A 60,948-nucleotide genomic window follows, 5' to 3' on the forward strand; every position below is an offset into this window, starting at 1 on the left:
GTCTTAGAGAATTTCCTCGCGAGGTTGCAACCACATAAAATGACAAGACATACAGCTCTATTAGCAATGCATTTATCCTGCTTCCAACAATTCAAGCTTCGTTTGGGTGTTCACTGTTCAGTTTTCAAAAGCCAAGTTGATAGCTATATTGCTATGTTTGGTACCGTCTGAGATCAGTGGCAATAAATCAGGCCTGATTCTTAGTGTTTTTTTATCCTCCGAGTATAGAAAAAATATATTATAATAAATATTGAAATATTATTTATCAACTTAGTTTTCAAACTTAAAAATGTAAACATATAACTAATTAAATATAAAGTTGCATAAAATATGACTAAAAGTATAATACATTGATATGAGACTATGAATTATCATTAGAGACTATTGTGTAACAAAAAAAAATGGATATGACACGTCACAAAGAAACCTGTAATAAAGAGGTGAAAATTCACACTAGTACAAAAGACCCTTTTTACGTCGGTTATTTAGGGGTTTTTACGTCAGGGAAACGTCCGACGTAGAAGCGGGAGACGTAAAATTTACGTCGGGGGTCAAAAACCGACGTAAATTTACGTCGGACATACCCAGGTCCGACGTAAAAAATCGTAAAAATTTTTTTAAAAAAAAAAGAAAAATGAATGCAGCAGAACGGCCCGTTCTGCTTGGAGAACGGCCCGTTCTCCTTGCAGAACGGGGCATTCTGTTTGGAGAACGGCCCATACTGCTTGGAGAACGGGCCGTTCTCCTTGCAGAACGGCCCGTTCTGCTTCCCAGAAATCGCTTTTCTTCTGCGTTTTCCTCCCAGAAATCGCTTTTCTTCCCAGAATCGCTTCTCTTCTCTGTTCTCCTCAGGCTTGGCTTCAGCCACTGGTTGTTCCTACTCAAAATATATAAAGAAACACACATAATAAGTTCAAAATACACATTTAGTCGTATGAACGCAAACTGCTTGTTTTTGTCGTATGAACGGAGACTGAATGATAGAAAAAAATCACACCTTACACAACGAACAGGAAGAGGAAGAGGAAGAGGAGTAGGAGGCGGAGGGATTTACACAACGAAGAGGGAGAGGGTTTACAGAGAAAAAAATGAAAAGTGAATGCGCGCGGTGTGCCTCGCGCTCTCTTATTCAAATTTGCGTCTTTTTTACGTCGGACCTGCTAGGGTGCGACGTAAATTGGACTTTTTACGTCGCACCTTCCCAGGTGCGACGTAGATTGGACTTTTTACGTCGGACCTTACCAGGTGCGACGTAAAAATTTACGTCGGACCTGCTAGGGTGCGACGTAAATTGGACTTTTTACGTCGCACCTTCCCAGGTGCGACGTAGATTGGACTTTTTACGTCGGACCTTACCAGGTGCGACGTAAAAAAGTTCGCAAAAATTACAAAAATGCCACCGCATTTTTTTTACGTCGGATTTTCGTGTTTCCGACGTAAAAGGGGTGACGTAATATACTTATTTTCTACTAGTGTCATAATTTAATTTTGAGATTTCAATGGGATAAGATAGATCATAATTTTAAAAATTAAAAAAATTAAAAAAAATTAGACTTTATGTTAACACTTATAAAAGTTTACACTAAAAAAGAAAAAAAAAGTCAATAATATATTACATTTTTCTCTTTATATTTAATATTACTGATTTATATTATTAAAATTATTGGTAAATTTGTTTTTATTAGTAAAAAATTGATTATTGATTAATTTTTCATAATTGATATATTTTCTCCAATATAATTCTAATAATTTAATTTTGTTTTTGTATATTATATATACTAAATAATTTGTTTTTTTGTGTCCCTCCAACAATGAGACCCTGGATGGTTTCCCATCCATCTGTATTCAATGTCGCCACCCAAATATAGGTATTTTTTTGCTGTGTATTTTTCCCTCCTTAGTCCTTACCCACCAACAAATTATATTTACTTGATAACATGAAAAGATGTGGAAAATAAACCAAGTAAAATAAACCAATTATTATTGGTGGAGAAGGCACTAAGTATAATGATCAATGCACTAAGTATAATGCTCAATGCACTAAGAATAATGCTCATTATTTTATTAGCACTAAGGTTGCACGTTGAATGACCACTAAATGTTGTTTTGTTTTTTGTTTAATATTTTATTGTGAACCTTGGCCTATAAAAGGCCTAATGTATTCGTAGGAAATGTGTGCAGTAGAATCAAACAATTCTTCCTTCTTCTTCCAATTTGAGTGAGCAATATTTATTTTTACTTGTGAGCATCATGAGTTTCTGATATCAAATTGGTATCAGAGCTTGTTAGATCCAGCATTGGTTTTGTGAATCTGTGAGAGAGTAAGTGAAAAGATTTTAAAAAAAAATTTGAGTGTGTGAGGAACAAGAGAGTTCTCACTTTATCAAAATTTTCAGAGTCTATTTGAGAGAGAGATATGGCCACCAATTACAATATTGTTTGGTCCGGTCCCAAGTTAGATGGGAAACTTGATTACAATTATTGGGCATTGTTAATGTCCACCCATTTGAAAGCTCACAATATTTGGAGCTTTATTGAACCAGGCTTACAACAAGGAGTAGATGATGCAACTCAAAGGAAGGACCAGTTGGCGCTATCACAAATTCATCAAGGAGTAGATTATTCAATTTTTGGCAAAATAGCAAATGCCAAAACAGCCAAAGAAGCGTGGGATGTTTTGAAACTATCATACAAAGGAGAAGAGAAAGCTCAGAAATCTAAACTGCAATCCATGCGTCGAGAATATGAAAGGTATGAAATGTCTAGTTCAGAAACAGTGGAACAATATTTTTTACGGGTAACAAATCTTGTCAATAAGATGAGGGTGTATGGAGAAGACATCCCTGAAAACAAGGTGGTGGAGAAAATTCTACGCACCATGCCGATGAAATTTGATCATGTGGTGACTACAATAATTGAGTCTCACGACACAGAAATCATGACAGTTGCAGAATTGCAAGGTAGCATTGAAAGCCATGTGAGCAGAATCTTGGAGAAAACTGAAAAAGGAAATGAAGAAGCTTTGAAAAGCCAGATGAATTTTACCAACATAGCAGAACTCAGCCGAAGTGAAGACAGTAGAGGTCGTGAAGGTGGAAATATAAATTTTAGAGGTAAAGGTCGTGGTAGTTTCAGAGGAAGAGGTCGTTGTAATTTTAATCAACAATGGAGAGACAACAATTTCAGGCCACCTAATCAAGGAAGAGGTGGACACAATGTCAGATCTACCAACCGTGGAAGAGGAAGAGGAAACTTCACCAACCAGGAGAGGACAAATTTCAATTGCTACCACTGTGGAAAGTTTGGGCACAGAGCTGCAGATTGTAGATTCAAACAACAAGCAAATATAGCAGAAAATCAATATGAGAATACTGGTGAGAATCCACAAACCTTACTTCTAGCAGCAAATAATTTTTCAGGCGATGGAGATATTTGGTACCTAGATACTGGCTGCAGCAACCACATGTGTGGGAAAAAGGAGTTATTTTTCTCACTAGATGAAACAGTAAAATCTACTGTGAAATTCGGAAATAACTCTAACATTCCGATTTTGGGAAAAGGTCGAGTTGCAATTAGATTGAAGGATGGTTCTCAAAATTTCATCTCTGATGTTTTCTATGCTCCTGGTCTTCATCATAACCTGTTGAGCATGGGACAATTATCAGAGAAAGGCTACAACATACAAATTCATGATGGCTACTGTATGTTGATTGACAAAAATAGGAGGTTGATTGCCAAGGTAAAAATGTCTCCTAATCGACTATTCCCTTTGAATGTTCAATATGATAAAATTCCTTGCTTGAGTTCCATTATACAAAATGATGATTGGCTGTGGCACATGCGCTTTGGACATTATCACTTTTCTGGATTAAATTTTTTATCTAGAAAAGAGTATGTATCTGGTTTGCCTGTTATAAACATTCCTGAAGGTATATGTGAGACTTGTGAAATTGGAAAGAAACACAGAGAATCCTTTCCTACTGGAAAGTCCTGGAGAGCAAGAAAGCCATTGGAGATTGTGCATTCAGATTTATGCATGGTTGAGATACCAACACATGGCGGTAGCAGGTATTTCATCACTTTTATTGATGATTTTAGCAGAAAAGCTTGGGTGTATTTTTTGAAACAGAAATCAGAAGCTTGTGATGCCTTTAAGTCATTTAAGGCATTTGTGGAAAAACAAAGTGGCTGCAAGATTAAAGCATTGAGGACAGATAGAGGCCAAGAATATCTTGCCTGTGCAGATTTCTTTGACCACCATGGAATTCAGCATCAAATGACAACCAGATACACTCCTCAACAAAATGGAGTAGCAGAAAGGAAGAACAGAACAATCATGGATATGGTGAGATGCATGCTAAAGGCAAAACAAATGCCTAGAGAATTCTGGGCAGAAGCAGTTTCTACTGCTGTGTATATTTTGAACAGGTGTCCAACAAATAGTGTTTGTGATAAAACACCCGAAGAAGCTTGGAGTGGAAGGAAGCCCTCAATCCGGCATCTCAGAATTTTTGGATGTATAGCATATGCTCATGTACCAGATCAACTCAGAAAGAAGCTTGATGACAAAGTAGAAAAGTGCATCTTCATTGGTTTCAGCACCAACTCAAAAGCGTATAAGCTTTACAATCCAGTGACAAAGAAGGTTATTATCAGCAGAGATGTGACCTTTGATGAAGAAGGAATGTGGGATTGGTCTTTCAAAGCCCAAAAGGAGCCTGTAGTAAATTCAGAAAACTATGAAGAGGAGAATGGACAAGTAGATCCAACACCTGATGAACCAGAAACATCAAGCAGACCACAAAGGCAAAGGAGACTATCAACCAGATTGGAGGATTATGTTGTGGGTAATGATAATGACCCATCTGATGAAGAAATTATCAATTTTGCCTTATTTGCAGATTGTGAGCCTGTAACTTTTGAAGAAGCTTCAAATAATCAACTTTGGAGAAAAGCAATGGATGAAGAAATTCATGCCATTGAGAAGAATCAAACATGGGAGCTGACAGACTTACCAGCAGACAAAAGGCCAATTGGAGTAAAATGGGTGTTCAAAACTAAGTACAAGTCCAGTGGAGAAATTGATCGTCTTAAAGCAAGATTGGTAGCAAAAGGGTACAAACAAAAGCCAGGTATTGATTATTTTGAGGTATTTGCTCCTGTAGCGAGATTAGATACAATTCGTATGCTTATCTCTCTATCAGCTCAAAATAATTGGAAAATTCATCAAATGGATGTTAAATCTGCTTTTCTGAATGGTACTTTGGAAGAAGAAGTATATGTTGAGCAGCCTGCAGGATATGAAGTTAAAGGAAAAGAAGATAAAGTCTACAGATTGAAGAAGGCATTGTATGGTTTGAAGCAGGCACCTAGGGCATGGTATAAGAAGATTGATTCTTACTTTGTGGATAATGGTTTTCAGAGATGCCCGTTTGAACACACTTTGTATATCAAATCTGTTGATCCTGACAATATTCTTATTGTGTGCCTCTATGTTGATGATCTAATTTTTACTGGCAATAATCCAAAAATGTTTGCAGAATTCAGGGAGGCTATGGTTAAATGTTTTGAAATGACGAATCTGGGCCTAATGTCCTATTTTTTGGGCATTGAGGTTGATCAGCAAGATGATGGAATTTTCATTTCTCAAAAGAAATTCGCAGGTGATATTTTAAAGAAATTCAAGATGGAGAATTCAAAGCCAATCTCAACACCTGTTGAAGAAAAGTTGAAGCTGACAAGTGACATTGAAAGCAAGAAAGTCAATCCAACTCTCTATAAAAGTTTGATTGGAAGCCTCAGATATTTAACTGCAACCAGGCCAGATATTGTCTATGGAGTTGGACTACTCAGTAGATTCATGGAAAATCCTCGAGATTCTCATTGGCAGGCAGCTAAAAGAATTCTCAGATACATCAAAGGTACTCTGACAGAAGGAATATTCTATGATAAAGACATTGATGTGAATCTTGTTGGATATACAGATAGTGATTGGGCAGGAGATATAGAAACAAGGAAAAGCACGTCAGGATATGCATTCAATCTTGGAAATGGTACAATATCATGGTCATCAAAGAAGCAACAAGTGGTGGCGCTCTCAACTGCCGAAGCAGAATATATAGCAGCAGCAAGTTGTGCAACCCAAGCTGTGTGGCTGAGAAGAATGCTTGAAGTGATGCATCAAAAGCAAGATACTCCCACAGTAATATTTTGTGATAACAAGTCAGCAATTGCAATATGCAAAAATCCAGTATTTCATGGACGGTCTAAGCACATAGATATTCGATTTCATAAAATCCGTGAACTGGTAGCTGAGAAAGAAGTAACAATTGAATATTGTCCATCTGAAGAACAAGTTGCAGACATTTTCACGAAGCCGTTAAAAGTTGAATTATTCTATAAGTTGAAGAAAATGCTTGGAATGACAAGAATTTGATAAACTTGGTTTAAGGGAGGCAATGTGGAAAATAAACCAAGTAAAATAAACCAATTATTATTGGTGGAGAAGGCACTAAGTATAATGATCAATGCACTAAGTATAATGCTCAATGCACTAAGAATAATGCTCATTATTTTATTAGCACTAAGGTTGCACGTTGAATGACCACTAAATGTTGTTTTGTTTTTTGTTTAATATTTTATTGTGAACCTTGGCCTATAAAAGGCCTAATGTATTCGTAGGAAATGTGTGCAGTAGAATCAAACAATTCTTCCTTCTTCTTCCAATTTGAGTGAGCAATATTTATTTTTACTTGTGAGCATCATGAGTTTCTGATATCAAAAGAACTCATCAATAAGCCCGAAATATCATTAATTAGTTACTCTATTTCGTCCAACTTTATTACATTATTGAGATTCCAATTTGTCATCGTTTTTTTTTCTTAGGCCCACAGACATGGCTGTTAATACTTGAAATTTCAAAATCTGGTTTTGATATGTCCAGTCTCTACTCGTGAGGAGCAATTTCCCTTTCCAAGAGAGGCAGGAAACAAAGTAAATAAATGGAAGAAATATAATATCCTCCATGTTTAAAGGATAAGTCCCATAGTGAAGTATATTGTACAGTGTGAAAAGGGGCCTTAGGAAACGGTGGTGGCCCACGAATAGGTGAGTCCAAAATCCAGTGTCGCAAGAAATCCAAAGGAAGTTCAAGCGTAAAGATTACTATGCCCCGGCACGTTACCTCTCACTTGTTGATGGGAGTGATGATGGCTAAAGGGGTTCATGTTGGATTTGGATACCATCCATGTAATGCAGTTTCCAAATGCTTTCGGTTCCCCAAAGTACGTCCAACTCACCCTACAACAAGCCTTTAACCACTTCACAATCTTCATGCCTCTCAACGGCCACCCCCAAACAAAGCTTTAGCAGTTTCATTTCAAAACCATTCATTAACCCACCACCCTCATTATTGCCTATTAAATATTTTCGGGAACAAAAAATATATGAAATTAAAAGTAAAAAAAGACATTGGTAAAAGAAATTGCATATCAAAGTCTTGTAATCAGTTACAAAGCCTAACACCTACCGCACTCAATACAAGGGGAAAAATGTACACTAAAACTCGGGTCCCATTGAACCGGGTCTTAAGTCTGCGCTACCTTTCTCACCTAGTTTTCTCTTTTTCTTTTTTATTTAATTAATTAAAAATTAAAAACTGGGAACAGAAGCAGGGGTTATGGTCTCAAGACTCTCAACCCCAGCCACCGTCTCCTTCTTCCGCCGCATCTCCAGCACTTTACGGTGGTGGTTAGAATGTAATTCACTTGAGAATGTTGGGCTACAAGCGGGCCTGTATTCGGGTAAGAGGCGGCCCGACTTGAAACGGACCCCGCAGGCGTTGCAGAGCGTCTTTGGGCCGAGCGGCCCAGTTCGCCATTGAGGGGTTTTATGCACGCCGCAATGGCTGCAGCGTCGTGGCGCCAGAGTGTCGGAGGAGGTTTTCTTCTTGGGCTTTTTGGGCTTGGGCTGAGAACAAACGTGGTCTAAACTTTGGAGGCAGTTGGTGTATATAAGCAAGGTGGTGGTGGAAGGGGAGGAAGAGGAGGAGGAGGAGGAGGTGGTGGTGGAGCTTGAGGAACACTCCGTGAAGGAAGGGGAACCCAGTGGCCAAACCCGAACACCGTTACGGCTTCGCTTGCTTCTGGCCTTCGTCTGAACCGGGGTTTTGAAACGGAAATGCGGGCTTTCCGGTTCGGGCTTGGCCTCTTGCGCCTTGAACCCCATCTGGTTCTCCGTTACGGTGGGGAAGGCCGCAGAGAATTCGGAGAAGGAATCCTCCACGAAATGAGAGAGCCACTCCAAGTCCGCCACGTCATCCGCCTGTAAAAATTGCAACTTTGGTAAACCACGAGCACAGAACAACCTGCGAATTGCGAAGAAAGAAAGAAAAAAAGCAAAAGAGCATCACCGGAACGCTTAGCTCGGTAGCGGGAACAGAGACGTAGTCGGGTTCGAAAGTAGATGGTTGACGGGCGTGGTTTTGTTGTTGAAGGGATAGAAAAGCAGGGTCTTGTTGTTCTGGTTCTTCTTGGACGTGCGAGAAGTCAAGTAAGTCGTCAACGTAAAAGTCGTCAGAAGAGGTGGCATTTGGCGCACTAAACTCCTCTACGAAGTTTTGTGGAGTTTGTTCTTTTCTGAAATTGGTCTTCAAGGCTGCTTCCATGGGTGGCAGAGAGGAAAAGATATTAGGAAAAGAAGAGAGAGTGAGTAGCTGAGGGAAAGGGATGGAGGAAGAAGGCAAGGGATGAAATGGAAAGAGGAAAGGATAGGGAGTTTGGTAAAGCATTGAATGAGGGGCCAAACTCTCCCTCCACCCTGCTTATTACTTATTACTTATTACTTATTACTCTCTCCCCCCTCACCCTTATTTACTTTTTCCCACTCTCTTTCCCTATTTATATTTATCCTAAGTTTTTTTACATTCAACGCTACCTCCACCTCCTCATAAATATAATAATAACTTCATTTTTCAATTTCAAACACACATATCTCAAATATATATATATATATATATATATATATATATATATATATTACCACTTCTAAAAAATCTTTTCTTTTTTTGGACAAAAACAACTGAGACAAGGTTGCTATACTGTTATACCATCTCTTACAAGTCTTACTGTTACCCTTTCCCACAGGAAACCAAAATTCGTGAAGACCTAGGAAACCACAATCTTTTTTTCTTCAAAAAAATGCTCCTTCTTTTTTACTTTTTCTTTTCCTCTTTCGAAAGATGAGAGTGCAAGACTGGAATTTGTGCCAACACTTTTAACTAAATTAACCTAAATGCCTAAATACCTTATTGTTTTCTGTGTTACACTTGGCTAATATCATAAAGAATTCAGAACAAATTACTCTAAAAATATGGATTGTGAAAAGTAAAAGGAAACTTAACTTCGAATTATCATCAGCAAGCAAAATTAATTCAAAGAGAGGCAAAAGGCCATCACAGATTCACAGGATAAGCTCCTGAATCTTGTTTAAAGTCACTCATTAACTTTCGCTGAAGTTTTATAAATATTTTTCATTAAACACTCAATAATAATGATTATCTATCTACATATGTCAAAGCAATGCAAGTCAAAGGTTAAATGAAACTTGAAAAGAGTAATAGATCTATATTTTTTTATTTTAATATTATTTATTGATTTTGTAGTTAGATTTTATCGAAAAACTTGATTAATCAGTTATAGTAGAATTTTTTCTCACAATCATATTTTTTTTTATACACAAACTTCAAATTTAAGACCATATTTAAGAACACATATTTCAATACTACTCAAATCATCATCTTTTTCTTGTAAAAAAAACTTATACAAATTTCAAATGTCTAATTGTTTTGTGAAATACATGTTAACACTAATACGTTTGTGTCTTTAACTGGCAATAGTACATACTAATAGACCTTTAATATAAAAACTTTTTTTATGTTTGGTTATTTTGGTGATTGCAAATTGATTTGTCCAACTGGATTTCATGTTGGGATAATGGTGGAATGTATACTTTCTTCAATTAAAAATCCCACCCTATTTTATCTAAAAATTTGACATGCTCAAATAAAAGGTTTAAGGTTTGAAATTTGAACTGGAAGTAAAAAAATGTAACAAGAAAAGCATAATTGTTCCGACAATGACTGTACTTCATATTAGTTTTAAAAAAAATGAATTCCCTCCCATTTTAGCCAGTGAGGGCCACCCATGAGAAATCGTGACTCGCATGGCAAATTAATAAAATGGATGGTTTTATTTTATAGAACATGCATGCATGAAATTGATAGCAATAGAATTAATGCATCTTCTTATAGTATATTTTTAATAAAATTTTGAAGAATGTTTTAAAGTTTTTATACACATGTTTGAAAATATATGCAATGTATTAAATTCTGTTCGAATTTTTAATTTTCTTAATTTGTTTTTCATGACTGTCTCTTTTGTTAATTAGAAAAATAATATTTAATGTCGCCTATTTTCTAAAATAAAGGAGATAATAATAAATGTTCTCTTAAACTTTGAGAAGAAAAAAAACAGATGAATAAAAATCAAAATCAAAAGTGACAATTAAAAAGAGATAATAAATGATGTAAATATTAGATACTCTTTTATTTTTTAAGACATATAATGTATTTATTTTTATTTATTGAGCATCTAATCTAATAGCATTTAATATTTTAATATTTTTAAAATAAATATATTTAGTTATCTTAGTATCATAAAAAGTATTTAATTCCTCATTAAATAAATAGATAAATTTTGAAGTCATCTCCTTTCATATCATATCATGTGTTAACAACATACTTTTAAACATATTTATTTTTATTAATTAGAATTATTGAAAGTTATAAAATTGAAAAAATAATTATTAAATAGAATATGAGATTTATCAATTTTTTTATTTTTTAATAAATTTTAACCAATTAAAAAAATAATGTTAGTGCTGATAATATGTGCTATTCAGTCAAATTAAACCAAACCTGTTTCTTTCATTTCAGGCCCAAGTTGAGATGTGTTTTCTTTTTTTTAAAATAAGAAAAGCAATAACAGCATAATTTAGGTATATGTTTGAGTGTATACTGTATATGGGAAATTGATTGAAATACCCTGTATACCCTTGATGATGATGATGATGATCCAGTTTGAGTTTGGATTTAGGACATGGCATTACTTAGAAGCAAAGTGAGTAAAAGTGATCCGCAGCAATGACACCAAATCAGCTTTTGTCGCTCAGTAGCACAACTGACATTATTCTTCACCACCCACACCCGCTTCCTAAATTAATCTAGGATAACCACTCTCGTGCCTAAATATTCATTATTATCACCATTATTAAATATTTTAAGTACCCTCAACTTGGTTCACTAAGTAAAAGAAGGATAAATAGATTCCAAGTTTTTGTTCTAAATCCATATCCCGCGCCCACAAATATTTTCTAACTTCTTTTGCCTTTTGTCTTATTAAATTATCACTTAAATTTTGTCTCAAACTACACATTTAATTAAAGTATTACGTCTATTTTTTAAAGATAATATGGATTAAAAAATATAATTAATAGTTTGGTTTATATTAAAATTATTTTTAACTTTTGAATATGATATTATTATTATTTCTCACTTATGATAAATATATAAATTTTTAGTATTAAATGGATATTAAAAAGTATAATTAAAAAATAAGTATTTTTTAGTGAAATTTCAAAAAGAAAATTTGATAGTATGTAATAAATTAGGTTTGATTTATCAAAAAGTCTTCAATTCAAGTCTTGTATATAAAAAAAATATGATTGAAAAAGAAAATTCTATTAAAATTAATCACTCAAGTAAATTTTCAATAAATATTTTATATCAATAATATTTTTTTATCTATTAAAATTATAGTGTTAGTATCAAGATTTAAACTAAAAAAATTTGTACACACTACTTCAATTCCTCATTATTAGGTTGATCATATAATAGGTCTCTTTATACTAAAAATATGTTTCTCATAAAATTAGCTTGAATTTTTAAATGTATGAATAAGTAAAAGAAACTAAAAAAAAATACTTGATAAATTTATAGTATATTAATAGTCTGACGTTTCTTGGTAAATTAATGCTCCCTTCACTCATTTCGTGCCCATAAATATTAATATTAATGAATTACCTCCAAATAGTCTTTAAACTTTTTAGCCAATCCTAGCCGCGCCCACCAGCACAGCAACGCTAATTCATTTAATATATAGATTTATGATAACATTAATAAGAACAGTTGCGATTTTGTAAGGTAAAATATCATCAATGTTCCGTTTAAAGAAAAATATTTAGTGCATTGTACCATACCGTCTCGTGAGTGAAATGAGCATTCTTCAAGAGGTGGTTGATTGATTTGTTAAATAGGTGACAATAAGTTTCGGTTAGTTTTTAATAGGAGTATAAACGGGTACAGCTAATTCCTGAATTTGAATTAATTTAATAGGTTTTGATTGAATTTTTTAATATTTGATTCAGACAGATAATGAATTTTACATTTTTAACTTGTTATTAATCGGACTAGATCCAACCCAGTCATATTATTATTATTATTATTAAATAATCATTTGTATAGGATAATGCTTGCTGTCACTCTGACTTAATAATAATTTTTATATTTTAGATTAATAGTATTATAATAATATAATATATTTATTTTAAATTTTATTTTGTATTAATTAATGTTGATTTTTTTAGTTGATAATAATGTAACAAATTAATAAATTTATTTTATAATTTAATTTACATTATTATTTGTTTTATAAGTTGACAACATAAAATTTATAATAATATATCAAATGATTTAAATTTTATTTTAAAATATTTAAATTTTTACAAAAAAATAAATATATATAATTATGCTAACATGATTAACCCAACACATTGGTTGGATTGAATTGTATTTTAAACAAAATTGTACAAATCCAACTCAACCCAACCCATTAAATTTTGAGTGGGTTAGGTAACGAGTTTATCTAAATCTGGTCCAACCCAAATTTCAGAACCAAATTAAAATTAACCCAAATTTTGGTCATTAAAAGTATCAATGTATTTAGAGAAAAAAAATATTCACTTTATGGACTGTTTAGCATTTAAAAACTTATTTGACATTTTATTAACTTCATGCAGTAATACTCTCAAATTCCAGAACCAAGATAACTGTACATTTTTTTTATTTCATTTTTTTAACAATCAATTTCTTTACTTTATCTTAAAATATAAAAAATGAATGTTTTTCTTTTTATTCATGAAAATAGAACCTAGCACTAATGAATTCATGATACTCCCAATTGTTTAGCCAAATGAGCTAATTCCTGACAAATGATGAAAGTTTAAAGTTATGTCATGTGACATCGAGATTTTATCTTCCTCTATCAAATGATGAAAGTTTAAACTTATAAAGTTATGTGATGTTATATGTCATCGAGATTTTATTTTACTTTATCAAATCAAATTGTTATAGATTAAGGAGACATTTTTTTAAAGAGTTAATCATTTATATATTTTTAATATAAAAAAAATTTATACTGATAATTAATTATATCTTTTAATTATATTATATCATTATTAAAAATAAATGTATTTATAGTGACATGATATAATTAAAAGATATAATTTGTTATTGATGTAAAAAAATTTACTTTACATTAACAGTGTACATGTGATTAAATCTTTTTTAAGTATACTCATAAATCTTTGTCTATGTTGACAAAACATGGATTTGCGTGTTATTATTTTTATTTATCATAAAATATTTGTCATTTTGGAAAATATTTTTTTAGAAGAGTCTTGTTTATTAGTATCTAACCTAAATTCTTGGATAAATTCACAAATGCATTAGTTCTATCTTTTTAACGAGGGTAGTTTTATCAAAGAACATTATTAGATTATAATAATTTATGTGATTAATGTTTTCATTAAAAAAAAATACGTTACTTGAAATGATAAAAAAAAAATACTTCAAATGCATGTATTAATTATCTTTCTCTTAACAGTAATATTTTAGTTTCAGTAAAAAAAGAAAAAACAGTAATATTTTACTTTGTGCATTATGTAAAACATTTTTTAAATTTATATATAACTAAAATTAATTAAAAAAAATAAATATATTTGAAGATATAAACTGTGGGCTTTGTTAATTTATGTTTAATCATTTTTTTTAAAGGAATATGTTGACAAATTACACCTTAAGTTTATTTTATGGAAATTATAGTTACAAGTCATCAGCATAATATCCTATAAAAAAAATGTGAATGTATATTAGAAAATTTTACAAGCATTTGTTGACTTATACTTACTTTAAAAAAAAAACATATGTTAAGATAATCATAGTTATGTTTTGTTAATCTGCTTATTCTAAAAGAAAGAGAGTAGTTTAGCAAATTCTATAAATTATAGAGTAAATAGTGTATGGATTAAATGGTGTATTTATTTATATCTATTATAAAGGGATATGTTTTGTTAATCATCTTTTTAGTCTTTACTTTTTAGTGGATTATTATACTTTTTGGTTATGTAAAAAGAAGTGTGTAATTATTTGAGATACGAAGTACCTCGATCTCTATAGTTATGATAAATAATTTATATTATGATATAAATTTTTTAAATTACTGATAATTTATTTTAAAAAAATTATTAAAATTCAAATTAGAAATAAAAATAAAACGATAAATTAAAAGAGATAAAATATTTTTAAAAAATCTACAAAAACATTATCATTGAAGAAAAACATCAAAAACATTTTTGCCGAAGACTGAACTCTAATAAGTAATAACACTCATGTTGAATACATTTATTCACTTATTTGATTTATATACAGAAAGGAATTATCAATATTATTACAACTTTTTCACTAAAAATTTTAAGTAGGTAATTTTGATATAAAAGATTAATTTGAAAATGGATTAATTTATATTTGGTTAAATTGTAATTTTGTTTCCCTTATAATATCAAAGATGCAATTTTAGTCCCATAATTTTTATTTTGTAATTTTATTTTTTAAATTTTGTAAAATTCATAATTTTAATTTAACTATCAAATATCGTTAAAATTATAATGTGAAATATATGATATAGTAGTTAATATTTAATAATACTTTGATAAAAATACATTTTAATTTTAATTTTTTAATCTAAATATTAGCTGCTTTAGTTAATGAGAATGTCATTTTTTAAATGTGACTTCATTATCAATGTTACAATTTTAAATATTTAATGATTAGATGAAAATTATATATTTAACAAAATTGTAAGATTAAAATTATAAAATTAAATATGAAAAGACTAAAATAGTAGATTAAATATTATAGAAGAAGCAATTTTGGTTATTGAAAAAACAATTTTCATGTACTAATGCAGTGTGGTAGTATGGTCTTGTTGGTGTGAGTTTTGAGTTTCACATAAAAGGAAAAGGTGAGAAAGAAACCCAAAATACGGAACTCTGTGAAGTTTCCAATGAAGGGCGTTTTCCGGAGAAGTGAACACCAAGAAAGAGTGAGCAAGTCAGAGATGCTGGATTATCATAAAGGACACCTTTTTACTACCATTTAAGGAACCTCACACCATACTACCAAGTACCAATCCTTTTTTTTTAATTTATAAAAAAAATAATTATCAATCCTACACTATTATATTAATTATATGATCTATAAAATATTTTAAAATCAATATATGCTCCTGACATATATATTAACTATTTAGTTTAAAAATATATTACATTTTTTCCTTTTTAAAATATACAAATACAAATATTATATATATTATCATTCTTTGATATGTTAAAATATATGCTGTTGTTAATTAATTTAATTTAATGTTATTAAAGTAAATTATCTATATTTTTTAAAATGCAGATATTCTTTTCTTTATATTAAAATATAGAATATAATATGCTTTTTTCTCTCTCTCTCTTTCTCTTCTATTATCTTACATTATATAATTTAGACTATTTTTTAATAATACAAAAGAATATTTATTATAAAATTTTTAAATGCATTATGGTTGGAATATACATTAAAATATTTTTAATCTGCTAAGTTATTATTCATTCACTCCATAAGTATTTTCAAAATATTTTTTTATTCAGTGGAATAAGCAGCAACAAACTCACCTAAAGTCATCCTTAAACAGGAGGGAACTATAAGTTAAAGTTATTATTAAATTATATATATATAATTTACTCTTTAATTATCATACTGTTATTTAACGTATAGTTAACAGTTAGTCCACATTTACAAAATTAAAATAGTGGTAAGATAATTTTTTAAAATAAAAATTGAGACAAAATTTGTGAATTAAAATAATATAAAACCAAAAATATAATTAAGCAAACAAAGACGAAAAAAACAAATATAAGCGTGACATTGTTATTAAGACACAACATATCCAGTAGGTTTTTCACAGTCATTTTAAATGGACCCGAAAAAACAAAAGGATCCAGTGGCAGTAATTTTGCTAAACAAATCCCATGAACATTGGAAAACTCGGATTTCTACAAAACTGTTAATGTAACAATTTGGGCCTCATTCAAATCAGGAGTTGGAGGAATTTGGGCCATATCGTTTCTGTACTAAGCCGGGAACCGATATTTTCGATCTCACCCATTTTTTTTTTAATAATTTCATTACCATTTTATTTGTTTGTATTTTTTCCTTTTCAAAATAACTTCTTAGAAAATTGTGTTATGTTGTGTGATACATATTTCTATTTATAAGGGGGTGAGGGCATATAATACATAATTCATTGTATACCAAAATTAGATACAATCTGCTATTTTTTTATAGTATTAATAAGATTTAATGCGCTTTTAATCTTTTGAGTGTCACAGATTAATAAATATAAATTTATTATAATGATATATATTAGAAAAAAGTTAATTAACAATATATATAAATTATATATATATATATATATATATATATATATATATATATATATTTTAGTGATCCAAATATGCAAGTTAAATACTCAATATTTATATCATATCTTATTAATTAATCTTATTTTAATATATTTATATTTATAAATTTATATACTAATAATATTATTAGTAAAATTTTGACAAAAATATTATTATTAATAATAATATATAATACATAAACTTTTTAATTGTAGTAATATAATGTGAGTTATTTTTCCATTAATTGAAGATATGTATGTTATATTATAATAACTTTCATTTATACAATAAAAAAAGTTGTTAATGTTTCATCTTTGTATAAATCATTTGTTTTATATCTGGTTTATAAAAATATTTTATTTTAGTCTATATATAATATTAGTTTTACTAGTTGCATAAACGTTTCTCTTTAATTCTATAGAAATAGATGATAAAAAATGAAAAAAGACAAATATAAATATATATATATATATATAATAAATAAGATAAATTAAAATATTTTTAATTATAACGATTAAAAGATAAAATTTATAAAATTATATGTATCAAAAGCCAATTAACCTTTTTACATTTTTACAGTGTTTTAACCTTTAAAACAAAAAAAACAGAACGTGAATATGATTTTATAAAATTATGAAAAATTCATAAAACTCGAAAAGACTTAAAGTATCGGTAATATGAGTGTTTCTACGACGTTCATAATGGAATGTGAACATTTCCTTGTTGATGATGTTCAATGCCGATGGAAGATTGAATGTAGATGCATGAAAGTACTGTCTAAACTCCTTACCACCGAATCAGCTTGATGGTTCTGGGATGCATGAACATGAACAACTACCCCAATCCCCATGCGTCACGTGGTTGCAACGTCAAGGAGAGACAAAATCTAACAGTCAATCATCTTACCGTTGACCAAAAGTAAAACTCTTTCATGATTGAGTTGTATTTAAGACAAGATCTCTCAACAAAAATAAGATTTTTTTTAAAAAAGAAAAGAAAAAGAATTATACATTACATTAGGACTTAGGAGTTAAAACAGAGAGAAAAAGAAAATGAAAGGGATCCGTAGAGGAAAGGAAATTAAGGTGACGAGGGAGGGGTAAATCTGTTACAGAGAACCAATGACTTCTGTTGTGGACCCTGACAGAAAAAGAAACTACGAGGACACCTATACAAGCAGTTATCACCCAAACTCACGTTCGCAGAATCGCGTTTCAGCGCCAACAATGGCCGAGGAATCCCCCCCACCAAGTAATTCCCCCCCAACAGAAGCCTCTCCAACGCCGCCACCCCCCTTTCCGGGAAACACCGTTTTCACTCCCAACCCCGTTGGGATTCGCCCCGTCAACTCATTATTCTCCAACGACAGCGACGAAAGCCTCGGCATTGCCGCCATGAACGACGGCAACCACCCCCGGAGCCTGTTGTTGCTCAGATCAACCGCCACCAGCCCGCTCCTCGACTCCACTCCCTTATACGGCGCTTCCACGTTGGTGAACTCGTTGAACGACAGCGTCAACTGCTGCAACGACGGAAGCTCAAACAATAGGGAGGGAACGGAGCCACTCATTCTGTTGGAGCTTAAATCCACCACCTGCAACCTCGTCAACTTCTCGAAGCTTTTGCGGGTTAAAACCCCGCTCAAGTTATTGTTCCTGATTGAAATCTGAACCAACGAAAAAGGGAGCGACGGGGGAAACTCTCCGCTGACGGCGTTGTCGCTGAGATCGAGGTATTCGAGGGTTCCGAGGGAGGCCAGGTTTGAAAGGCGGGTGTTGAGGTTGTTGGATTGGAGTTCGAGTGTTTTAAGGTTGGCGAAGCCTTGTGGGATTGTTCCTCGTAGGTTGTTGTTGTCGAGGTAAAGCTTTTCCAGGTTGGAGAGTGTGCCGAGGGAAGCGGGGATCTCGCCGGAGAAGGAGTTGGACGACAGGCTGAGTCGGCTCAGGCGAGTTAGGTTTGAGAAGGAATCGGGAATTTGGCCGGAGAAGTAGTTGTGGGAGATATCCAGTGTTTGAAGATAAGGAAGGTTCCACGTGAGGTTGTTGAGGGAACCCGCGTAACCGGCTTGGTCTAGCGCCAGTTCCGTGACTCGGCTCAGCCCTGAAACGACGACGTCGCATCTGAACCCGCACGTGAATTTCTCGCTTAAAAGGTTGTCGCACGGGTCCAACGTGAAGTCCCAGGAACTAACGCACGAGCCTGGGTTCACCGAACCTGGCTCCAAACCTTGCTTCAGCTCCTTCAGAACTTGTACATCTCCTGAATGTGTCTTTGATTCTGAGCCCAATAACAGTAACCCCCAAGTTAAGATCATCGCAAATAGAGGGTAACGCACAGACCCCATTAGCAAAATTCAATCTTGTGAGTGTCTGTCTGTGGGATTGGAAGTTTGGAACACAAATAAGAGGCGTGTATGGGGATGAATAAATCTTGACCGTTGGATTCGGAGTGAGTATGAGAGTTTTGATGGTGATGGAAGTAAAGGTGACTCTTTTTTTTTGTGGAGCGTAGCCTGAAGGCTTCTTCTTCCCCACTCAAAGTAGTCAGAGATCTTTTGGGGTGTGAGTGGCTTCACGGGTGGAACTATCTCAGAGGTTTGTCGGATACACCAACCTTTTTGTGTAGTGTGCTTTTTTGTTGTGTGTAGAAACTAGAAAGAAGAAAGGGATAAACCTTTGTTTGGTGTTCGTAGCAGATTATAGATTATTAGTAACGACTCGTTGGGTATTTATATGTATGAATGTTGGGTTAGGTTTGGTTTTGGACTTTAGATGTACTATTTAATTTTCATAATGTATATAGTATTTGTTGTAGTTCTAGCTGGGCTAGCCGTTATGTATGATGCTCCCGGGTCCCGCTTCTTATCCTACATTTATAAAATGTCCTTGGAAATGTGATGATGTTTAAAATATGGGTACGAAAGGAAAACCAGAAATAGGTAGTTTCCTAATATTATTGTGTCACGAGTGGACTTTAGCAGCTTAATGATATTAGGTAGTCGTGAGATGGAAGAAACTGCGTAAGGTTGGTGAAGATTAGAGAATCAAATGGCAGGGAATGCGATGGCGGTGGTTGCAAAGGGGTCCCAATGCTAGAGCTTAGTTATTTATGTTTTGACATTTTTATCTTAATTAACTAACATTAACAACCTTTAAATTTTCGCAAAGGCTCTCTATCTTTTACAAAAGTTATTTCTTTTGGTGCTTCCAAGCTCCAACCAACTTACCGAACCATTGCCCATTGGGTGTCCCCCAAAGTCATGATTTTGGTAACAGTCATTCATTTCCTCATATAAGCATAATGCTTGCCAGATGAACAACAATCATAAACCCAGGTTACTTTTAACTTCTGTTCTACTCCCACCATAAATCTCAGAATATCATTAGCCAAAGAATTTGTGAAGCAGATTAATAATTCATCTGGCGATTTTAAATAAGATTCAGTTATTTAATTGATCAAAATCAATGAAATTCATTAATTTAGTTAAGGTTAAATATTTCTTAGTCTCTTTAATTTTATAATTATGGATATAATGATTATGGAACACAAAGTGTCATAGTCACGTGCTTGTGTGACGTGAAATTAATGGTACTAGCTTTAAAAATAGATTAGTTTGCATTTATCTTAACCTTTGAAAACGCAATAAATAAATAAATAAAATAAAATGGGGAGTGTAAATTTTTAATAAGGATCTTTACTGTATTCTAAAGAAAATTTTCCATTAAATGAATGGTTTTGTATGTTATTTATTGACTTTTTAATATTATTTTTTATCTCATTCTACTACTTTAAGTGATAAAAATGAGAATTGCAAATAAAATTTATCTTAAATATTAATTATTAGGTTATTTATTTAATTTTTTTATAATAATTAACATTACAATTTTAACAATTGATCAATAAATAAATATTTGATGAGGAGACCAAATTTATAAGTTTAATAAAAATAGGAGATTAAAATTGTATAAATAAAAATAGTGACCTAAATTACAAATTTAATATTATAAAAAGAGTAAAAGTGAAATTTATTTTCACTCTTACTGTATTTCTTTCACCTTGTTCTACTCTAAAGGTTCATTTGTATTGACATCTTCAAGAATTGCACCGGAAATGAGTTTTCTTGTAATTGTGAGACAAATTTACAAAATCTCAACCAATGGATCAAGGTTTGAGAAATGAAATGATGAATTGAATCACTCAACAATCCTTTTTTCTTTGTCCATATTTAACTGTCAATTATTAAACGAATAAGTTAGGATTCCAATTTTAAAGCCCATTTAATAAATTGATCAGATGGGCCCAGTTTGAGGGATAGGCCTAACCTATCTCGGGCCAGGCCTCTCCTTCACTACTTTTTGAACTATATTATTGAAGGGAAGAAGGGGACTGGAGAGCATTTAAATGTTCAGTTTGTTACTTTAAATATTATTATATCTGAAAAAAATATTAGAGTATCTTTGGGATATTTTTTTTTTAAAAAAAAAAAACCATTGAATCAGTAACAGCTGTCTTAGTTACACTTTCTTCTTGATAAGAGATTTTAATTATAATATTTGATTATTTTTCTAAGAAAACAACCTTTTTGATTATAAACAAAATTTTATTATGATTAAGAATTAAGAGTTTTTTCTCTCTTCATTTTATCTCTAAGAATTAAACATTTTAAATATAAAATTAGTAATTAGGAATAGTTTCACACCTCTTTATAATTTTACGGTAAAGAATGGTTAACTATATAATACAAACATAATAACATAAAATCCCTTTTCACTCATCAGATATAAACATAGAGCTTATTTCATATAATTGGTCATAAAATTAATCAATTCTTGAAATAAACTATTTTCATAAACCAATTCAAACATACACATTATTACGTAGGGGTACGTATTGTTCAATTGATTGAGAAAAATGCGTAAATCCTTCTATTATTATGGACTAAAAAAAATACACATAATTTTTCAGCTTTTGCAAAATGGTCATAGAAGATGTCTCACGCTTGAGCGTTCTCACCTCTCATCTTGTGTCTCAGATGTTCAATGCTCCCACTGTGATATAATAGGCTCTAGGTCTAAAATTAAATGGTTTAAAGATTTTATTGGATGAGTTTAGTTTATTTTAAATGTTATATTGTAATTTTTTTTAATTCTCTAAGACGATGACACCTGTAGGATTGTCATCTAATTAGGTTAGTGATTATTGGTTATAAAAAGTAACAATATGATGTAATTGAAGATATGAAGAGTATAAATGGATTTAGTCTTATTTTGCTTTTTATCTCCTTTGTAGAATTAGTTCTTCTAGTATAGTCTATTTTTTAGTGACCTAACATGAGTGCTCTCATCTTCGATTTCATGCCTCCCAAATCACCCAAGGAGGTGGATGATGTCATTCACAACTTTCATGATAAATTTGAGGTCATGCAAAACATATTTCAAAAATCAATAAGGGTTTCAAGACCCACTAAACTTTTATATAACAATCTCTCCAAGGTACTCCTTTTCCTAATCCCATTATGTTCATCACCTGTCTTATACATCTAGGTTTTACCCCATTGTTATCCAATATTTCCTACACCTCATCGCCTATTACACCACCCATTTCTCAGGTACTCCATTGTATGCTACAACTACAACAATAACCCCTTCATTTTCATGAATTCTCATTTCTCACTTTTTAAGATAGATTAATTCATTTTTTTAACTATGTTATTAGTATAAAATATTTATCGACTTTGTTGATAGGTTTCGTCAATGACTAATTTTTATGGAGGGATTTAATTGATTATCTTTAATTAAATCTTCCTTTTCTAATTATATTTTTTATACACAAAATTTAAATTCAAGACCTTATTTAAGGGAATCTATACTTAAACCAAATGACTTATTCATAAATTGATTAATCCATTTTATTTTCAAATAATAGGCTTAAAAACTTAATTCATCTGGTTCAAGGGTGGGTTGTGAACAAAAATCACTATTTTTATCTTTTCCTTAAGTTTACTTCTTGGTTATTGGAACAAATTAGAATTTGAATAATAAACATAAATCAGTCGATCGATTATATATTGAATAATTAAAACTAAAAGATAGAGATATACACGATTTTTTTAAAGAAATTGTATGACCATTAACTAACGTTTAAATTTTAGTATCTATATATAATTGTTACGCTCAAATTCATAACTTTTATTTTTTCCAACGATCAAAAGCTCTTACTAAGATAGACATAAACACATAAAATCAATTGACAACTAATAACAAATTATTGTATTTACATGAGTAACTTCTTGTAAAATATAAAACAAATTGTATTTATATTAGTAACTTTTTTTAAAATATATAATTAAACAATTCAATCATTGAATAATTTGGAATTATCTCTACGATCTTTTATATCAAACTTCACTTAAATTAAACATTTGTTTATATTTTACTTAAACAACATATTAATCAAAATATAGTACGAAGGAGCATTTAATAAGTATTTGATTTGCATAAACTTTTATAAAAGAACATTTACTTTATAAAAACTTTCAATTAAATTATTGTATTGAATAATTTCATTCTACAGAAGGACTTGAAGTGATGTGAATAAGAACATCTAAATTAATAATTAGATTATAAAAATTAAACCAAAGTGAAAAAGTGGTCAGACATCATTATGTTTTAGTAAACCTTGATTTTGTTTTATGTAATGAGGTTAGGTAAACTAGGTTTATCCGAGTAATATGATTGTACTTGAGCAAATCAGCAGTTAATATAACATAGTCGTCACTCACTCAATGAAAACTTGTAACAAATAAAATACAGTCTGTGTTTTTGAGAACACAGTCTTGGCAAACACTATATATAAGCTTAGCCACTAGGTAGCTAAGGTAGAGAAGTTTGGGTTTAACAGGTCCAAATGGAATAGTAAGAGAAAGCATAAATAGCAAGGGATAGGTAGTTAAGTAATTTACATTGATAATTAATAGTTGCAGTTTAGTGAACTCAAGCAAGGCGCAGATCGTGAGTTTTGAAGGGTTGTTGTTGTTGTGGAAGTGCTTCTGCATGGTGGGGAAGATTCAGATGAGTATGGTGCTGACAGAATGCATACAAGGTGGAGGCGCCGTTGGCCAGTGCAACTGCTGATTCCTCGTCTCCTTCATCGTGCAAAATAAATTGTGGATGGATCACACACTTTTCCTTCTTAATTTTTCATTCACAAACATAAAACCATATCATTTCCTTTCCTTTCCTCCTCTCTATTCTTTTACAATCAAAACAACATATACTTTCCTATCTTTTTAACTCAACTTACAAGTTCAAGCAGGAGATTCCCATTCATTTGCTCCAAGCTTTTAACCTGTATAATATTCACAGCAAAAGCACTAGTTACTGTTAGTAATCATACTACTTAAGTTCAGTGATTCATTCATCTTACTATAATTGCTCACCTTTTTCTTACAGGTATCAGTCCGAGTTTTGATCACGTGGAACTGTCAACACACAAAAATTAACATATCAGTTTATAGCCTAAATCAGCAATATATCTCAGTTAAAAGTTTATTTTATAATTTCTTAATTGCCTTTTTTCTCGAAAATAGTGCTAGATAAACTCAAATGGAAGGGGGATTTAATACTTCTTTATGGTTCTTGTAAAAGGATGAAGAAATGGGAAACTGTAGACTTGAACGAATTAAAACCATCAATCCTAAAATTTTACTTTGACCCACTATATAAGGTGTGCTCTTTTGTTTTTTTGTAAGGAGGATGATGTATATCTTGACACATTCTTCACAAGTATATATGGTCCTGTACATACTCTTGTCATACTTGTGTTTCTTCTGATTTCAATTATAGAGGTCATCTTAATCTAGTGGAGGGGTAAAGTTTGAAACTGTTGTGAATGTATGTTTGGATTCATAGAAAAATGCAATAGTTTTTAAAGAGGAAAGTTTTACTTAATTAATTAGATTATTGGTCCTTATTAAGGCTAGATCATGATTTTGACTGTCTTCAAACTAGAAGAATCTTTCCATTTTTACAGTGTTGTTTTAATCCTTTACGCTTACTGTTTACAGAGATGTCTTTGGAGTTGTTGTAAGAATTGAAGTGTACTCTAATATTCTCCTTTAAAAGAAAAAAATGAAATTTGTTTTGCTGATAAATAAAAACTATTTAACTGAAGCGATTGTAAAAAAAAAAAATTAAGTTACCTTTCTTTCGCGTATTTTGCCTATGGAAGCAACCATATCCTCTTCAAGAGTTCGCAGTTGCTGGAAGCTCAGGTCGTCCAAATCCAAACCCTCACCAATCCTATGCCTTTTCAATTCACAACTCCACCAATGAGCTTTTCTTCAACCGCACCAAAAACAGTGAACACGTGTAGCAAAAATATTAACAGTTTTCCATATTTTGTTACCTGATCTGTCTCCTCAGTTTGTTGTTAATATCTTTCAGCTTCTTCAAGTTTTCAAGCATTTTCTGAAAGAAATTAACAAGACACATAACAAAAGCAGAAAAAGAAGAAAAAAAAAAGATATTTTAACAATAAGTAACAACAAAGCAAAACACAAAAAATATGAGTGGTTGATAAACTTAACCTCATAGTGAGAGCGCCACAGATCGATATCCCCCAAAGTCTTCTGATACTGATCAATGATCTTTTTTGTCCTGGTTCACAAGTCACAAGTGACAACAAATGGAATAAAAAGAAGAAGAAAAATGATATATATTGGATAGAAGAAGAGAGTATAGGATACTTACGTAAGGCCAGGGCTAATGTATTCATGCATCTTGTTGTTTTTGGAGAACATGATGAGTGAAACCTTAGCATCACAGAGAACACTGAGTTCATGAGCTTTCTTGAAGATACCATTCCTTCGCTTGGAGTAGGTGACTTGCCTGTTGGTGGGGTTCTCAATCAACTTTATCTCAATTTTTCCACGACCCATCTGGAGATCGATCAGAATTGACAACTAACCTAGCTACTACAACTGCTTCTGGTTTGGATCTTCTTTGCTAAGCACTGATATGATATTAATAGAGTTGAGAGGAAAGGCAAAGTGATACACAGAAAAGAGAAAAAGGTGGAGAGCAGTGAAGAGGGTTTCCAAAATAGGAAGGTGAAGCTGCCAAAGAAAAAGTAGCCTTGGACTGTAACTGCGAATAAATTCTAAATTCGTGTAAGTGTGTCAAAACTCAAAAGCACTATTCGACAGCTGGTGCCCTTCAATTAATACCCACCCACCCTCTTCATACTCAATTTATTCCACAACTTCAAACTCTTTTTTTATGTCTTAAACTTCACCCTCCGGGGAATCATATGCTTCAGATCCTACTTAATTCAAATTAATCATGTTGCTAAGGTTGCAATCTCAGCTTCATGGCTGTTTCCCATGTTTCTTTGTTAGTCGTTTCCGTCCAAGAAACCTAGCTACTATAGCTTCTTGCGTGCTTTATGGGAGTATATATCAGTCATCATGACTGATGAGTGCACTTTAACTTTGATTATTACTCCAAACATTACATCACCAAACATCAACCGCATGTTTATTCCATCAATAAAATACCCTAATCTTATTTCTCTTAACATTATACATACATGCTTTAGAATTTTTTTTATAATTCTTTAAGAATATGTATACTCTTTTTTTTAAAGAAAATACCTATATTTAATTGACACATTATTTAATGTCATTTATTTTATCAATTTTATAACTATTTTTTTATTAATAAGTTTTTAATTTTATTTTCTTTTTCTTTTTCTATTCAAATATTATTTTTTAATCTGTAAAAATTAAATAATTCTTTCCACAACCGATTTTTTAAAATTAATATATATTTTTTTATTTTAAAAATATTTATTAAATAAAAATTTCTAAAATTATTTAAATTCTTAAATTTTAATTGAACCAAGATAAGATAACTAATGAGCATAACTTGGTCACCCACCGATTGTACTTTCTACTCCAACTTTTGGTCTTTGGGTTTATTCTATATCAATATGGGAATAGATGATGGAACAAATTGGACCAAATTAGGCAAATTAAGGTTTAAGAGAAAGATAAGATAAGAGTTTGAATTAGCAAAAGCATGAGTGGAGTGGAGTGGAGTGGAGTGGCCCGCGATGGATTAATATGTTGTTATACATGACGTTGAGAGCAAAGAGAAAGAAGAGGTACATTGTGTATCAGCATGAGCATGTGGTGTGATGATAGTCATAGGTATAGGTAACTTAGCTTGCTACTAGTTACAAATTGAATCCATCATCAACATCGAGGCATGGCAATGTGATAGAGAAAGTTCGAAGATATTAACGTTGTTGCCTTCCATATGACCTGTCCCATCTTTCTCTAACCCTTCCTGCTTTTCACTTCAATCACATGCTACCTCATCCGTCTAAGTTAATTATCATTTACCACTGCTTCTCATCACACTCAAATCTCATAATTTTATGTGACTCATAAGGTATACAATTTGATAAATATATGTCAGTAGCATTACTCGATAATCAATCAACAGAGTAAACCTTGCTAAGGCACTTGTGCGTCATATATATGTGTCACATGTTATATGGGTATTAGCATGCCACGCATAGGTATTTTTCTTAAATAAAATTAATCTCATTTAGTGCAAGAATTAAAGTGATCGACTATTATTATAGTTTTATGGATTCTTTTTGAATTTGTTAACTTCACGAAAAGTGAATGACAATTTGATGAACTAGATTGATTATTTAATCTTTTTTTTTCTAATGTTTTGTTTGACATACAAGAGAAAGTGAAAAAACAAGTAAAAAAAAATATTTATTTAGTTATTTGATAGAAGAGGGAAAAAAATGAGAGAAAAGAAATAATTAAGTATATAAATAGAAAAAACATAACAACTCTTATAAATAAATAAAAATTAATAAGTTTTAAGTTAGGTATAATAAGTGAATTTTATTTTGGTCTATGTATTTTTTTCATTCTTCTAAAATTTGAAATCAATATTTTTTATCATATAAAATGATTAAATTTTGATTTGATTCTTATAAAATATATTTTTAAAGCTTTTATCTTCTAAAACTCAAAGTATTTATTTTTGTCTCATAACAATCATTCTAAAGTGGATAAATAATACTTTTTAAGAATCTATTAAAAAAAATCTCACAAATATACATATATCATAGGTAATTGTGGGTGTTATTTAGATGATCACTTAACTGACTAACATAAAATAGTAATTTCAAATTTTAAAGAGTAAAAATAATGTTTTTTTTACAAATATCAAAATCAAAATTTATACATATTATAATGACTTAAATCATAATTGATTATGTAATATATATATATATATATATATATATATATATATATATATATAAAATTCTTTTTGTATATGTTATAATTATAAAGGATATAATAGGGATTTTATCTTTCACTCCTAATTTTTTAAACGTAGTTTTTTCTCTAAATATTTGAAAGAACCAATTTCATCGTGATACCTATATATCATATTTTTTTTCTTTCTCTTATTTTCATGTGTACTTAAGATATGTTTAATGAAGAGAAAAGAAATAGAAAGAGATTAACACTTAGTTTGGTGCAAAAGAATCGTGGGCAATGGGTAAAGAGGGGAGGGGGTGACCCTTGAAGTGCATGGAAGAGAGTAGAAGATAGTGGATTTTTTATGTTTGGTGCAAATGAATAGAAGAGAAGAGAAAGTAAGAAATGAGTCCCATAGTGTTTTTAATACTTGCTGAATTGAATGGATTAGAAGGAAAATATGAAGATTTTACAAGAGTATAATTAAGTTGTAACTTACAATGCTTTGTGATGTGTATTATGAATAATCATAATCAATTATAAAATTCAAATTTTTTACTTCCAATGACTATGTGATGGGAAATTATTATCGATTATGACACATATATAATCAATTATAGAAGTCAAATATTTGAATTATAAACTTATTTGTAAAGGGATATATTTGTAAATTAATTTATAATATTATTTTAAATTTTTATTTAATTCAATATAAATCAATAGAAAATTAATCTTTTTTTTATATTTTCTTCTGGTTTTTTCCCTATCAAATAACGTTAACTTCTATTTTATTTCTTCCTTACTTATCTTTTTTTTTTTCCATCTTATTCTCTTCCCTTTCTTCCACTTATATCTTTACTAGCAAACACAATGAAAGTATATAGAAAAGAAATGAAAAAATATAAATAATCTTATAAAGTGAAAATAAAAGTTGTTTGATTAATCCCGTTACCAACGAACAAACTAGCATTAACATTGTGTTTGGTATAAGAGAAATAACAAAGAAATAAAGAGTAGAAATATGAAATAGGTTAAAAACAAAAATGGAAGGTTGTTTTGATGATGCAAAATTTGTGAGAAAAAAATAAAATGTTGTGGACACGCCTTTTTATTTATTCGCAAATCAATACGAAAATAAACTTAAAAATTATTTGTGTTTAAATAAATTTTTTACACAATTAAATAACACGTTATATTACTCATGCGGAATGTTTTTTATTTATTCGAATAAAATCAATTTATTTGATTACGTTTTCGAAATCATTCGAATAGAAATAGTTTCATTCGAACATTTATATAATTTTTATTTAAATAATTAAAATAAAAAATTAATTAATGAAAAAATTATTTTAAAATTATTTTTCATTTTATTTATTTATTATCTCTTATATTTTTATATTTTCGCATATTTTTTTATCTTATTAAATATACATAATATTATTTTTCATCTCTTTTTTTCAATTCAACAATCAAATTTTTATTTTTATTTTTATTTTTATTTATCTTGACTTATATATATAATATAATTTTTTTATATTTTTTATTTCTTACTTATTAGACGAATTCCTTGTTGTAAAAATGTTTATTTGTGGATGCACAGAGGCATACACATGAGGTAGGCGTAGGTCTGCTGGATTTGACGTTCAGTCTAAATTCTGACCTTGTCAATGGACCTCGATTGGACAAGAGACCCAACCCAACCCTGCCTTTTCTTTTCACCTTTTTTTTAATGGAAAATAATAAACTTGCACAGCATTTTAGTGGGGTAAAACTGTAAAAGGAAGAGCGACACGTAAAAAATATACAAAAAAAATAAATGATAAAATTGGTAAAAACATTTGACATTGGACTGGCACGAAATAACCCAAAATATAAGATTAAGGGATGATTATATTCGTACAGCCCCATTTTCTAACGGAGTTGGATTGATGAAAAATAAGAAATAAAAAAAAGAAAAAATATAAAGATTGAAAGTGATAGATAGATGTAACAGATGATGGGATTAAACTGAAGACATAATAAGGGTGAATGTGGGATGAGAATAAGTGTATATAGTATTTTTTTTCCAAATAAAAATTGAACTGTTTCTCAAAACATAAATCGGTTAAAAATTTCTTTCAATCAGACCAAATTAATGTAACACATCGGGTCATCAACACATCGTACGTAAAATATACTAAGTAACATTCCTCCTACATATTTTAAAAGTAGATGGACCACCTGTGCAATATAAATGTGTATAGCAAGTATTTATGCTTACACATGAGATTGATATAATATAATTATATATCGAATACGGTATCGGATTCTTTATTCTTTTCACTTATTTTTTTTGGTACATACTGTTTTCGATTGTAATCTGATGCTACGTGCTTTATGACAATTTTAATTCCCACAATATGACAAACATTACGTCAAACAAGGCCGACTTTTAAGTAAATCCCATTATAATTTGTCTTCATAATGCACATTTATAATTAATTTTGATCTACTATAGTACAATTTTAATTTCCACATGACAAATATTTCATCAAACAAGGCCGACTAGTAAATCCCAGGATAATTTGTCTTGATGCATATTTATAACTAATTTTGATCTATAGTATTACCACGATAACAACTACAACTAAGTTCAACTTCCAACTTGGATAAGGATGCTTTACAATTTAATTATCTGTCTTCATAATGCACACATAATTATTTTTTATCTACTCTAGTATCAACACGATAACAACTAAAACTAAGTTTAACTTCCTACTTGAACAAAGATAATCTACAAATTAATTTTCAACTGTTATATAAACGAAACTTTTTTTAATACTATTCATTACAAAAAAAAAAAAAAAGTACCTTCACAATTTCGATCTTCTACAGGAAATTTTTTTTCTGACAAATACTCTTATATCCTTTTGATTACTAGAAATAAAAAAGTATAAAACAAAAATCATTTAAAGCCTAAACGTTTAATAATAGCTACATTAAGATGATTATTTGGAAGATATAGAATTGTTCACATGTAGTTTTCACAAACAATTGCCATGTTTAGAAGAATAATTTTCTCTCCCCCCTCAATTTTGGGCAAGGAGAAGGGTTAAGCACCCCAAAGTCCAAACCAGAAACTTTTCTACTCAAGAAAATATGAGGCGCTGGCAGAGGAAAACCAGAAGTAAAGTCGAAGCTTTATAGTGTTCCTAACTCGATGCATCGGCAAGTTATGATTGACTACATGGAAAGCCTACTACAGTATCCCGTATTTTCACGACCAAAGATATAAATGACAGGACTTCTTTTATATATAAATACTGAAACTCGGAATATTGGCAATGCAATGCATATAGTCAATTCTGAGATATAAGTATATAACGGGCAATTCTTGAAAGTATTAAACACAAGTTATCAATACGGGGGTTAATCAGACCATCTATATCCACATCCAAATACCTGAGACTGAGATTAACCTCAATGTTTTGAGTTTGTTTGCTCCATAAGTTGCCTGAGTTGAGACACATAGTTTCCCCTTCCTTTACAAATACCAGGCAATGACAATTTACAGCAGAGTTATTATCCATTTAATTTAAAGGGATCCTGGTTTCTCAAAAAGCATTTTCCCATTTCTTCATTTTGCTTTCAAAAGGATAATCCTCTACTCTACCTTTGTGGACTTATTAGAGAAACTAGTTATTATACTTTGTCATCATGGAACCACCACCTAGTCTCCTTAGGCGATCTTCCATTTCTGCAGTTCTTTACATAGCGGTCATTATCTTCAGGGCGTTGCTGCCAAAGAAATGACGTCAAGAGTTAAGTCAAAATGACTCCCATTTAATGATGGACCAATGAACTTTACTAAATTCACCAGTAGAATCTTAAATAATAACCAACCAACCATTTATCAAATCAATGTTTGTTAAAACCTTGGTTAAAAATATGGCATGTCCTATATGTCCAGTAATCATATCGCAGCACAAATGGAAGAATTAGGAAAAATATAAGATTCACAGTAAATAAATTCACACCTTTACAGTTGAGCTTGAAAGCATTGAGAGAATACTGATGCAGATAGAACTAACTGTCATCGCAGGGGACCATGAATCATACAATATATCTGCATATTTCCAAAGCATATAAAATGTAAGCTTACCATAAAAAAGCAGCACCAAGTCAATCATGTTTATCTAAATTGAAAAGGAAAAAATGGCTAACTATAAAGAATTGATAAACTAAAATAGATGGGGTTTCATAGCTGATACTCCAATTTTAAAACTGAATATGCAAATAAGAATAAAACTATTGATTATGTCAATGTACAACTCCATACACAATAAATTTTACCAGAAGAAAAAGGTTATCCATTTTAAGTAATTTCAACTGACAAGCGGAAGAAAATAAAAGTTAATGATTCTTAATTCCTCCCTAACTCTTAATTACCCCCCCCCCCCCCCCCAAATGAATGATAGAGATAGAAGTAAAAGTGAGTAAATTAAAAGGAATAGGCAGGTAAAAAGATGAAGCATATAAAAATAAAGATAAAAGAATAACAGATCAGTAAGAGATGATTAAGACTTGAGAGAATTTTTTTTGGCAAGTTACAGGGATAGTATGCATGTGAAATGCATATCCAAATATCAGAAGAGAAAAGGTATTGAAAATTTCAAATAGACAGAGGGCAGGGAGAGTGAGAGTCTCACTCTCCATCAAACTATAATATAGGAGTTAGATATATAGACTGGCATGAATGAATAAAGGAGAAAATAATGCATACTTAATTTCAATCATGCTCATTCTCCATTGCTACCCCATCTTCAAATGCTTATTTTTAATAACAAGAAGAGGGGGGCTTACAGAAATTTCTTAATATAACTGACAACCACCAGCCGAATCAGCAAAAGAAAGAAAGAGACAAAAAAGAGCATTTACCTAACCAGAGTCATGTACAATATCTCTTGGTCAAATATCGTACAATTCATTTAGAAAGTCAGACCATTTTGTAGTACAAACTCCTATTCGATTCATCCCACAGAAAAGTAGGGGGAGAAAAGAAAACAAAAAAACCAGCTCAAACCAAAATTTAGACCCTTGGGAGGCAGAGACATCTCCGGATGAATATGAAACATTGAAATGTGATTGAAGTTGTCAAATCACGAATCGTATCAAGAATTATTTGTTCAATTTTAGAAACACGAGTCGTAATGTATATAAAATTCTAAATAACACATTCATTGAGAAAGTTAAATATCATGATTCAACAACTAAAACATCAAGGAAATACTCAAGTCTAAAATAGTAGATAAATTTCACATATCCCCAAGGTAAAAGTAAATTCCAAATTACCATAATGTCGTCATAAGCCAAGTTATACGTAAATTCATAAGTCATAATTCTTTACATGCTCCTATTAAATAATACTTCACCGTAAGAGCAATCTATTGTCAAGAACAAGACAATGTTATGAGGTAACATCCTTCTTCCCATTAGCCTTAGGAGCCACAAAATGTTGCTGCTTGAAGTTTATATTTCAAAAGAACAAAAACAGATAAAAAAAATGCCGCAAAATAAGGTGCATATAGAATGCGCAGGTAACTGTATGATGCTTCTATTTCAGAAGAATGAAAATGGAGCAATGGAACAACCAAATAAGGAGCATGGAGCAAGTGAATGAGTGTATATGAAACCCATATTTCAAAAGAATGAAAAACAGAGAAATGGAATAATTGAATAGAAATATAGAATGGGTTTAATAGCATTTCTTCAATTTCGTGTCATTTGAAAATTTGAGCTTCTCAGAATTTTCAATTTCTCTTGTGAAAATTGGAACAAAAAAAAAAACAAAATTAGTGAATGGGTTGTTTCATGCCTATGATATAAAATCACATAAATTCCAGGATGCATGAGACAATTCAGAGACATAATGATTAGAAGAAAAGTGAGTCCGCAGAAATCGACATGAGAAAAGGCAATACAAAGAGAGACGACATAAGAAAAGGGTGTAGCAGAAGAAAATCCAGAGACAGAGAGGACATACCTAAACAAATATGTCCGTTACTGTATATATGGGGATGCAGGGGGGCGGGATGCAAGAATATGACCTGAAAGAGGAAAAGTGCATGAGTGAAAAGAAGCAGTGGGTGGAAATGAAGGGTTAATTAGGGGAAAAGAAAAAGAACCTGAGGAGCTTCCATTGGGTAATTCTCGGGAAAGTCGACCTGAAGCTGGTAGGTCTCGTTAGCGTAGAGTGTGCCGGGAGCTCCAGTGACTTCAACGACCCACCTTAGAGAGAGAGAGAGAGAGAGAAAGGGGAAATGAATGAAAAGGAGGAAGAAGGGGAAAGGAGAATCTGAGGGTGAATTAGGAGAATCAGATACCTCTGGAGATTGTCGGTGACTTTGTGCTTGAAACCAGTTGGGGGATTCACCTGCCACTCCACCAGCTCTTTCTGGAGCCTATTGCAGGCAATCTTACTCAGATTCTGAAGAGAGGGAGGATCGGAATTCAACCTAATATGCACAAACAGAGAAGAAATTGAAGGGGATAGTGAGTTAGGTTAGGGCTAACCTTGCGAGCGGCACCAGAGGAACTAGTCATGATTCTTGCGCAATGGACGAGAGGAGAGGAACAATTCGCAATTTACAAACCAAAACAAAGAGAGAGAGAGAGAGAGTGTGTGTGTGGGTGCATTAAATAGTGAAATAGAAAATGAAGAGGCCTTTGACGAAATGTGGGTACCGCCACACTACGCTTTTTTTTTTTCCTTCCCATAAGTTTACTTTTTAACATTATTACTATTACTATTATAAAAAGTTATCACAACTTCATTTCTAAGTTATATGTTAAAACTTTTACAAATATTTTAATAATAACTTTTATAATTATTACATTATTTAATAATTTTATATTAGATATAAATTTTGTTAATCTAAATCATTTTACATATTTATGTCAAATTTTATTAAAATTAACAATTTAACAATAATTAAATTATTTATATTTTTATATATCTTAAATTGTATATTATGTAAATTTTGATTAATATAAATGAAGTATCAAATTATTTTAAATTAGTATAAATTTTTGTATATATAATTTGAAAATGAAAAATATTAAATTTAACGAAAAATTTTAAAGTAATCTTTTAATTAAAAATTAGTAAACATTATAATAATTATTAAAAATTACATTAATGTCATTTAATTTCTCCTTAATAATATATTTTAAATTTTCATATCAAAACTATTATAAATATATATAAGATAATACACTGAATATAAAATTTGTATATTAATTTATTATTATTATATTGCATAAAATAATATATTTATTTAATAAAAAAATATTCTATTTTATCATAATAATTTTTCTATCATGATCAAACTACTAAACATGTTTTAAAATGATCATGAAAAAAATAATTAAAATTTTTATCTCTCAACAAAAGTCTTTTTTTTTTGTTAAATTTGACTAGATAATTAAACTATTATTGATATACTTAAAAATTTTAACTATCTATTTATTATGTTAAATTTTGCATTTTATTATATATACTTTTGATATTTTAAGTTTTTTTTTTTCCGTCAAATTCATATATACTTATGATATTTTAAGTTTTTTTTTTTTCTCTGGAGTATCCAGGGCCGATAACAGTGGTTGTTGAAGGCACCTCAAAGGGTGAGATAGCTGACCTCAAAATTTAACGCGACTGCATACAGGATTCAAACCCCTAACCTTGCTTAAGCGTGGATCAACTCCTACCGTTGAACCACATGTTTGGAGTTTTTATATTTTAAGTTTATATGTTAGAGTTCAATTTTTATATTTTGTTAGTGTAAAAGTTATTATTATTAATTAATTAAAAATTATTATTAATAAAGTCAACAATCCCGTATTATATATAACAATATCATATTTATATGTTAATTTATAATTATTCATCAAATCCTATATTATTCAACAATTTTATTTAAGATTTATTTCTTTATTATATATAGGATCTGTTTAGATAAAAAAAATTTATAAATGTTTTTATTAAAAAAAATAAAAGAAGCTATTCTTAAGCTAAAATTTATGTATAAGTTAATTAGTTTGTAAAAAAAATTCATATTAATTCCTTCAAAAAAAACTTATTTTTAATTCATGTATAAGTTCATTTCAAATAAAAAAAAACTTTATAAACTAATTATAACTTATAAAAAAAAGTTATTTCATTTTTTTTCCTTTTTCTTAAAATGTTTATATAGAGATATAAAAAAAAAACGTATACAAAAATAGGGAAAGTCAAAGGTGCATTATAAAATTAGTTTCCTTATATTACTGTCTTGTACGAATTATCCACATGTCTTGTACACCGTAAGTTATGTATTATTTTTAGGGAATTGCTACGGTACCCTCAAAGATGGAAGGATTTCAATACATTTTTCTATGTAAATTCATAATTTTTTTTTAAAAAATTTATTTAATTATAAAATAAATAATCTAAATTATACTATAAAATAAAAAGTAAGATAAAATTATAAAGATTAAAATTATAAGTTTTCAATAATATTATAAAATATTAAAGAAAAAGAAAAAATTAATAAATAGTAGAAATAAAAAGTTATTAAAATTACAATATAGAAATTCAAAAATTTAAGACAAAAAGACAAAAAATATACTTAAAAAATTATTAAAATTAAAATACAAAAATTCAAAAATTTTAAGTGAAAAGATAAAAATATACTTAAAAAATTATTAAAATTAAACTATTTAAATATATAATAATATTATTACAAATAAATTAGAATATATAAAATAAAAATAAAATGACTAAATAATTTAAAAATTGAAAGGATAAAATATTATAAATATTATTTAAATAAATTACTAAAATATAAAATATAAAAAACTGTACCGGTACCCTCTCAAATAAGATGGGTACCATAGAATTTCTCTTATTTTTAATATAAATCTTTCTCTCTTTCTTTTCCCTTCCACAAAAGATATTCCAAATTGTCTTTACAAGAGACCTTCCCGAATACTATAATCCCTTAAAATAATAAAATGTATACTAAACATTTTACTTTCCTCTAACCGAAGATTTCGATTTCTTGTTTGAAAAGTCGACAAAAAAAAGTTCTAAAAGGAAACACCAAAAAGGATTTTAGTCTCGTGCATTGTATACAATCATAATAGAGAAAGAAACATACAAAAATAAAATAAAAATGGCATGATGGGTCATAACTTATGACACTCATTTCTCGTGTTTTTTATCCCCTCTTTTCAACACCATTAAGTTTATCATCACATAGAGCTATATTTTATATTTATGTCTGTCCATAAAGATCTTGAATCGACTAATAATTTTATGATGATCTTTGATCTACTAATAATTTCTGTAAGCAAATACTTATCGCAAGCTGAAGACAGAGGCACTTCATTACTCTATATATATCTCAGGCACGCGGAAAGAGCAACACCAATCAATCATTATTGCAGGTTGAACCTTTCTTAACAAGCTAGTAGTAATTAAGACTCAACACTCTAGTTAACTTATCCCTATGTACACGTGTTTTGCGGATCCAAATTAATAAGCGATGAATTAAAAATGGAACGGAACCATATAAGATTATAAGCAAAGTGGTGATACACTAATCATGATCTCTATTTCTGATTGTAATCAACGATATAGTGTGGTTTAGTAGTTGGTTATGCATGAAGGGTGGTGCTATAAAAGTTAATTATACCAGTTTATATGCATATATGACTGTACATAAACCGTTAAAACAATTCTTCGTCCTTCATACGTGTGATAAGTTTAGGGTGTGTATGGTTTCACTTTACGTTAGATCAATCATAACTAAAACGTAATTTTATGTAAATATTTATGTCTGTTTTCATGTTAAAGAAATGTTTCTAAGTCCATAATTAATTGAGTTAAGCAATTTTAAGTAGTTTTTATATTAAAAAATTATTCTAACTTCTGCTATCAATATATTTTTAGAATAAAAACATTATGTACCCTTGCCGACCTGACCGATCAATGTCTCTAGCGTCACTAACGCTCGAGCCAAGAGGGTTGTGTACCCTTCAGATCTCCAATTTGCCGACCTGACCGATCAATGTCTCTGCCTTGATAACGCGTAAGCCAGAAGGGTTTGTGTACCCTCCTAGTCTCTAATTTTCTGAGCAGTCCGAACAGAATATATCTTCTTGATCCCCATCCGACTGAACACCCTGGACTTTAGGCTAGTCATAGGTGTATTGATGAGAGAGTTCCGGTAAAATTAATCAATGTTATGATTTCCGTGATTATTGCGTAAATTTGATTACGATCATAAATACGGTTCATAGGCTCATTACAGAGGGGGATCCGCACGCATTTAAGGGAATGAGGATCGATGATCCGGATCACGTGTATGTGACCCATATAAATAAGGAGAAAAGGAACTGGTGAAAGGTAGGTTATTCTCATTCTTGAATGTTATAGGTCAGGACGGCGGCTAGATTTACATCACTAAGGGTTCTTCGGCTACTATCCCTTTATTGGAACACATTTAAACATAAATCATATCACTTCAAAATTAATTTTAATCACGATCAATTTTGCTAAGTCTCGTTCAATAACACACTTAAAATTGAAAGACTAAACAAAACGTTGAAGTTTTGTGGAACTGCATCCTCAACCTCAAGGACACGCATCTACTAAATTTCTACAAACAATATATATGTTACTATCTTCTCGGAAAGAACGATGGGGATCCAGAATGTCATATAGTCAACCACAAAAACGTGTAGAAGAAAACATTTGAGTCACTCTCAGATTAAGACTCTCGTTCTTAATTAACCCTCGACTGAATATTGTTAGCTCTGAAAGAAATATAGAAACTAACTCCCAAATGTTTTTAAAATGTGATAATTGCTAATAAATTAATTAAAAACAAGATTGCATAAATCATTGAGTAATGAAACTCGTCCATCATTAGGGCCGGGTGGATTGAGATGGAAAAAAAATTAGAAAGAAAAAGTAATAAACGTAATAAGTAATGTGACGCGAAAAGAAAAACTAGATTGGAAAAATGTTTAATAAATATTTTGGTTGTCATTTGTACTATATAGTATATATTCTTAAATTGATTTCTATTCTTAAAAAAATTATTAATCAATTCCTTATTGTTAATCATTTTTAATAGTCGTATGTTGATCATTATGTCCTTACATATTTACAATAGTTTGATCCTTAATATGACCAAAAAAAAAACACTACACCCACAAATACTTTATGATAAAATTCGTTTTGGATAATATAATAGGGAGCTTAATTAGATACTTGTAAGCAATAAATGAGTTTATTTTCTTCTGGTTTGTAAATGGGACAAGATTGGTATGGTATACCTACATGTACATTCCATCATGTAATATTACTATTCCTATCCTTAAATTATTGTTTATTTTTTTCACTCGTGTTAAGTTAAGTGAGAGTTCATATTTTCTTGGTTATAATTGTTTATCTTTACTCTTTTTTTTTTTTTTTATCAACAAATAAGTAGTATTAATAGTAGGTCCTATAGGTGTACCCAACACCATATATACATAATAGATGCAAGTTTTGGATATTAGTTATATAACTCAGTTATAGAAAAGCAATTTAAAAAGTAAAGACTAGACACATTTATATAAACTAATTTAATCATATTATCAATAAATATAAGTTTTTTTCATACTTTTTATATGCCATATGTGATATCGGTAGCAGCCATGAGCACAATTAAGGTGAATGACCACTTGTGGCCTATTTTTAATGGATCATCAATTTTTTTTATTTATATAAATATAAAAAGTTACATAATTAAATTATATAAGACAATTATTATTATAAAAAATAAACTACTCAATTGAATGTGATGTTTATATTTTTCAATAAAAATTTACTTGTAATTGTAAAAAAATAAATTGATGACCTTAAAATAATTTATATTTTATATTAAGTTTTAATAATTCAACCGTTAAAATTTTAAAATTAAATCAAAAATATCTATTTATTAGTCATTGTAAATTTCTTTGTGATGTGTCATCATTATTAATTTTTTTTTTTCATTACAATTTATTGTTTCATCTCATTTCCATTTTCACATTAAAGACCCATAATTTGAATCATATATTATAATTTAGTTTTTGTCTATACTTGTTAATAAATTGTTTTAGTTTGAACATGTTACATAGAAACCTTATGGTAATCTAAAATGAAAAAGAAATAAAACAAATTGATATTGATTCTCAAAAAGGTGTTCTGAATAATTTTTTTTGTTAAACATCCTATAAATTTTTTTTAAATAATACAAATATAAGTAATTTAGACTTCAATACTAAAAATTTTGAGAATGAAAAACTATATAAAAAATAATGAAGAACGTGATATTTTAGTTGAAAATAGTAAAAATAAAAATAATTATCATAATAAATCTAAATATTTTAATGATAAAAATTAACATATTTACATTAAACAACCTAATCGGTATAATTTATTATACATTTATAATTTAATAATAGAAATAATCTTATAAATGATTTACAAGATAAATTATTAAAAATACATATTAAATGAGATATGTATATAATGAATGATTATAAAAATATTTTTGATATTCTAATAGTTTTATAATATAAAAAAACAAAAACAATTTAAATAATTAAAATCATCATATATTTTTTTGTTCATAACCTTAAAAAACTCAAAACCAAGAGTAGGTCATACGTCATACATATACAGGGTATCAACTAGGGGGCTCACCGGAAGGAAAATGGTCATAATCTTTAACAAAATCCAAGGCAAGAGATATAAAGGTGTCGAATAAAACTTGTAACTATTGAAAAGCCAAGATGCTGTCCATAATTCATATCCACTCTTTCTTACAAACCATTGGTGGGGTTGCCAAAATTGAAGAAAGGAATTCAATGAAACCTCATCAAGATCCCTGCACCATAGTGGTGTTCATAAAGTCAAGATAGAAAAGTAAGAAATGTAGCTCATATTGAATTCTTGTTTGCTTTATGTTAAAGTTAAAAAATAAATATCCTTTCTAATAAAAATACTCTTTTTTTTCTTCTTTTCTTTATACCACATTACCAAAGATATCTTATAGATGTAATCTTGTTAGAGTTAGATAAAATTACTACGGATAATAAAATTCTCTTTTTAAGTATTTAATATAATTACATATTTAAAATTTGACATTATTAATTAAACTGAAATAAGTTCATATTAATTGATCCACATAATTGACAGTAATAAAAAAAAATAATGAAAATATGTTAGATAATTATATAGTTTAGATTAATTCAAATACACATTTTTATTACTTTTAACAATTTAAATTCATTTTATTAACAATTTAAATTCATTTTATTAAAGTTATTTTTATTAAACTCGACAGAAAGAAGCTTGAGTAAGATTTCATGCATGGATAATGGGATATGATAATTTAGCCAGGCTGTCAAGTGAAAATCTCAAAACAGGGAGGCACTATTATTTGCCTTGACATGAATCTGATGGTTCCTTCACTCACACTCTGGCGATTAGATGGTTTAAGAGTGGTTTAAAAGGAAAAAAAATGTGGAAACTGAAAAAATGTTTTATCTCAAATAGCATTTGTCTCTGTTTTCTTAACCTAAGGTAAAAAAGAATAACAAATTTATTGGGAAACATTGTAGAGTGACGTGTTATAAGGATATTAATTAAGGAATGATTTAATTTTAGAATGCGTTTTTTTACATTATTATCTAACTATAAATTGACATATGGTAAACTTGTTTGAGTTTTGTACTAATTATTTTAAAAATTACTTCGAAGATTTTTTTTATTAGTTAACACTTACAAAAATAAATAAATAAATAAATATATATATATATATATATATATCTTATTTTATTCTTAAATATAAATTTGTGAGAAAAATAAAATATAACATAAGAATATAATTATTTTTGAAAATGTAGACACAAAAAGTAATATTCTCCTTATATATCTTTATAAATAATATATATCAATTAAATTTAGTAAATAATCTATTAAAAAATAATGATTCAAAAATGTACAGGGAGTATCATATCGGTCATGTGAAAGAGCATATGACACACCCTGAAAAAAGGTGTTTTCTAAAATACAGTAGTCTCGGGCATGTCGGCCATCGAGACGGCCGGGATGCAAGGACTTCTACATCACATGGTTTAGCATAGGCTCTCGGACGCCGAGATAGCCGAACCTACAAGGACCCTTGTGCCCCAAAATGTTGAAGTCTTGGCTATATTAGTAACCTAACTAGTCAACCAAATAATGTCTCGGCCCGGTCAGAGGTCGAGACTCGAAGACAACTTTGTACAAGACGCTCATACTTAGGCGGCCCTTTACCTCTCGGCTTGGCCAAAGGCCGAGACGACTAAATATTGCGGTTAGAACAACGATCACGATTAACAAGGACAAACACACAATTAAGGCATAATCGGTCATTTAGTACCGTATTACCTAATTTGGCAAATGTTAGAAGAGGCCTACCATGCTCAAGACCCATTACAATCAATATAAATAAGTCACATAAGATAAGGTATGTCACGGTTCATTAATTACTATCGATATTCGTGTTTGTCCTGACTTGAGCGTCACAGTGCCTTTTGCAGGTACCCTCCCCCTCACCGAAATATTTGCTTAGGTACGAGAAGATTACTGGTGTGTCCTTCGGACAGGTACAACAAATTATGATAGAAATAAAATAATAATATTATAAATATATTTTATATTTAATTTTATACTCATTACATATACTACACTAAGAATATTTATTAGTATTTTTAATCTTTAATTTAATTATTTATCACATTTAATAAAAGAATATTTTAAAACTTTATATATTTGTATTGAACGAGTTAATAAGAATATTTTAGTCTTTTATCGTGAATCAAGTTTGTTCAATCATCATCTTAATGAATTAATGACCTTAGACTATTGATATATTATGTTATTGTTTTGATAAACTAATGACGTTAGAGTATTGATATATCGTGTTATTGTTAAGAGTCTTGATACAGTCTCATGTTGTACATGTGATAACCCAATTGCAAATTATTTTGCCATTTATTTATTTATTTTGCAATGATCACCTTTTTCCTTAGTATAAAAATTCCCTTTAAGACTTTATAATACGCAAAATCATAATTTTCAAAGATGTAACGATGACGAGTAATGTAAGACCATTTGCACAATCAAATAAATAAAAAAAAAGGGGAGTTGCAACACTATGCAATCTCGAAAGTTAATGATTAGAAAAACAAGACCAGTAACTCAAAGAGTTCTAAAGATTTAAATAGATGTTATTACACCACATAGCAAAAATGCAAATTACAATTGCCAATTACACTCTTTATATATATATATATATATATCTTAACTATAAAATAAAATAACCTCACATTTTCCACCGTTATTGCATACTTTTTTTTTTATCAACAAAGAAAATTATATAACAAAGAGGATAACAAGTACAAATAGTACTTAATATTAACACAGTCGGATAAGAACTAATGTAAAAAGAAATAAAATACTCAACTTGAATCATAACCCCACACATATAAATCCATCCTGCATAAAAAAGCAAAGTATGCAAAAAGGAAGCATTAATAATCGCATACGTTGTTTTTTCTTGAAGCTCTAAATCTCTAATTTTACATATCGTAAAAATTTGGGGTCTTTTTGAAGAGAGAAAAAAGAAAGAAAGAAGACAAACACTAAAAAAAATACATTATCAAAGTGATTCCAAAAATTAGTTTGTCACATGGTCAATATGCAGGAACCAACAAGACATCTAACATGCCACATTGACATACGATTGTCTTCAATTTTAAAAACCAAGTTGTAACTGAATGTGGATGTCAATATGACACTTAATATGCCACATCAATGTATCTATGTTAGTGAATTTAGTTTATCGATAGGGTGATGAAAGATCTAACTTAACCAACAATATCTTCATTTTCAATGATTATTTTTTATTTTAATAATTTTAAGAGCTTTTTTTTACAACAATAATTTTAAGAGCTAAATTGGCACTTTCATTACGATTCAAAGAATAAAATAATGATCCATTTATTTGTTGTTATATTAATCCTTTTTATTAATATAAATTTATGAAAGATAGATATAAATTAATGTAAATATTAAATAATAGTTTAACTGACTTAAAAGCTTCTGTAATTCTGTCAACCCAAAAAAAAAAACTTTTGTAATACTTTTATATATAATACACATAGATAAATAAATTAATTTGTAACTGTACATATAAATAAACTTGTTTAGGTTTTCTCATGAAGACATTAGGTTCAATTCATACTTCATAGAAACCAAAAGAGTTGGGGGGAAAACTGCAAAGCAGCATAGTATCTTTCTGATTTCTGACTCCCAAGACATATTTTCTCTTTTATTCTGTTCTTATTGTTGGATATTCTTGATACATAAAAGTTATTCCCGAGCCTAATTAATCTTAGTCAAATTCAGCGATATTCTACTTTTTTTATTCTTCTCATTTTTTCAAGACTTGAACTTTAAATATTGTTCATGAGCTAAAATTCTTTATCACTTAAACTAATCAACAATAGTTTTTATTCCTTTCTTTCATAGAGCAAAACTAATCAACATTAGTCTTTATTCCTTTCTTATAATTCGTTTTTTCCCAAGTGGTCGTACTGCATTGACTTTCCCAAGTTGAGGAGCACCAACAATTTGAAGCCGAAATTATGCTTGTTCTCATGGCGAATTCGGGATTGAAGATAAGCATATTCCCCGCGTGATTAGTGGAAAACTTACATCACAGTTTGTGCTTTGGAAAAGCTTTGGGTCAAAACATTGCAAGTAGTTGAAACTTCAAAGATGGATGTAATAATATTCACAAACATGGATGAATAGCTTATTCTTGCTTAATCGCTTTCTAGGACATGCTTCGGAGGGGAACGCGTTAAGAAATTATGAAAAATCTTATAAAAATATTACATTGTTTGTCCTTTAAGAATGAAAAGTAGGTCAGACCCGTCTATGATTTAGAGATGTTATGACAAAATATAACTTTGAATAAATTATCATGAATGCTAGTTAATTTATATTTTAAAGCAATTTATTATACACGAGTTAAATTCAGTTCTTATAAAATCTCACATTTTTTTTTATCTTGATGTTAAATTATCATGATGCTAACCCTTACATAAACTTGTAGTTTAAGTCTTTTTTTTTTTTTTTTTTATAAGAGTCAAGCCGGACTTTTAAAAAAATTTACGACAAACAAGTCAAAAGCATAATATATTTTAAATACATATATACATGTCTCCATATTAGTGAAATATTGTCCGTTTTGGGCTCAAGCCCTCACGGTTTTGCTTTTGGATATCAAGACAATTGTGTGTATATAAACTCATGACCATCCTCTTGTTTGAACGATGTGGGACTTTGCTTGCATCCCAACAAGTGCTCACTCACGCTCAGAGTGCTACACACCTCCTAACCCAACTTTCGACACAAGGGATCCCAAACTTGGATCCACCTGCCAACCATCATACTCGTTGAGCCACCTGCCGCTTCTCATGATAGCGAGACACGACTCCTAACTCGACTTTCGCCACAAGGGATCCTCAAACAAAGGATGAAACACATACTCGTTGAGCCGGTCACCTGATCAAACCATCAGCTCTGATGCCACTTGTTGTGCACCGGGGGTTATCACACATATACACATGTCTCCACATTGGTAAGATATTGTCCGCTTTGGGCTCAAACCCTCACGGTTTTGCTTTTGGACACCAGTCAAAAGGTCTCTCAACTAATGAAGTCAATTGTACGTATATAAACTCATGATCATCTTCTTGTTTGAACGATATGAGACTTTGCTTGCATCCCAACAAAGTCTAACATACTTTAATCATTTTCACCCCTTAATTGGCCTATTTTGTCATCAAATTACCCAATAAATTTTTTTTTCCTTTTTCAAAACCTGTTAACCATAGGTTGATGAAGAATGGTTTTTGTAATTTAAAAAAAGCTTAATGCATAATGTTAGCTATATATGTTAGAAAACGCAATAATAAATTTTACTCTCTAAATAATTTTTTTTTAGAAAAAATTTATTTAGAAAAATCACAAATATGTATTTTGCAAAAAAGATATTGCAAAGGTTTGTGTGATTGACATTCCTTTTGGTTGGATCTGTTCACTTTCCCTTTGTCAGGCTTTCAGCATTAGAAGCATTCTAGTATATGAACCATTATACCAAGAATTAGAAGCAAAACAAAAACGAAGCTACAGGCTAATAACTTTTGTTTTCGTATCAAGAAGCGTTCAAGTTTATTGATGATTTTGGAAAACTCATTCAAAAGGAAGGTTCTCTTGATGAATTAAGAAACGCATCTAGCTGTCAGAAAATATGATTCTTGGCTGTTGCTTCCTCCGATTTTCATATTTATAACAAATGTTATAAAAATTAAATTGAAGATATCTACCAATAAAATAAATTTTAAAAATAAATAATTAATAATTAATCTTGAAGCATATACATATATATATACACATTACATATATATTATAATTTAAACTTAAGACTTTAGGTATATTACTCCAATCAACTCTCATTATCAAATGGTCATGGTGGTTTAAATATAGCTTAATTTTATTAAAATTGTAACTAAATTATAATTAAATAATATCCAAAGAAAAAATATAACCGATTGAAGGCATGAGTATTGAGTATGACCGCATGAACCAACAAGTCTTAGTATAAATTCTAAAGATTGCTTATAGCCACACATTATAAATCTATAACTTCAGTTCACTTCCTTCCAATTCCATGCGTGCAAAGTGCCACTATTGAGGACAAAGTGCTTTCATCTATCTTGTATATTTGGTACATTTTTCCCCCTCTTTTCAAGAATCATTTTTTTCTTCTATTTTCTTTAAAAGCTGAAAAGTTTATCCCGAAATTATCCCATATGCATAATAATTATTATTTATCACACGAGGAAGCAAAAGAAAGCATAATATAACCAGCTAGCTTCCATGACCACAATGAAATTAGAATTAAGGCCCTATTAATTTAAAAAGTAGGGAGTTTTTTTTATAAAAAAATCAACATTTAATTTTTTATAATTCATTTATAACAAATATAATTACAAACAATATTCGAGACGTTAAATTTAGTCCGCACAATATATAATTCTAAATTCCTTGAACTGCATGACATTATTATATGAAAATTGATCCATTAAAGAATGATATATTAGTAACATATGTCCATTTGCATAAATTAAAAGTAGATTCAGTTTTCTCAATATCTGTATGTATCTATCTATCCATTATATATATATATATATATATATATATATATATATATATATATATATATATATATATATATATATATATATATATTAAAATCTAGCCACGTAAATGATACTAGACAACTGATTCAATCCACACAAATTGTATTAAGGTTTTAACATTCTGATAAATATTGAAATGGGACTTCATCAGATTTTGTGAGAGAAAATGAGAAGAATTATTATTTTATGTGGAGGAACATTAGTGGCACATTTGTAACAATTATTTTTAACAATTTTTATTATTTGTCAAAATTTAAACTTATAAAATCATTAATAAAACTTGTTCAATGAGAATAACAATTTTTTATTATTTTCAATTTATAATAAAGCATGTTCAACATAATACTTCCTCATTCTATAATTAGTCAATATTATCAGACAAATCATTAATGTGTGCATTATAAAAGTTAGAAATTTTGCTTTAAATAAGTATTGAACTCAGGTCCTATAAATTTCTAAAAGATAAATAAATTATTACACTAACATGTTTTTGATTATTAAATATAAGAAAAATATTTTTTATACTATATAAATAATTTAAAATATATTTAATAATATATTAATTTATGTAATTCAACTAATGACTTACTGACTTAATATCCAATTCAAGTCAATCACTAATTCAACTATGATAATATTAATAATAAATATTTTTTTAAATTATTTTACACGCATGAAAAAAAAATTAATATTAATTTTACAAAATTAACCATGTCATTAATATTCCTTACTAAAAATAATGCAATACAACATTCTAAAAATACTATTAAAAGTATAAATGATAAATAAATAATTAATATTACATTAAAAATTTAAAATGACTTATTTTTTCTTTTACCCGACACTTATCATGAAATAAGATTTTGTACACACTACACAAATCCTCCACTATTACATTGTTTTTTTAAATGACAAGTGATGTGAAAAAAAAAGAAGGAAAGAAAAAAAGAGATACAAAGAAAATGAGAATAAAAGTGATATAAAAGAAAAAGTGAATGGATAATTATAATTTTTCTTACTTTTCAGCCTTACATTTTTTTAGAATAATAAAATATGTGAACGTTAAAAAATGTACAAGACATCAATCTAGAACCATCTTCTTCAACTACTTCCATCACATATGTACAAGATATATATTTGGAAATATCAAGTAGAAGGCTTTGTAAGCATTAAGGTTAGCCTAGTCATTGGATAAGGCGGGATTGAAGTAATAGAAGCATGAGAACTTAGGTTCAATTCTCATTGCGACCATCTTTATAATATTTTCTATCTGAACCAAAAAAAAAATATATATATATATAGAAGACTTTGCCAAAAGATCATCAATCAAATTGTCAGAAAGGGGCCAAAAGATATTATAAAATATTGAGACGAATTTATTACACAATGATTTTATTATTCACAATGTAGCAATACACTTCTAATAACAAAGACATGAATACAAGGCGAAGTTATAAATGAAAAAGGTACTAGTATGTGGTTTGTGGTGGTGTGTGTGGGGCCGGGGGGGAGCAAATCATTATTTGGCAGCAAACACCAGTTTTGGTGTTTCAGTCATCGATTTTCCTCATAAATGAATGAGGTACGAGCATTTGGAGAATTACTTACTGGATCAAAGAAATAAGTAACATTGTCTCCCTCTAGGGAAGTGAGCAAAGACGTGAATACAAGGCCAAGTTTTCCACATCAGATTATGAAATGAGAGAGCGAGGAAGAACTTTATATGGGTTGAGTATGTGATTGGGGTCCAGCAAATTCTTGATTGAAGCCATCAGTTGCACCTGTCCAATTTGATACTAGTTTAGACATTCAATTCACAAGTTTACATTCTCAAACTTCTACTTGAGTCAATAATAAACATACAGTTTCGCCAGATTTGCTGTAGAAAATCTCGTTAGCTTTCATTAGTCCCACACCATGCTCTGCGCTAATACTACCACGGTGCTTAGATGTCCATTCATATACAAAGGGTTCAATTTGCGACAAAATCTGCAAATTTTAATACTTATAAATTATAATGTTACAAAAAGAATAATTTCATAACCAAACAGCTTTTTTGAGTTTACTGGAGCTACCTTGTCATCATATTGAGGAGTAGAAATATTTAAATGCAAATTACTATCTCCAAGGTGACCATATCCAATTACATTAGCCGTATTACCTACAGTTCAAAAATAAATAAATAAAATGCAAAATCGTGATCAATTATGCATGATTGTGATACAACAGATAACATATATTCCATAAAAGCCTCAAGTATGCATAGACTTTCTAGGACACAAATAAAGAACTTAAGCATAAACTTAGCATAGCCCTTTTCTGCTAATTTCCTATCTGAACTATACCACAAACTTGGAGAAACAAAAATATAGCAACTAAATGGCAACGTTAGCCAGTTCCTTACCTAGTCTAGAGCGCATTTCTTCAACAAGATTGTACATTTGTTCAACAGGTATTGATAAATCATACTTGTAAACAGCTCCTGCTCTCATCAATGCCTCTGATATACCCTGAAATCATTAGATAACATCTAATATAACCAAATTCTACAATAGTATTCTCATAGAAAACCATTAAAGTTTTTCATGTTAAAATGAAATTTTAATTACTGATGACAAATCATTGTTGAATAATAAACAGAGGAAATAGCACTTATGAGGGGGGAAATGTGTAAAAACATTGTCATTCTATGTTCAAACTTCAAACATCTAATTATTTTGTCAATGTCAATATACTGAGGAGAAATGTCTGTAGTGTGTAAAACAAGCAAATGGTCTATACTGAAAAAGCATCCACGAGAGCCTAGTGGTGACAGCAGAAATCAGAATAAATATGATCATTGATCAACTACCTCATAAAAATGAAAACGAATCATATGAGCAAATTTAGCAGTTCATACCAAATAAAGAGTAAAAGTATGAAACCATGAAGTTTAAATTGAAACCTTCTCTAAGGATAAAGCAGCAAGTACAGCCTTAGTAATCAAGGAGGCGGATAAGAGCATGTAGATAACAAAAACTTCAATATGACATTGGTATAAAAATTCCAAATAGGTGTATAGCTGACCTAACATGGTCCAGCTTGTTGATTTTAAAAAAACGTAAGTATGAATTCATAAGAGGTAAAAACACTGACTACAAAATTTGGAAAATCAGCCCAGAGAAATAAGGTCACTAGCAAAGCATGGCTGAGATACAGAGAGATAAAGTATTTTTCCAAAAAAGAATCATTGAGTGAAAAATGTCAACCTCACGTAGATGCCAAAAAGATGATGCTTGGTTTATGTCTTGAGCAAGAACACCATCAGATATCAATTCATTTTCCATGGAGCCAAGTAGAAACGCTTCAAGCTTTTGTCTGGAGGTATCAAAATAAAATGTGACATCATATATGAAGGGACTTAATTACATACTCAGAATTGATAACTAAAAAAGACAGTTAAGGAACATGTTCAAGCAAATTTTAAGGTTCATAGCATAGAATACTTCATTTGGATAAACTCAGGATGCTTTAGTGAAATGATAGAGGAAGATATTTGAAATTTAATAAACCCTGAAACACATTCTACCACCCAACCCCTAAAAAAATTGAAGTAGCTGGTGCATATTTTTAATGCCAGCAGAAGCCTGAGATGAAGAAGGAACAAAATGCAGCATTGAACAAATCCATTAATATACCAAATTACACTAGTCTCTGTTGAGGATTGCTAGTTACAAATTAAATAGAGGTATATAATTGATCAAAATTCAAAACAGCGGAAGTCAAAGTAATTTACTACGGTAAAATGATAAAGTCCACCAAGTTAAAATGCAAGCACTTTATTCACACACGCACACAAAATTGCAAGGACTTATTACTTGTCAGAAGATTCATCACTGCCTGTTGTCTCAATCAAAACATAATAGTCATGCAACGTGGGTAATGGATTTCGTGCACCTTCCAGGTGATTTAAAACCTGTCAGAAGTCCAATCAGATCAGGATGACTATGTCCCAACCAAGGGGAAAAGAAAATGAAGTTACAAAGTTTTAATAATTTTCTCGGTAGCAGGACCTAGGTTTCTATACGAGTAATTTGTAAGTATCCAGAATAAATAAATAAATCTAAACTAAGAGAGATGTTATGATTGGTGAAAATTCTAAACATAGCAATGATTAGTAAATAGTAATTCATGTAAAGTTCATAATGAATTCCATGACAATTTAGCCATCTGGTACACTATCATTTGCACATCAATTTCTATGATGCAGGATTGCGACACTATAATTTGCACTCTTGTACAGGGGTATCCGGTAATACCAAGCATAAAGTTAACACCAAACATAAAAGTTAGATGAAGTTTTAGCATATGAGTATGCATCAAGACAACTTCAATGCATTATAAGCAGCAATCATCACACCATATTAATTATATCACAAAATATCACTTGAGGTTACCAAATTCATAGACTGGCCATCTAGAAATTCAAATGCAGACAAAATCTCCCCAAGTTTCCTTTTTGCTTCCTGTAGTAGTTTCTGATAAACACAGAAAAAAATAAAATAAAATAATCTGATAAGATGAATTCCTATTTCATGCTGAAAACAAAAGTGACAATAAAAATTTCAGATAATTTTTACTTTTTTAGCAGTATAAATCATTAAAAAAGATAAACCAGGCAAAAAGAGTACAATACATAAGCTTAGACAAGAATTTCACCTAATTGGTAACAGAAAGTTCCTATATAGTTTAATATCTTGTCATTAGAGACCTATTTTCACCTTGCTTATTCAGAGCTACTAGTGGTAAGATGATGATAAGAAAATTAAAATGAATTTGAAAGTTGAGGATGTGTTAAGTATAAAAAAGTATCCTGTTTTCATCTCATGATTTCAAATTTATAGGAAAAATGGTGAAAACAACAAAATACTAATTTTACCAATTCTTGAACAAATCATTGAAAACAAAAAGGCCTTTTTGTAATTATTTGTGAAAACATGAAATAGAAAACGAGAACATTTTCTCTAACCAAATAGGCACTAGGGTCCTCATTAATGAAAAAGGAAAAGAAAAAATATATATTATGCTTCCCAATCACTCTGTATAATATTTATCAAAATCATATAAAGGGCAATCAATTTAGGTAACACATAGAAGTGACTAAAGCAATGCAGCACCAGAATAAAACATCAATTAGTTTAAGAAATTCCATAAGCAATTTTTTTTTAATATTATTTATAGAATGAGTTCAATGGGATCATTGATCATACCTGACAGCTGCTATAATCTTTGCATGCAAGAAAAGCCACATTTACAGAAGATAACTTTGGTGGGGTAAGTATTGAAACCTTAGTAACAATTCCCAAGGAACCTTCACTTCCTACATCATTGGTAAGTTAATTTACAATCAGATTATCTACTTGTTTCCAAACTTCAATTGTTGTTCACTACATACCTATAAATAGATGTTTCAAATCATAGCCAGTATTATCTTTGCGCAGTGTCTTAAGCATGTCAAGTACAGTACCATTTGCTAGAACAGCTTCAACACCTGCCAGGCAATCAGAAGTTTGCTTCAGAATAAATTTAGTATAATTGGAAGAAAAAAAAATGGATTAACAATGCCACCCAAGTTTGCAATATATCAAGCAACTCTTTGTGCTTTTATACTCCAACCTGAAATCGATTCCACCTTTCAACCAGACTCCATACCAGAAACGATTAGTGAATACAATCATCTAGCAGTGATGCACTGATTTTAGAAGTACTAAATTCAGATGATATAGAAAAACAAGCAAAAGTTAACCTGTTTGAATCATCACGTTTAATGAATTAAAACTATTTTCTTACCAAGTACATTTCCATGAAGGGATCCATAACGAACAAGACGCAACCCACCGGCATTAGTTGAAACATTTCCACCAATCTGGCAACTACCTTTTGCACCTAAGTCTAGTGGCATAATAAATCTGAATGAAAAGTGTACACAATTTAAATACAGAAAGCATATATCAAAGCTATGAGTTTTAAATCTTAAACGGGCAAAGAAAGGGCAACTGATCATCTAAAATTTTGAAGACATGAGTTATGACACTGCACTTGCACCAGCACTACTCAGAACTTCAAGAAAATAACAAACCAAAGAGAACCCACAGTTCTGCTTCAGAATTATTACTTCAAAATAGGGAAGAAAAACAATTACTCCTTCCACCCTACAATAATTGCAGTTTAAGGTTTCTATACATAGATTAAGGATAACAATAAATATATCACTTTTTGATATAATTTTACTAAAATAGTTCAATCTTTCAATAAATGCATTACTCAATTGTGGTAGTTGAAGAATTTATAAAGGGGTAAATTAAGAAAAAAGTAGTTAATATTACATTGAAAAGTGAGAACATTATTCATTTTTGAACTTTTTCTAAATGTTAAAACTGCAATCATTGCAGGATAGAGACGGTAGTTTGCTACTATCGTTAACAGTAGCCGGCATAAGATTTCTCAAATTTTAAAATAAATAGATAAAAACTTTATTTACAGTTCTATGAAATTGATCCAAATTATAATAACTTTATAAACTGAAAAGGATTACCCTTCATTGTCCAGGAATGATATTATATTTTCCAATATGCACCCAGCTTCACATACCAATATTCCACTAACCTAAAAAAGACATCGGCAGAAACTTCAGAATTAAATATACAAACCAGCCATTTTAACATTTGAATCGTCTTTAATTCCATTGAGACAATTAATGAAAATTTGATGCAAATGGTTGTTGCAAGGTGACTAGCAGAATTAGATATCGTTTGCTCTTAAGAGGAGAAACTGTTGCATTGAGCTTTGCTGCATATGGGTGTTTGTGAATGATGATTCACATAGTTTTGCTTAATTTTTATACAGATACAATTTTCCAGCTGTATATGGGTGTTTGTGAATCGTGATTCACATAGTTTTGCTTAATTTTTAAGCAGAAACTGTATAGGGAGAATCTTGTTTTTAGGAATAGTTTGTTTTTTAATATGGTCACGTAAGTTATACGTGGACTAAGTTTTATGTATTCTGTTTGGCTATATAATAGCCTTCTTTGAAGAAATAAAGCAATTTCAGTTTTGCACCAGAATATCCATATACTCTTCAAACTGGTATCAGAGCTCCACGGGGCCTGATACACAAGCTGCAGCTTATCAGTGAAAACCACAAAGTTTGAGAATGGAAAGCGAGAAACTATCCACCAAAATCCCTTACTTTGATGGTCAACACTATGACCATTGGAGTGAATTAATGGAAAATCTACTCTGTGCCAAGGGACTTTGGAACTTGGTCAAGACTGGTGTTGAGGAGCCGGTGGAGGGCACAACTCTGACTAATGAACAGTTGGAAAAGTTGGAGAAATCCAGACGTGCGGATCATCAGGTAAAGCATTACCTTTTCCGAGCTATTGATCGAACTATTTTCGAACAAATTTTGGACAGGAGTACGTCCAAAATTGTTTGGGATTCATTGAAACGTAAATTTGGAGGAAATGCACGCGTAAAGAAATCCATGCTTAATGCATTGAGACGGGAGTTTGAGGTACTGGAAATGATAGACACCGAAACCATAACAGAATATTTTGCTCGGGTAATGACAGTGGCCAACAAGATGCGCAGCAATGGAGAAAATATGCCTGACTCCAAGGTGGTTGAAAAAATACTTCGCACTTTGACAGATCGTTTCACTTATGTGGTGGTCTCGATTGAGGAATCACAGGACACAGAGGCCATGTCCATTGACGAACTACAAAGTTCCTTGGTGGTACATGAGCAAAAGTTTAAACGAATCACCCGAGATGATGAGCAAGTACTCACGTCAGAAAGCAATCGAGGTAGAGGTCGAGGAAAAGGTAGAGGGTCCAACCAAGGTCGTGGACGTGGTAGCGGAAGACAGTCTTTCTCAAAGGCAAATGTGGAATGCTTCAAATGCCACAAATTGGGTCATTTCCAGTATGAATGTCCGCAATGGCACAAAGAGGCAAATTATGCAGAAGTAGATGACACAGAAGAGCTGCTCTTGATGGCTACCATCGACAAAGGAGTCAACAAGAAGGCCGCATGGTTTTTGGATTCCGGGTGTTCTAATCACATGTGTGGTGATAAAGGTGCTTTCGTCAAATTGGTGTCTGAGGCTAAACATTTTGTCAAATGTGGCAATGACTCTCAAATGACTGTTGTTGGCACAGGAAGTGTCAGATTAGTCTTTAATGGCACTGCTTTTCTGCTACGAGATGTATATTATGTCCCTGAGCTTCACAAAAATTTGTTAAGCATTGGGCAGTTGCAGGAAAAGGGTCTTTCCATTCTCATAAAGAATGGAAAATGCAATATCTATCATCCATCTAAAGGTTTGATTGCTCACACAAATATGAGCACAAATCGTATGTTCATTCTATTTGATGAAAGTTTCATCATTCCTTCTTCTACTAAAGAATGTTTACATACCTCCTCTGATCTCACTTACCTCTGGCATTGGAGGTTTGGTCACCTACACTACAAAGGCTTGAAGACTCTACAAACACGGAACATGGTACATGGTTTACCGACACTTGATTCCTTAGGTGTTGTATGTCCTGACTGCTTCACTGGCAAACAGCATCGAACTCCAATTCCTAAGACAAGCAAATGGCATGCTAGCACCGTCTTGGAGCTCATACATGCAGACATTTGTGGACCCATAGAACCCACCTCCAATAGTGGAAAACGATATTTCTTAAGCCTCATTGATGATTATAGCCGTAAAGGTTGGGTGTATTTGCTTTCTGAAAAATCTGAAGCTTTCGAATGTTTCAAGTCATACAAGAACATGGTGGAAAAGGAAGTCGGAGCGTTCATCAAATGTCTACGAACAGATAGAGGAGGAGAGTTTAATTCTCTTGCGTTCAAATCGTTTTGTGATGAAAATGGTATAAAACGACAACTTACCACAGCCTACACGCCACATCAAAACGGAGTCGCTGAACGCAAAAATAGGACTGTTATGAACATGGTAAGGTGTATGCTCTCAGCCAAAAATGTTCCTAAATCCTTTTGGCCTGAAGCAGTGAATTGGGCATTTTATTTGTTAAATCGTTGTCCCACACATGCCGTGAAAAATATCACACCACAAGAAGCTTGGAGTGGAATCAAGCCTTCTGTCAAACACCTACGAGTTTGGGGTTGCTTAGCTCACGTGCACATACCAGATGCCACACGAGGTAAACTTGATGATAAAAGCTTTCCTTGTATTATGCTAGGTGTTAGTGATGAATCCAAAGGTTACGCTTATTTGATCCTAAAACCAAGAGAATTGTGATTAGTAAAGATGTCTTGTTTGAGGAAGAAAAGAGTTGGCACTGGGGTACAAATTATAAACAACAAATTGAAACTAAATTGATGTGGGGTGATGATGAACCCCATAGTGATGACAGTGAGCAGGAAAACAGTGATAAGAATACTGGAAATTTGTTTGAGGAAGACATGGAGCTCGAGAGTGATGGTGAAACCAATGAAGTTCAACACAGAGAGAGGCGGCAGCCAACTTGGATGGGAGATTTTGTTAGTGGTGAAGGTTTAAGTGAAGAAGAAGAAGCTGAGGCAACAGCTTACATGGTTCAAAATGTCACCGGTGATGACCCGATTCTGTTTGAAGAAGCTGTCCAACATGCAAAATGGAGAGAAGCTATGGATAGTGAAATACAATCAATTGAAAAGAATCAAACCTGGGAACTAATGGATCTACCAGCTGGAGCAAAAACAATAGGAGTTAAATGGGTTTACAAGACAAAATTGAATGAGTTGGGAGAAGTTGATAAGTATAAAGCAAGGTTAGTAGCTAAGGGATATTCACAACAACATGGAATTGATTTCTCTGAAGTATTTGCTCCTGTTGCACGCATGGACACAGTGCGACTGGTTGTGGCTCTTGCAGCATGCAAAGGGTGGAACATCTTTCAACTAGATGTCAAATCTGCATTCTTGCATGGAGTGTTGAATGAAGATGTGTACGTTGAGCAACCAAAGGGATATGTGAAAAAGGGGAAAGAGCACAAGGTTTACAAGCTACATAAAGCTTTGTATGGTCTAAAACAAGCACCCAGAGCTTGGTTTAGCCGGATAGAAGCACATTTCATGCAGGATGGCTTTCAAAAATGCCCAAGTGAAGAAACCTTGTTCATCAAAAAGGACACCGAAAGGAACATATTAATCGTCAGCATTTATGTTGATGATCTGATGTATACCGGCAATAATGTGAGTATGATGATTAATTTCAAGAAGTGTATGATGCAGGTTTTTGATATGACTGATTTAGGAAAGATGAGATTCTTTCTTGGCATTGAGGTCTTACAAAATCCAGGAGGAATATTTTTGTGTCAATAGAAATATGCCAATGATGTTCTGAAAAGATTCGCAATGACTGAAAGCAAACCTGTGAAGAGTCCAATTGTCCCAGGGAGTAAGCTTAATAAGGATGTTGATGGTGCCATTGTGGATAACATTTACTTCAAACAGATTGTGGGAAGTTTAATGTATCTGACGGCTACACGGCCAGATATCATGTTCAGTGTGAGTTTAATTAGCAGATACATGTCCAAACCAACTGAGTTACACCTACAAGCGGCTAAAAGAATCTTACGGTATCTAAAGGGAACTACCAGTTATGGAATATTTTACAGGAAAGGAGGGGAAGAAAATCTGCTTGCATTTACAGATTCTGATTATGCAGGAGATGAGGATGATTCTAAGAGCACATCTGGTTATGTGTTCTTATTCGGTTCAGGAGCAGTGTCATGGATATCCAAGAAACAACCAATTGTTACTCTTTCAAGTACAGAGGCAGAGTTTGTAGCTGCTGCTGCCAGCGCCTGTCAAGCAATATGGATGAGAAGAGTTTTGAGATTTTTAACTCATTCACAAGACAACACCCTTATCATGTGTGATAACAGTTCAACTATTAAACTTTCCAAAAATCCAGTTATGCATGGAAGAAGTAAGCATATCAGAGTGCGTTTTCATTTTTTAAGGGATCTTGTGAAAGATAGAGAAATTGAGTTGGTACACTGTGGAACTCAGGAACAAGTTGCAGATTTAATGACTAAAGCCTTGAAATTTGAGGCTGTCCAGAAGCTCAGAAAGAAGATGGGAATGTTTGATCTTGCTGAAATAAACTAATTGCATTTTGCAGTCAGTTTAAGGGAGGGAATGAAACGGTTTTTTATTGTTTAAAGTTGTTCTTGTTTCTGTTTAATAAATCCCGATGTATAGGGAGAATCTTGTTTTTAGGAATAGTTTGTTTTTTAATATGGTCACGTAAGTTATACGTGGACTAAGTTTTATGTATTCTGTTTGGCTATATAATAGCCTTCTTTGAAGAAATAAAGCAATTTCAGTTTTGCACCAGAATATCCATATACTCTTGAGAAACAACTTTTCATCTACAAGCTCTATCTGCAGTATGTTGATTATTTTTATGAACAAAAGGCTGAAAGATAGGAAAGTGTTAATTTATTAATAAATTAATATAAGAAAGATATAATGATTCTATTTTTCACGATGCAAATGCTGTACAGCAGTGCTCAACAAAAATATATATTAAGTTCTCAAAACAATTAATATAAAATCCAAACAAAGCAGAGAGACAAAACAAGCACACAAGACGAAAGGGGGAGCTCATAAGTTATAACAAATAAGCCTTTCAAGCAGTAAATGGTCTACCTTGTCGAAAGATATGATCTTATTCATAGAACTAAGACTTACAATCACCTGCAACATCATATTATAAGAAAGTTGTTAATAATCACATAATAACCAGTTTGTTTTTTTTTTTTTAATAAATTGAAAGTTGAACTTGAACCCTTGTGAATGGATAAAAGGGTATACTTCATCAAAGACAGGCACACTTCCTCCTACAAGACCAGTGTTTCCACCTTGTGGAACAACAGCCAAGCTTCTGGAATCACAATATTTGAGAATCTGAGAAACCTGCAAAATAAAACATTCGAAAAAGTCAATTAAAAAAAGAAAACACAAAAGGGGCCAAAGTCCAAAAGGGTAATCGTTCACGACTTCATTCTATTCAACAAAGTAAAAATAAATAAATAAATAAACGAACCTGCTCTGTGGTCTTAGGTTGTAGCAAAAGCCTACTGGAGCCTTTGTATTTATGCATCCAATCAATGTTGGCAGCGACAAGCTTATCCTCATCTTGTACAACATTTTTGGCGCCCAATATACCCTCGAAGTATCGAACATCATCATCATTCAACTTTGAGAATCTGGGGTTCCTTTGAACAAGCCCAGCCATAGAACCATAACACTTTTGCTGAATTCCAACACCCCATTTTGTGGTTTGGGCGAAATTTCCCAAAGGGTTGAAAAAGGAGGGAACTTGATGATAATCCGGGCGAACGACGTCGTTGCATTTGTCATGTAACGTGAAACGAGAAGACGGCGTTGCAGAAGGGAGAAGGGTAGGGCGATGGAGGGAGCGTAAGAGGAAGGCGAGTGTGGCTCTGGTGTTGTGTTTGGGCATTGTTTCGCTTGGGACAGGGTAGGTAGGTGGGTTGCGATGAACGGTAAGAGTGGAGGTGCACGAAGCCAAGTTGGTTACGTAACGTTACTTTGGAATGAATATGGAAAGAGAAGGTAGGTAGTGTATGCTTTTAAGTTTTAATATATTGTGCAAGGTTGTAGGTTCCGGTGTTCTGTTCTGCCACACCTCCAGGTGGACCACTGTGAAGAACAGAAGAATATTGAAATTTAACCCCTCTTCCCTCAATACCTCTTTTAACATGACAAACTTTTACATCGTTTCCATGGTTTCTTATTTAAGCATTCAGATTCCATTTTTGGTTTAAGTATCAACTTCAAATCGATACATCTGGTAGAATGAAATTATAAAATCATTTATTTTTTTTTTTACATAAAAATGATAGTTAAGAAATAGTGGTGGTAAGGGATGTCAAATCTATATCCTTCAAAATGCAAGCTCGAGACAAACTTAAAATCATTTGTGTTAACTCGTTATAACATTTTTTATTTATATTTTTAACATTCTAAAACGTTATAATGTTTTCACATTCTAAAGCGTTATTATGTGACTTTTTTTTTCTTTAAATAAGACCAACTATTTTTAAGTTTTTAATAAAATGTATCGTTACATATTAAAAAATTTAACACACTTGATCAGTTGGTTTTAATTGAATGAGAAGATCTATATTACATTGTTTTAGAAAATTAAAAAATTAAATCAAACATTTTGATAATAAAGTCTGGATTAAATAATTTAAATTAATTAAGAAGCTAAAAATGTAATTTAGTAATAAAAATATTACGTGACATAAGTCATTTTATATATATATATATATATATATATATATATAT

The 60,948-nt window shown here is 30.9% G+C and overlaps 5 protein-coding genes across 7 annotated transcripts; all 5 read right to left on the bottom strand.

The window, feature by feature from the left end:
• Positions 1–7,470: 7,470 nt before the first annotated feature.
• LOC109801041 (GATA transcription factor 5) lies at positions 7,471–8,856 on the bottom strand. Its single transcript, XM_020362010.3, has 2 exons — positions 8,411–8,856; positions 7,471–8,322 (listed from the first exon to the last, which is right to left on the bottom strand). Exons 1-2 carry the CDS (start codon positions 8,786–8,788, stop codon positions 7,651–7,653), a joined length of 1,050 nt encoding a protein of 349 aa, XP_020217599.1. The 5' UTR covers positions 8,789–8,856; the 3' UTR covers positions 7,471–7,650.
• Positions 8,857–17,861: 9,005 nt separating this feature from the next.
• LOC109801071 (Leucine-rich repeat (LRR) family protein) lies at positions 17,862–19,670 on the bottom strand. Its single transcript, XM_020362056.3, is given in 2 exon segments — positions 17,862–18,207; positions 18,209–19,670. Coding segments are annotated over 2 exon segments (1,263 nt in total). The 5' UTR covers positions 19,247–19,670; the 3' UTR covers positions 17,862–17,982.
• A 3,988-nt stretch (positions 19,671–23,658) lies between these two features.
• On the bottom strand, positions 23,659–26,104 carry LOC109800589 (agamous-like MADS-box protein TM6). 3 transcript variants are annotated; one of them, XM_020361368.3, is made up of 7 exons: positions 25,653–26,104; positions 25,490–25,559; positions 25,309–25,370; positions 25,103–25,208; positions 24,341–24,382; positions 24,205–24,249; positions 23,659–24,089 (listed from the first exon to the last, which is right to left on the bottom strand). In XM_020361368.3, exons 1-7 carry the CDS (start codon positions 25,838–25,840, stop codon positions 23,895–23,897), a joined length of 708 nt encoding a protein of 235 aa, XP_020216957.1. In that variant the 5' UTR covers positions 25,841–26,104; the 3' UTR covers positions 23,659–23,894. The 3 variants fall into 3 exon arrangements, with proteins under 3 accessions (XP_020216957.1, XP_020216958.1, XP_020216956.1); XM_020361369.3 differs by having other exon boundaries at positions 23,659–24,046; positions 25,653–26,100; XM_020361367.3 differs by having other exon boundaries at positions 23,659–24,092; positions 25,653–26,099.
• Positions 26,105–31,464: 5,360 nt separating this feature from the next.
• Positions 31,465–34,907, bottom strand: LOC109799881 (putative ubiquitin-conjugating enzyme E2 16). The gene is given in 7 exon segments (XM_020360528.3): positions 31,465–31,914; positions 31,916–31,972; positions 32,212–32,300; positions 34,218–34,281; positions 34,360–34,462; positions 34,558–34,661; positions 34,748–34,907. Coding segments are annotated over 7 exon segments (492 nt in total). The 5' UTR covers positions 34,778–34,907; the 3' UTR covers positions 31,465–31,869.
• Positions 34,908–48,900: 13,993 nt separating this feature from the next.
• On the bottom strand, positions 48,901–60,335 carry D2HGDH (FAD-linked oxidases family protein). Its single transcript, XM_020360823.3, has 14 exons — positions 59,678–60,335; positions 59,446–59,547; positions 59,281–59,328; positions 54,144–54,214; positions 53,399–53,517; positions 53,004–53,099; positions 52,819–52,928; positions 52,006–52,086; positions 51,427–51,524; positions 50,818–50,926; positions 49,974–50,079; positions 49,645–49,730; positions 49,433–49,558; positions 48,901–49,350 (listed from the first exon to the last, which is right to left on the bottom strand). The coding sequence occupies exons 1-14, from the start codon at positions 60,095–60,097 to the stop codon at positions 49,261–49,263; spliced, it is 1,662 nt and encodes a 553-aa protein (XP_020216412.1). The 5' UTR covers positions 60,098–60,335; the 3' UTR covers positions 48,901–49,260.
• Positions 60,336–60,948: the final 613 nt, after the last annotated feature.

The sequence above is a fragment of the Cajanus cajan genome, chromosome 11 (assembly GCF_000230855.2).
Source record: "Cajanus cajan strain Asha chromosome 11, NIPB_CcT2T_4, whole genome shotgun sequence".
Classification (NCBI taxonomy): Eukaryota; Viridiplantae; Streptophyta; class Magnoliopsida; order Fabales; family Fabaceae; genus Cajanus; species Cajanus cajan.

What these genes read in the sequence shown, in the direction of transcription:
- LOC109800589 (XM_020361367.3), bottom strand. Translation starts at nt 25,840, where the DNA reads ATGGGTCGTGGAAAAATTGAGATAAAGTTGATTGAGAACCCCACCAAC. An exon ending in TGTGGCGCTCTCACTATGAG is followed by an intron (nt 25,371 to 25,489) that starts GTTAAGTTTATC and finishes AATTTCTTTCAG; the next exon opens with AAAATGCTTGAAAACTTGAA. An exon ending in AAACTGAGGAGACAGATCAG is followed by an intron (nt 25,209 to 25,308) that starts GTAACAAAATAT and finishes TGAATTGAAAAG; the next exon opens with GCATAGGATTGGTGAGGGTT.
- D2HGDH (XM_020360823.3), bottom strand. Translation starts at nt 60,097, where the DNA reads ATGCCCAAACACAACACCAGAGCCACACTCGCCTTCCTCTTACGCTCC. An exon ending in AAGATTATAGCAGCTGTCAG is followed by an intron (nt 52,087 to 52,818) that starts GTATGATCAATG and finishes TGTGTTTATCAG; the next exon opens with AAACTACTACAGGAAGCAAA. An exon ending in AGTGATGAATCTTCTGACAA is followed by an intron (nt 50,927 to 51,426) that starts GTAATAAGTCCT and finishes TGATACCTCCAG; the next exon opens with ACAAAAGCTTGAAGCGTTTC.
- LOC109801041 (XM_020362010.3), bottom strand. Translation starts at nt 8,788, where the DNA reads ATGCTTTACCAAACTCCCTATCCTTTCCTCTTTCCATTTCATCCCTTG. An exon ending in CTACCGAGCTAAGCGTTCCG is followed by an intron (nt 8,323 to 8,410) that starts GTGATGCTCTTT and finishes CAATTTTTACAG; the next exon opens with GCGGATGACGTGGCGGACTT.